The sequence below is a fragment of the Nicotiana tomentosiformis genome, chromosome 12, assembly GCF_000390325.3.
Source record: "Nicotiana tomentosiformis chromosome 12, ASM39032v3, whole genome shotgun sequence".
Lineage (NCBI taxonomy): Eukaryota > Viridiplantae > Streptophyta > Magnoliopsida > Solanales > Solanaceae > Nicotiana > Nicotiana tomentosiformis.
The window spans coordinates 113774402-113846490 of record NC_090823.1 but is presented as its reverse complement, the minus strand read 5'-3'; the positions used below and the strand labels follow the sequence as shown (position 1 = coordinate 113846490).

Genomic DNA, 72089 nt, shown 5'->3' with positions numbered 1-72089 from the left:
AACTTGAGCAAAATAGAGAAGTGTGGACCGCATCAGAATTGTGCAGCCACGGAAGTCCCTTGTGCGGCCACATAATCTGGAGCGCGGCCACACTTAGAATTATGCGGTCCGCAAAAGTTCAGCTCAACCCAGATCCAAAAGAGAAGAACGTGGACCGCATCAGAATTATGCGGCCGCGAAAGAAAGAGTGTGGCCGCACTCAGAATTACGCGGCCGCACAACCTCCGTATGGGCATTTTTGTCAGATATTTTTAGCTTAGTATAAATAGAACATTTTATCATTTTTAGGTTATGTTATGTTTTGTATGAGCACCTGAGACGGCTGACTTTTCTGTTTTCGGAAATTTTGTACTAGATTCACTTCTTAACATTATAGTGTCATTCCATAAATTAATATTATCGATGTTATCTTCATTTCATCTTTAATTTCTGTAATTTTCATGAGTAGCTAAACCCATAGCTCGGGTTGTGACCCAACCCTAGTGTTAGTATTTAATGGGCATTTGATTTTAGGGCTTGAATGTGAATGGGTTAGTGATATTTAGCCTAGTTCTTGCTAGAACTCAAGAATTGCAAATATTGATTCATGCCTTTATGACTTAGTCTCTACTTGAGAAAGAGGGACTAAGTCTAAGAAAACTAGGCTAATGAGGAATTGGGGTGAACTCAATAAATTGATAGCCCAAATTAAAGGGTTAAAACTAGAGATAGTAATACCCAACTTGAGCTAATATCACTTGATTTGCACGAATACCCATTTGGACTTGAGAAAGCCAAATTGGGTAAAATCACTCAAACTACTAAGAGGTATAGAGTGAGTACCCATGTGTGATAGCTATATTAAAATCCCATCTAATCAAGCTTACCCTAGATCGTGCTACCCGTTATATACCCACCTAGGTAGAAGTCACTACCTTAGTCTCTTTAAACATTTGAAAAACATCAACAAAAATATTGCCCTTAGTTTCAATTATTACAATCATTAGAATAAAGTTAGAAGTAGAAATCAAACCCAAACTTATGGAAGTGTAATTAGATTCAAAACCCGTATTTAGCTTAGATATAAACCGGATTCCAAACATTAACTCCCTGTGGATTCAATCCCGACTTTGTTGGGTTAAAACTGCATCGACCATCCTCGCTACTCAATAGTAGTGTAGGCTTGGACCCGATCAGCATGTCTCTTCCCAGTTTATATATTATCATTCTCTATTGTTTTTGATGCTTTATATATACTTGTACAGGTTTATCTACGTGGGTGTCTTGTCATAGCCACGTCACTACCTCATCGAGATTAGGCTCGACACTTACGGAATACATTGGGTCAGTTGTACTCATACTACACTTTTATACTTTTTGTGTAGATACTGGTATTGATCCCCATGGTACGTGAGGTGTGTCAACTTAGATCATTATATACGGAGACTCGAGGTAGATCTATTGGCGTCCGCAGGCCTTGAAGTCCCCTTCCTTTTCCCACCTTTCCTTTTCATTTCCTTCGAAACAGTTGTATTTATTTTAGACTTTATTTGTAGACTTCTAGTTGCTCGTGTACTCGTGACTCCGTATTTCTAAGAGTAGATATTATCACGTTACTTATATTAGTAGTGTGTTAGGTAGGATTTATATGTCTCACTGTATATCATCATCGTGTTTTTAACTTTTAACAAATTGGCTATTTTATTATCTAATGTCGACTTTCCTAGCAAGTGGATGTTAGGCGCCATCACGACCCCGAGGTTAGGATTCAGGATCGTGACAAGTTGATATCAGATCACTAGGTTTCCTAGGTCTTACGAGTCATGAGCAAACTTAGTAGAGTTTGGAGGATCAGTATGGAGATGTTTATACTTATCTTCCAAAGGCTATGGAGTTTTAGGAAAACTATCCACTGCTTTCTTTCTCTATCGTGCGATTTTATTCTATTATTGATGATTGAGCCATTCTATTCTTGTTCCCTCGCATATGGCGAGAACACGCACATCATCTATAGTCGGACAAGAGCCGGAGCCCTATATGGTAGCTACAACCAGGGGCAGAGGTCGAGGCAGAGCTCAGCCTAGAGCTCGAGCCGCAACACCTGCAGTAGTGCCTCAAATCGATCATGAGGAGGAGGTCCCAAATCAGACCGCACCCGTAGTACCAGCTCAGGTCCCGGATGGATTCATACCTACTACAGTACTTCAGGACGCTCTAGTCTGCTTAGTGGGCCTTATGGAGAGTGTGGCCCATGCCGGTGCATTTCTGGCGGCACTAACCATCTCTCGGGCTGGCGGAGGAGCACAAATGCCCGCTACTCAACAGCGGAGCAGGTGGCTCCCCTATATCAGATTCCAGCATCCCAGACAGTTAGGGTAGTTCAGCCGTTTATTGCAGCACAGGACGGGGATAGGCCCGCTATGTCTTCTGAGGCCTTGTTGAGGCTGGACAAGTCTACCAAGCTCTTTCATGTTCATTTTAGCGGTGCACCTTCTAAGGACCCACATGATTACTTGGACCGTTGCCACGAGGTGTTGCACAACATAGGTATTGTTGAGGCTAATGGGGTTGACTTTGCAGTGTTCTTGATGATCGGTTCTACTAAGAGATGGTGGAGAGATTATGTGTTGACTAGAACAGCTGGTTCATCTTCACTTACCTAGGATCAGTTTTCACAGCTATTTCTAGAGAAGATCATTCCTTTCACTCTGAGAGAGAAGTACCGTAGGCAGTTTGAGTGCTTTTAGCAGGGTAGCATGATTGTTACCCAGTATGAGACTCGATTTTTTGACCTATCTCACCATACGATTATTTTACTCCCTACTGAGAGGGAGAGAGTGAGGAGATTCATTGATGGACTCACCTTCAGTATCAGGCTGCAGATAGCCAAGGAAACCGGAGATGATATTTCTTTTTAGAGGGCTGTAAAGATTGCTAGACGAATCGATATAGTTCGTAGGCATGAAAGGGGATCGGTATCGGATAAGAGGCCTCATCATTTCGGTGGCTTCAATGGTGTCTTGTCTGGAGGAAGGTGTACTTTTGGTAGAGGCCATCCTCTCAGGACATTTCAGTTAGCACTTCAGGCATCCCATGGTGCTTCAGGTAGTCGTGGTCCTTATGTATCTCATCCTGAGAAGTTAGCCTACATTGCACTATCAGTTCCTATTAGTAAACCTCCGATCTAGAGTTATCAGAGTGGTTATCCAGGTCGACACGGTCAGTTCCAAGGTCAGCAATCACAGCAGCCGAGGGCTTGTTATACTTGTGGAGATCCGAGGCTCCTTTTTAGATTTTTCCCTAGATCACATTGCGGCATGCACCAGCTGGGTTCTTATGTTATGGTTCCAGCACCGGTTGCTTCACTATTCACTCAGCATGCTAGAGGCAGGGTTCAGGCTACTAGAGGTGGAGGTCAAGCCATTAGAGGTGGAGGCCAGCCAGCTAGAGGTCGTCCGAGAGACGAAGGTCAGGGTGGTCGGGCCTAACACCATTTTTATACATTCCCATCTAGATCTGAGGCCGAGTCATGTGACGTTGTTATCACAGGTATTGTTCCAGTTTGCCATAGAGATGCTTCAGTTCTATTTGGTCCAGGCTCTACTGATTCCTACGTGTCATCTTATTTTGCTTCATATCTAGTTATGCCTCATGATTCTTTGAGTGCTCCTGTGTATGTGTCCATCCATGTGGGAGATTCTATTGTTGTAGATCGTGTCTATCGCTTGTGTGTGATTATTATTGGGTGTCTTGAGACTAGTGTAGATCTCATACTTCTTGATATGGTGGACCTTGATGTTATTTTGGGCATAGATTGGTTGTCACAATATCATGCTATATTCGACTGTCACGTCAAGACGATGACCTTAGCCATGCCGGGGTTGCCTCGATTAGAGTGGAGAGGGACTCTTGCTCATTCTACTAATATGGTTATTTCTTATGTGAAGGCTCAGCGTCTAGATAATTTGGCCTATGTTCGCGATTCTAGAGTTGAGTATCCTTCAATGGATTCGGTACATATTATGTGTGAGTTTCCAGAGGTGTTTCCTGCAGATCTGTCGGGGATGCCACCCGACAAAGATATTGACTTCTGTATTGATTTGGCTCCGAGTAGTCAGCTCATTTCCATTTCACCATACCGTATGGAGCCACTTGAGTTGAAGAAACTGAAGGAGCAATTGTAAGATTTACTTGACAAAGTATTCATTAGACCTAGTGTCTCGCCTTGGGGTGCGCCCATGTTGTTCGTGACGAATAAATATGGTTTGATGAGGATGTTATAGACTATCGGCAGTTGAACAAGGTCACTATCAAGAACAAGTAACTGTTGCCAAGGATTGACAACTTATTTGATTAGCTTCAGGTTTCCAAAGTGTTTTCGAAGATTGACTTGAGGTCTGGCTACCATCAGTGGAAGATTAGGGCATCGAATGTCCCTAAGACAACCTTTTGGACTCGATATGGGCATTATGAGTTCCTAGTGATGTCAATTGGGCTGACAAATGCCCCAGCGGCATTTATGGATTTGATGAACCAGGTATTTAAGACCTATTTAGATTCTTTTCTCATTGTATTCATTTATGATATCTTGATCTACTCTCGCAGTCGAGAGGAGCATGAGCAGCATATTCGGATTGTACTTCGGGATTTGAGATATAGTCAGTTATATGCCAAATTTTTAAAAAGTGCATTTTGGTTGGATTCAGTTGTCTTTTGTGGGAATGTTTTATCGTCCAAGGGCATTAAAGTGGATCCTAAGAAGATTGAGGTGGTTCAAAACTGGCCTAGACCTACTTCAGCTACAGAGATTTGAAGTTTCCTAGGTTTGGTGGGGGTATTATCGATGGTTCATGGAGGGGTTTTAATCCATAGCAGCCCCATTGACTAGGTTGACCCAGAAGGGTGCTCCATTCAGGTAGTCCGATGAGTGTGAGTTGAGCTTTCAAAAGCTCAAGACTGTTTTGACTATGGCACCAGTATTGATGTTGCCCACAGGTTCTGGATCCTACATGGTGTATTGTGATGCAATCGTGTATTGGGTTTGGTGTAGTATTGATGCAGGACGGCAGGGTGATCGCATACGCATCGCGGCAGTTGAAGGTTCATGAGAAGAATTTCCCTGTTCATGGCCTAGAGTTGGCAGTCATTGTTCATGCACTGAAGATTTGGAGGCATTACCTACGCCGTGTCGTGTGAGGTGTTCACGGATCATCGAAGTGTACAGTATTTGTTCAAGCACAAGAATCTCAACTTGAGGCAACAAAGGTGGTTGGAGCTATTGAAAGACTATGATATCACCATTTTGTATCATCCTGGGAAGGCCAATGTGGTAGCCGATTCCGTGAGTATAAAGGCTATGAGTATAGGTATCCTTGCATATATTCCAGTTGATGAGAGACCGCTAACATCAGATGTTCAGGCCTTGGCCAATCAGTTCGTGAGGTTAGATGTTTTGGAGCCCAGTCGTATTCTAGCTTGCACGATCGCTCGGTCTTCTTTGAGTGAGTGCATCAGAGAGCGTCAGTATGACGACCCCTATTTACTTGTCCTTAAGGATGCGGTACGGCACGGTGGCGCCAAGCAGGTTACTATTGGAGCCGATAGGGTGTTGCAGATGTAGGGTCGAATTTGTGTGCCCAATGTGGATGGGCTTCGTGAGTTGATTCTTGAGAAGACCCATAGTTTGCGGTATTCCATTTATCCAGGTGCCACCAAGATGTATCAGGACTTGAGGCAGCATTATTAGTGGAGAAGAATGAAGAAGGATATAGTTGCATATGTGTCTCGGTGTCTGAATTGTCAGTAAGTAAAGTACGAGCATCAGAGACCTGGTGGTTTTCTTCAGAGGCTTGAGATTCCTGAGTGGAAGTGGGAGCGTATTACCATGGATTTCGTTATTGGGATCCCATGGACTTAGAAGAAATTTGACGCAGTATGGGTCATTGTGGACAGGTTGACCAAGTCGGCACATTTCATTCCAGTAGTAGTTATATATTCTTTAGAGCAGTTGGATGAGATCTATATCTGTGAGATCGTTTGTCTTCACGGTGTGCCGGTGTCCATCATTTATGATCAGGGTACGCAGTTCATATCGCACTTCTCAAGGGCCGTATAGCGTGAGTTAGGCATACGGGTTAAATTGAGTATAACTTTTCACCCCAGACGGACGGTCAGTACGAGCGCACCATTCAGATATTGGAGGATATGCTTTGTGCATGCGTTATGTATTTCAGGGGTTCTTGGGATCAGTTCCTTCTGCTTGCGGAGTTTACCAACAACAACAACTACCAATCAACTATTCAAATGGCTCCTTATGAGGCATCATATAGGAGGCGGCATGATTCGCCAGTTGGTTGGTTTGAGCCTGGAGAGGCTCGGTTGCTGGGTGCCGATTAGGTTCAGAATGCCTTGGAAAAGGTCAAGATGATTTAGGATCGACTTCGAACAACTCAGTCTAGGAAAGAGAGTTATGCCGATCGTAGAGTTCGTGATGTTGCATTCATGGTTGGAGAGAGGGTTTTGCTCTGGGTTTTACCCATGAAGGGTGTGATAAGGTTCGGAAAGAAGGGCAAGTTGAGCCCTAGGTATATCGGACCCTTTGAGATTCTTGAGAGAGTTGGTGAGGTGGCCTACAAGCTTGCATTGCGACCTAACTTATCAACAGTTCACCCGGTGTTCCATGTCTCCACGCTCCGAAAGTTGAGATCTAAGAGCTATCCCTCTGAAACATATAGTGGAGAGGTTAGCCGATCGAGGTAGCCACGTGGAAGTACGAGTCTAACATGCGGAGTAAATATCTACACCTTTTCACCAGTCTAGGTACCTTTCTATGTCCGTTCGATGAGGAACGTTTGTTTTAGAGGTAGAGAATGTGATGACCCGATAGGTTATTCTGATTTTTAGCCTTTATTTATGTATTTTGAGACCTCGAATAGCTCTGTTTAATGTTCCTCGATTTGTGTGCGTAGTCCGTGTCCTTTTTCGAAGAAGTTTTATGTGAAAAATAGAAGAAAATGTGAATTTTAGCCTTAAAAATGATTTGAGTTGACTGCGGTTAAATTTTTATATAAACGGACCCAGATAAGTATTTTGACAGTCCCTGTGGCTTTGTATCGTGATTTGGGACTTGGGCATATGCCCGAAATTGAATTCGGAAGTCCCTAACTCAATTTAACGTGATTTGTTGAAAACTAGTAATTTAAAGGTTTAAAGAATTCCTAAGTTTGACCGTAGGTTGACTTTGTTACTACCGGGTTCGGATTTTGGTTCTGGAGCTTGGTATAGGTTCATTTCACTATTTATGATCTGTCTATAAAATTTGGTGCAAAACGGAGTTGATTTGACATGATTCGGACGTCCGGTTGTAAATTTGAAAGTTCTCAAGTTTCTTTGAAAATTTCATACATTTTTTATGTCCAATTCATGGTTTTAGGTATTATTTTGGTGCTTTGATCACGTGAGAGAGTTTATATGATGTTGTTACACTTGTTTGCATGTTTGGTTTGGAGCCTGAGGGGCTCAGGTGAGTTTCGGACGTGTTTCGGATGAATTCGGTTAAGGTTGGAATAGTTGGTACACTTCTAGTGCTAGTGCTCTGCTGCAGATCTTGCATTTGCGAGGTCTGACTCGCAATTGCGATCCTCGCTTATGCAAACAAGTATTCGCATTTGCGAGAATAGGCTAGATTGGGTGGTTTCGCATTTGCGAGGATTTTGCTCGCATTTGCGAACTGTCAGTGAACTCAATTACGATCTCAGAATCGCATTTGTGACTCAGTAGTCCTTGAGTTCTTCGCATTTGCGAAGAAATGGTCCGCATTTGCGAAGGTTGGGAGTTCATATTTGCGAACCAAATGTCGTATTTGTTACTACTGTAGCCCTGAGACAGGTTTCGCATTTTCGACCCTTGTCTCGCATTTGCGGTGTTCGCAATTGCGAACAAGACATCGCAATTGCGATATCCACATCTGGGGTAAAAGAGGGGGGAAACGAGACTTAGCACATTTCTCACAATTTCTCAACCCTAAACACCATAGAGGCGATTTTTCAAGAGACTTTTCATCCCAAATTCATTGGTAAGTGACTTTAATCCATTTTTTTTCCATTACCCATTACATTTCATGAGATTTCAACATCAAATCTAGGATTTACATCGTAGAAATTAGGAATTTGGGTAGAATTGGGAAGTTTTGTTAAAATAAATCTAGACCTCAAATTGGGGTCAGATTTCAAAACAAATCACATAACCAGACTCGGAGATGAATGGGTAATTGAGTTTTGGTCCGAATCTTGGGTTTTAGCCAAGCAGGCCCGGGGTTGACGTTTGTTGACTTTTTTCAAAATCATTAAAGATTGAATCTTTTTCACTCGTAGGAAATTTCTAAAGCTTATTTTGAATTGTTTGAAATATATTTTGTTAGATTTGATTGGTTTGGAGGATAATTCTAGAGGAAAAGCCTCGGTTGAGCTTTGATTTGATTGCGGAGCGAGGTAAGTATCGTGGTTAATCTTAAGTTGAGGGATTAGGACTTGTTAGTCTATTTGCTACGTTTTTATGTGTGGGAACAACATATATGTGAGGTAACGAGTACTTATAAACGTTGTTATTGGGATAAAGTATACGGGTGGAACTTGTTTCTTTGTATTTTATTGATTTCTTAATTATGATATTCATGCTTAAGTTAGGTTATTGCTTCTTTGATTATTCCTTTCATAATTATTGCTTATTTCATAGTTTTGGAAGTTGAAGTTGGGTATCATGGAACCATATTTGACGTTAAATTTATTCCACGCATATTTATTACTCGAATTCATATTATCATGATTACATAGTGTGGAAGAGAGTAAAAGCACTAAGAGTGATCACGTGCCATTTCATTTACATTATCATTATTACATGGTGAGGAAGAGAGTAAAAACACGAAGGGTGATGCCGTACCATTTCATTTATATTATTATTACATGTTGAGGAAGAGAGAAAAAGCAAGAAGGGTGATGCTGTGCTATTATATTCATATTATTGCATGGTGAGAACGAGAGTAAAAGCATGAAGGGTGATGCCATGCCATTTTCATATCATTGGTTTATCTGATTTCATCGGTCAATGTTTTACTTGACTATTTCGTGATTTCATACTTGTCGTAGCTGTTATATTTGTCCATTTTGCGTGTCCCCTCTCAGTTTGTACGTTATCATTCTCTGTTATCGTTGTTGCTTTATATACACTTGTACAGGTTTATCTACGTGGGTGTCTTGTCATAGCCTCGTCACTACCTCTTCGAGGTTAGGCTCGATATTTACGGAATATATTGGGTCGGTTGTACTTATACTATACTTCTGTACTTTTTGTACCGATACTAGTATTGATCCCTGGATGTGTGAGGTGCGTCAGCTTGGATCATTGCACACGGAGACTCGAGGTAGATCTATTGGCATCCGCAGACCTTGAAGTCCCCTTCCTTTTCCCATTTTTGCTCTTCATTTCCTTCAAAATAGTTGTATTTATTTCAGACTTTGTTTGTAGACTTCTAGTTGCTCATACACTCATGAATCCGAATTTCTTGGAGTAGATATTATCACGTGACTTATATTAGTACTGTGTTAGATTGGGTTTCTATGTCTCATTGTATATCATCAACGTATTTTTAACTGTTAACAATTTGGTTATTTAATTATCTCACGTCGGCTTTCCTAGCAAGTGGATGTAGGCGTCATCACGACCCGAGGTTGGGATTCCGGGTCGTGACACTATGTTAAATAGATATTGAGACCAGGGGGAACCATTATCGATGGATATTGCGACTGATTATAGGACAAGTCCAGGGATGGCAAAGGTCATAGTAGAGATCGACCTTACAAAGCCTCTGATCAATTCAGTATAGGTGGGCCATGAGCAAGAAACTAATCGGCTAAAAGGCATCACTCATAAGCTGAAATATGAAGGAGTGCCAAAGTATTGTAAGCACTGTAGGATTCTTGGTCACTCTGTTATGCAATGCAGGATGTTGTAACGAGAAAGATAGAAGGAGAAAGAGATCAAAAATCAAGATGTAGAGGAATCCATTGCTAGGGGAGATAATAACAGGAATTATACAAGGGAGACACACAACAACTATAACACAACTAAGAATGGGAAGGTCAACACAGCACAAGAAACTCAAGGAAAACATTTGGTACAAACTGCACGCGACATGAGTCAAACAAGCGAAAAAGAGGATATAAATAGCTACAAGGAGGGAAAGGATAATAAGGAAGAAGAGACATGGCAAGTATCCAATACCAAGAGGAACATGCAAAAGAGAAAAAAAGGAAGTTATAGAAGCAAGGGCAAGTGAGCAGTCTATAGAAAATAAAAAGAGGATGCATGAGATGAATCGGGAAGGAGAACAAACAATCAAGGACAGAACCAATTCCAAAAAGAAAAAGCACAAGAAGTAAAAGATGCCCTAGAAAAAAAGTATTATTTTATTTAAACTAGCTAAGGCAATAAAGATATCAACAAGAGGGTCAAGCAGCAAACACACATAGATAAGATAGCAGAGGAAATATTGGGTAGTATGGCGGATTCACAACAGTAAGCCATGAAGGGGACAAATGTTCAAGCAGGCAAGTCCTTTGAAGAACACTCGGCAAACCAGTCATCAATCAAAGACCATACAACTGATCAATCACAAGAGGTTAGTGAAAGCAGCAGAACATATATAGATAATGAAAGAAAAACAATTACAGAGAAGAGAATCACGAGTTCAGATAATATAGATTATGAAAGTAAACAGGATGAAATGAATGACAGAAGAGATCAGGATGCAAATGACAGCTATAGGACAAGGGAAAAAAAATACAACAACCATCAATATCCTTCCAGTGACATAAACATAGAAATAAGAAATCAACCTCCTATAAAATTGGTATTAGATCTGTTTGGTGATGACAAATACAAAGAGGTAATACAAAGCGACCAGAACAACCAGAAGGATAGAGTTGAACTACAACAAGCTGACTCAAGTTCTTCAAATATCAATGAAGACAAGAAAAGAGGTAGCTCTAAAAAATCACAAGAGAAAGGGGGAACAAAGAAAATTTTATGGCCAGAAGATGGTAACGGAAAAAACAGACAAAAGAGAATACGAAAAAAATCCAAAGCAAAAGATACTCCTGCCCAAAGAGGGAAGGAACAAAACAGGGTACTCAAAATTAAGTTTTCAATGATTAGTGCCATAGTCTGGAATATAAGAGGTGTTAGGTCTAAAAATGCCATACATCGTTTGAAAAACTTAATCAACATAAACAATTACAATTTTGAGGTTGTCTTTGAGCCTTTCTTAAATAGCAACAAAATTGATGGTTACAAAAGACTCTTGGGTTTCCAACACTATTTGGCAAATACCAGCGAACAAATCTAGTGCTTTTGGAATTACCAAGTAATGCTAGTTAACAATGAGGATCAACAAATTACTTTTTGTTTCAAAGGAAATAGCATAAATAATGACACTTATATCACAACAGTGTATGCTAAGTGCAGTGCTACAGAAAGAAAAGCTTTATAGAAAGGCTTAGAGAACATCACAAGTGTTATCAATGGGCCTTGGTGTGTGGGTGGAGACTTTAATGTTATCATGGAGCCGGGGGAGAAGTTGGGAGGCAGTCCTTACAGAGCTTACAAAATCTTTGACTTTGTTACTACTATGAAAATATGAGGACTCATGGATATAGGTTATGTGGGACCTAAACATACTTGGTGCAATAATAGACGTCCAAGTAAGAGAGTTTGGAAGAGGTTGGACAGAATCTTGATGAACGACCAATGGGCTCAAAAGTTTTAACACAATTATGTTAGGTATCTTGTGAGAACAAGTTCAGATCATCGCCCTTTACTCATGAAATGTCGAAATGATTTGCAAGAGGTTATTAAGTATTTCAGGTTCCTCAACTTATATGTGGTGGTAGAATGGACCTTAATAAAAGAGTCCTACAATCTCTCCCTATTTACACTTTATCTGCTATGAGTCATCCAAAGGGCACCTTAAATTTGATTGAAAAATATTTGGCTAGGTTCTTCTAGGGAACTTCAGCGGATAAAAAGAAGTATCATTGGAGTATTTGGAGGAACTAGTGCCTTCCTAAAGAAGAAGGTGGCATTGGCATTAGGTCTATGGGGGATATTAGCAATACATTAGCCATGAAGAGGTGGTGGAGATTTAGAACTCAAAATACTCCATGGGAAACCTACCTTAGAGCTAAATATTGCATCAGATCTCATCATGTGGCTAAAGAGTGGGCACCAGGTAACTCACATGCTTGGAAACATATGACCCAAATTAGAGATAAAGTGGAAGAGAACTTGATTTGGAATATTAATAAGGGCAATAGCAGCTTCTGGTGGGATAACTAGTCAGGAAAATGGGCATTAGCGCTTTTCCCAAATGACAGATTGAGTAAAAACACTACAATAAGGAGTTCATTCAAGAGGGTAACTGGAACATGGACAAACTAATCAACACTCTCAATGAGCAGATTGCTATACCTATCAGTGCTATTAAAATTGGAGATCAGATAAAAGAAGGCTATGCCTTATGCGATGCCTCAGCAGATGGTCAAAATTTCAATAAAAGTGCTTGGCAAACTATAAGAACTAGAAAACCAAAGACGGAAGCTCTTCACAACATGTGGCTCAATTGCATCCCCTTCAAAATCTCTTTCTTGGCATGGAGATTATACCTCGCTAAGCTTCCTTTTGATGAAGTTATTTCTAAATTTGGTAACCACGTTGTTTTCGGATGCAGGTGTTGTAACTTTCCTAAGGAAGACTCAATACAACATGTCTTCATAAAAGAAGAAGCAGCTCAACGATTATGGAAAGTTTTTGGAGCCCCCCTGGGCATCAAACATGAAAACTGCAGCATTGGGAGGATTTTTAATAACTGGTGGGACGCAAAATCAAAGAACAACATTCACAAATTTATACCTCGTGCTATCCCTCTGGCCATATGCTGGGAAATATGGAGAAGTTGGAGTTCATGTAGGTATGGTGAGACAATATAAATTTCGAGCCAGGAGTATGAAAATGCACATCAATTGGACCATCCAAGCGGCTCTAAATATGGCTTTCCCTAGAATCAGTAAGATAGAGTCTTGGCCAAGGTTCTGTAAAAATAATGAAATATGGAGACCAACCTCCATAGTGCTACAGGTTAGCTGGCAGAAGCCTCCTTCTGGAAAGATCAAAGAGAATACCGATGGAAGCTATTTCAAGGAGATAGGTAAAGCAATAATAAGGGGAATAGTCAGAGACGAACAAAGAGAACTAATCATGGCTTTATCTTTAACCACCCAGTGTACGACCAACAATACCGCTGAGGCTACGGCTACAAAAATGGGAATCCAGTGGTGAAAGTTCTTATGCAAGTAGATGTTAGTATTGCTCATTGCTACAGGGAAGCAAATCAAGTAGCCGGCAAGCTTGCCAAAATGTTGCTATTTCTAGTGAAAGTTCTTTCTTTTACAATTTCCTACAACTCCAAGGGAATGTAAAAGGACTTTTTCAGTTAGCTAAGTGGCAATTACCTAGTTTTAGAACTAGATACAATAAAGCCAATTTCTTTGTAAGTTGATTCATTATGTAGTTGAACATGAGTGGGATGTAAATATTTGTAACCCCTCATGTTCTTCAAGATGAGAAGGCGGTCGGGTTCATGCCCCCCTCCTATGTACATTTTTTGTTTGAATTAACATGGTTGGGGTCTCGCCAAACCTCCCAACACCCCAAAAGGCGAAAACCTGGGTGATTGGCTTAATTAAAAAAGTGTGAGTTCATATATTCATGTTTATAATTGTCTATAGTGGTGGCAAAATTAATTAAAAAAATAGTTATTGATCCATATTATTTATTAAAAAATGGGTTCGATAATAAACTTTTTAAAAATGGGTTAATATAAAAAAGATTCATATTATCCACTTAAAAAATAGATAATTAATGGATTAACATTGAGTTTAATTTTTACATTTGTAAAAACTCAAAGTGGGGGCTCCTCAAGTTTAGGACACTAGGAATTCTTCCAAAAGTGATGATATTCAAGAAGCCATAGATAAGATGGATATCCATATTATCCCCTGGTTAACTTATTTTTTAATAAATATGGGTCGGGTCGGATAGTTTATTCGTTATTTGCATTACCTATTTTTGACCTACCCATATCCAATTTGATTCGCTCGTTTGCCACCCCTTGTTGTCTGTATCGGCATAGCAAGTTTCAAAAAAAAATGAAAGAGGACGGAGTGAGGAGAAAATGTTTTTGGGTTATCTTCAAAAGAGTTTCCGTGGAAAGAGAAGTAAAAGTTGCTCTTCAATCTATTTTTGTATATATTTGCACTTAAAAAACATTAAGGGCTAACATATGATACAACTACCAACAATACTTTACAAGAGCTTTAGATATATTTATTAGTGGCTAAAAGAATGAATGACAGAACACTGAATGCCTTTCATGGGAAGCAACAATCTGATGAAATTTGGAGAAAATTAATTGAAGGGAAAAAGTCTGGGAGTCTCATCAAGAAAATGATGTAAATTTGAAAGAAATGAAATCTAATGACGTAAATCATGCTACCTAGTGACGTTTCCCCGGGTCTTTAAATTAATTCTTGTCAAGAAAGCGAGGTCGTGAGTTAATTGATATTCGATACAAGAACATTAAATCATATTTGGATTATTTTGTAAAAATCAATGTTGAAATTAACAACACTTATATATAGTACGTACAAATGTAGCATATCTATAATGCTAATCTAGAAACATTCATTAGAAAGCTATATATACAAGTTTGTAATTCAAAATGCAAAATCCTTAATCAATTGCATATGTAGCTAAATAAAATATTCACTCCCAGGTGGCGATTTCTTATTTCTAGCTTGCAGAAAGATCTAAAAGCATTTAACATAGCATGATCCAAGCCAAAATAAACGTTACTAGTGCAAGAAAAAGCGAGATAAAGATAGGGAGGGAAGGGAATATTTACTGCACATAATATTTACACCAAATCAAATAATTTACCATAATAGTAACTAATTAAAGAAAATATATATCACTTAATCATGATTAAATGGTGAGGGGCTTGATATAATCTGCGGTTTAAGCTGTAAATCGAGATCTAAGCACATGTGTTGAAGCAGCAAAGCTGAAATCTAAGAGAGGATTTAGAGAGAGAAAGTAGAAGGAGAGCAAATCATATTGATTGTATATGTATTCTCTTATCTCGGAAAATACATCATGTGTGGGTATATAATCATCCTCTCCTCACGTGTCTAACTAATAGTGAATTAGAAAAGACTAAACTACCCTTACTCACTATCTCACAATACATCTAACATTCCAAGCTTGGAAAGTAAGTGATTATGCTAGGCAGAAGGTAAGCCTTTGGTTAACAAGTCCACAAGCTGCAGAGAAGAAGGAACATGATGAGCTGCAATAAGGCCTAACTTGATCTTCTCTCTGACAAAATGGCAATCTATCTCGATGTGCTTTATTCTTTCATGAAAGATAGAATTTCCGGCTATCCGGATAGGTGCCTTGTTGTCACAAATGGGTGCACCGGTATTGATACATTAGTCCCCAGTTCATCTAACAAGCCTGGAAGCCATGTGACCTCAACCACAACTACTGTCATGCTTATGTACTTTGCTTCTGTAGAACTTCTACTCATTGTTTGTTACTTCTTAGACTTTCAGAAAATCAATGAGCTTCCTAGCTTTATTACATAAGCCAGTAACTGACCTCCTTGTGTTTGGACAAGCAGCCCAATCAGAGTCACAATAGCCAATGAGACTGTCAATTGGACTTGCCTGAAGCAATACTCCTAAACCTGGAGATCCTTTTATATCTAACTACCCTTAAAGCTACCTCTATATGTGGCTATTTAGTCTTATGCATGAATTGACTCAAACTTTGAACTGCAAAGCTTATATCTGGTTGTGTAGTGATTAAGTAAAAGAGCTTGCCAATCAACTATTGGTATGTTGTGATGTCTGCTAACTTTGGATCACCCGATCTTCCCACATAAGAGTCATAACTACAGTGGTCAGTCTCTGATTAAGTTCTAGAGGTGTAGTAACAGGCTTAGATCCACTCATCCCAACTTGTGAGATCAATTCTAGGGCATATTTTCTCTGATTGAGTAAGATTCCCCTCTTTGATCTCATCACTTCTATTCCAAGAAAGTATCTCAACTCTCCCAGATCTCTAACTTTAAACTGACTATGCAAAGTCATTTTTGCATCTTGTACCAGTGAAGAATTAGTCTCAGTGATGAGTATAATTACCTTCTCAGTCCGTTGTTTCTTGGTAAAAAGAGAATGATCAAAGAAACTTTGTTCATATCTACTATTAAGCAAGGCTTCAGTTAGCTTGATATTCCATTGTCGTGAGACTTGTTTAAGCATCATAAAGGAATTTCAAAAGCTTACACACTTTCTTCTCCCCCTGTTTGTAAAATTCCTATGGTAAACTCATGTATACCTCTTCACAGAGGTCACCTTATAGACTATTAACATCCATCTGCAATAAATTTCATCCTCTTGATGCAGGTGTGCTAATGACTGTCCTAACCTGTGACCATTTTAGCCACAAGTGAGAATGTGTCGTGATAGTCGAGTCCTTTCTTTTTATGTGTATCCTTAGCAACTAACCTTTCTCTGAATCTTTCTACTTCTCCATTTGCTCTATATTAAATTTTATACACCCATTTGGATCCAATAGTTTGTTTCCCTGCTGGTAGATCCACTATCTCTGAAGTATGATTATATTTTAGAGCTTGTAATTTTTGTTGCATAGCCTCAATTTATTTGTTGTCTTGAGAAGATTCCTTAAAAGATCTAAGTTCAATACAAGTTGAAAAGGCCTTCAAATAAGACTGATATCCAACTATGAGATTAGCATAAGACAAACTATTAGACAATGGATATGAACACTTTCCAGTAAATTTCTTATTTGTCTCATAGTCTTTCAACCAAATTGGCGGCTTAGATGTTCTAACTGATTTATTTGTGACTTGGACCACATCAGAAGCTTGATCTCCTGTCGGTGGTGCATGAGAGAGGTCTAAGACTTTTGTATTTTCATTTGCAGGGATTTGTTCTGCATGTATGTCTTCTATTGGCTGAACTAAACTATTGATGATTTCATTAGCGTCTGGCACATTGACTTGTTCTATAGGTGTTGCTTATGTTGATTGAGCTGAATCACTTGTAGTGTAAATAGATTCTGGGACACCTGCTTCTACTTGAGGGAGAACTGCATCCACTTGTTCAGAGTGCTGAACATTGTTCTTAAGCAAGGCCTCGTTTGGTTTTTGTGAAATAGATGACTGCAGAGGAAATAATTCATTCAAGTCAGATACCAGTTCCTTAAAAAGGAATACATGTTCTCTAAATGTGACATCTCTGCTCATAATGAATGACTTAGTCTGTAAATCATATATTCTGTAACCTTTCTGAGTTGTTGAATATCTCATAAGTACTGTTTTTCTTGCTCTCTGACTAAATGTGTCTCCCTTTGACAGATTACTAGCATAACACAAGCAACCAAACACTCGGAGGTGATCAATTTTTGTTGGCATGTTGTACAAAATCTCATGAAGAGATTTGCCCCTCAACAACGAAGCAAGTTATTTTTTGATCAAATAAATAGTTGTTTTAACACATTCTCCCCAAAACTTGGTTGGTACTGGGCTTTCAAATTTCAATGCTCTAGCTACCTCAAGTGTGTGTTTATGCTTCCTTTCTACTATCCTATTTTTTTTTATGAGGGGTATAAGGATAGCTACTTTGATGTACAATTTCCAAAGAAGAGAACAAATTATTGCAACTAGAATTAAAATATTATGTGCCATTATCGGATCCCAACCCTTTAACATTCAAACCAAACTGATTATATATTATTAAGAAGAAATCCTTCAGTACAACTATTATTTCACATTTTGAATGCAACAAATACACCCAAGTGTACCTATACTATTGTCATCCACTAAGGTAACAAAGTACTACTTACTATCATAGGTAGGAATCATGTGAGGACCCCATACATCTACATTAATAAGCAGAAAAACATTGCTAGTTGCACTACTACCAAATAAAACTTCAATCTACTCTGCTTAGCTAATGGACATACTTCATAATTATATTGCACGCTAGCATCTACTTTACTCTCCAAGGAGGAAATATGTTGTATTGCATTTAGTGATGGGTGCCCAAGTCTCATATTCCATAAAGTTAAATCCTCTGTATCTTTAGTGACAGTCTATGTTGTAGGTGTTATACTCCTCCGTGTATATATAGACCACATGATTCCTTATCAATCCCCATCACCTTCCCATTGTAAAGATACTGTAGTACACAGAAGTCAGGGAAGAACATTGCACAGCATCTTAGTTCTTTGGTCAATTTTGAGACAGATAATAAATTGAATTTAAAGTCTGGAACATGCAAGATATCCTTCAAGATCTGATTGTTTAATATAGAAACATTCCTTGTATGGGTTACTGTACATTTATTGTATGTCGGCACTTGCACTCCACCATTACCATTTTGATGACTAGATTCCTTTATATCATGCAAAACTTCCTTATGAAAAGTAATATGGTGTGAAGCACCTGAATCTATTATCCAATTACATTTAAAAGTATTGGATAATAATGTCGTCATACCTGCCATAAGTGAATGACAATAACCTGAATTAGAATTGCTCAACAGACTCAACAATTATTTGTATTGATCTTCAGTAAAAAAATTCCCTTGTCTCTAGTTCCCTATGTTTGATTAGCAGAAGTATTTCCAACCTCAGCAGCAGAAACATTGCATAAGACTTCGTACCAATACATAGAACCTTCTTTTTTATCTTGAAATCAGGGAGGCAACCTATGATTTTATAGTAATTCTCTTTTTGGTGACCTTTATATCAACAATATTCACAAATTAACCCTGATTTTCTTGCTTTGAACCATTGATTAGAACTCTGGTTTTTTCCAACCAACAAAGTTAATAGTTCTCGATTGGATTCAGTCACTCCAAGTGTACACTGACTCTCTTCCTGCACAACTAAGGCATATGCCTCATTCACTGTCAATATTGATCTTTTAAGTGACACTTGACTTCTCATATGACCGTAACTCTCTTTCAATCCAACAAGAAATTGCAACAACCTTAGATTCTTAAATTGCTCAATAAAAGATCTAGTTTCCTCACACTCACAACCTAGTCATGCTACTAGTAGATCCATTTCATCCCACAAATCCTTCATTTTAGAGTAATAAGAAGTCACTAAATTTGTACCTTGTCTCAATGAGCCTATCGCCTTCCACAATCGATACGTCTGAGTGAGGTTCGACTTGTCGAATCATTCTTTGAATCCATTCCATACCCTTGTTGCATTGGAAGCATAAATGATACTAGGTTGCAATTCGGCTGCGATTGTCCGTCCTATCCAAGGGAGGACCATTGTGTTGCATATTTCCCATTGATTCACTGATTCTCCTTTATATAATCTCTTCAAACAAGTTCCTTCTATAAACCTTAATTTGTTCTTAACCAGCAAAGTCATACGCATGGCTCGACTTCGTAGCCCATAATTTTCTAGACCTGTGAGCTTAATATCAATCAAGGATGCACCAGAAATGTCTGATTCTCTCAAGTAAAGAGGGTGATTATAATCAATTTGAAGATTCTCTATTTTTCCCATGGTTGTCCAACTTCAAGCTGTAACAATGGTTGCCAAACGGAAATTGTGAGATCCTCAATCCAATTCCAAAATCGACTGCTCTAATACCATGATATAATCTGTGATTTAAGCTGTGAATCAAGATCTAAGCACATGTATTGAAGCAAAGATGAAATCTAAGAGAGGATTTAGAGAGAGAAAGTAGAAGAAGGAGAGCAAATCTTATTGATTGTATATCTGTTCTTACCTCCGAAAATACATCATGTGTGGGTATATTACCACCCCTCCTCACGTGTCTAACTAATAGTGAGTTAGAAAAGACTAAACTACCCTTACTCACTTTCTCCTAATAGGCATGTTTAGGTCAAAGGATTGGGGGTTATCTCGCAATAAAATTTGGGATTAAATTTGTGAGTGTTAGGTTGTGAGAATTAGCAAACCGGCCAGGATAAAATGTATACCAATATCATGAAATTATTTATTTTATATAGAATGTCGGATTGTCTATCTTGGTTGTAATCTCCTTATTTTGAACCAAACAATCCCTAAAATTATATATGCAAGATATGCCATGTATTCATTCGTTGGATGTAAACACCATTGTAAAAACAATGTGCAATAAGGAAGAGGGATTCTGCGAATGAATACAACTTGACAGCATGGTTGAGTTAGGGGAATATTTACCCGAAAAACGGATTGAGTTAAATTTATATGTAGTTCTAAGGGTATGTGGTATAACTTGACACAAATCGTAAGGATGAATAGAAATATCAAGTGTTGACTGTAGAGAATGAAAAATAAGCAAAGTTGGGAAGAAGATGATTTATAGATTAAGCAGAATGAATCAATTTATGAAGCTAAAAAAGGATAACTCTTCAATATAGGAGTGTATGATACCTCAGTTACCATGTATGCAAAAACTTGGTCCTTACAGAAATAATAACCATCTCCTTTATAGTGGGGGGATCCTACATTAGATATAATTAAAAATACATAGTGAGAGATCCATGATTAATCAACTTTTTCATAATTCCTGCCAGGATTCTCTCCTCTAGTGGGATTGCAACGACTCTTGTCTATGAGCTCGATATTGACTCGAGCTTGGTATCGACTCGATCTCTTGATCTTGATCTTGACTTGAGCTCTCGATCTTGACTCGAGCTTGATTCTGACTCGGATCCTTGTATTGATTAGGGGTTAGTATTGGTTGGTCAGTATTGGTTTGGATTCGAGCTCGATAATGATATCGAGCTCGACATTGATCGGTCCCTAGGGCTCGAATCTTGGTGACCTGACTTCGGACCTCAACCTGATATTATGAAGACGCTTATCCAATCTAATGCATTACCATTTCGACCAGTTCATACGAAAGACTAATCGGTTTTTACCGTATAAAGATAGGCCCCTCGCTTTTCGGAAAGGATGTAGCGAGAAACGACATGATTTCCCAACGGCTCGATCAGATATATGCTGACGTTTACATTAGGCTCGATCATGACGCACGTGATAGCTGTCCCGTCAGTTTAGTTTTTCAAGGCATTTAATGCATGTCAAACGGTGGTCGACCATTATCGAAACTAAACCGCCATTGTTATACCTATAAATAACCCCTTTTTCGCTTTTAATCACTTTTACATCTTCAAACTCTAAATTTTCTAACTTCTTTCTCATATTTTCTGAATTTATTCGCAAATATGTGATTCTTCTCTGCAAAATCTTTCTTTAAAAACACTAAATCTTTATTACCTCCTTCAATTCTCGATATTTTAATTCAAAAAAGGCGAAAACATCAAAAACCATTCCTCAGAAAGAAAAGGCTTCTTCTTCACAGCCTGCCGCCGACAAAACACCGACAGAGCCACGGCCTGAGGAATGCATTCCTGGGGCGTGTGTTCTTACGTCTGATTTTAAGGTCGACAAAGTCTCATCGGTTCCCGACCGATGTGAGCCATTATCGAGGTATATGTGTTCGATAACCGAGAGGCACCTCGAACAGCTAAAGAAAGATTGCAATTGGAAGAATAAAGAAATAATAATCCCGTCTTCTGAAGAAGATATCACCACTTATGTGAAAGGGTTTTTAAGTATGTATACTTACTCTTTTACGTTAGGTCCCCTCGACCCTGTTATTATTGATTTCTGCCGTCAATACCAAATAACCCTAGGCTAGATCCATCCTTCTTTTTAGCGGATCGTTATTTTGATCCGTTACATCGTGAAAAAAATCAAGGGGATGCCTTTCACCCTCGACCATCTCATCTGATTGTACTGCCCTCGCGTCTTTCGAGGCGGATTAATAAAACTTTAGTGTCGGGCTACCAAGGTCCTGTTCTCGAGTATAGATGAGGACAGGGATCGAGGCTGGATGGGCAGGTTTGTCCAAGTAAAGACTTCGGACCTGATTCCGACTGAAAAGATGCCTTTTCCCAAGGAGTGGAACATGAAGCGTAAATGTAATTCTATTGTTATCTTCTACTATTTTGCCCCTTCATTCCTTTTCTCATCGATATCCCCCTTTTGTGATGCAGTGGTTTCTTGGATGCCCGGTGCAGTCCCCGATCTCAAGAACTGGGTACGAGATCTAGCCTCGACCTCCATATACGCCGAGCGCTTGTGGCGTGATTTGTCAAAGGGCCGATGGGAGGCCAAAAATCATGGTGAGCCTCTTTATCGTATCTTTGGTAGTTCAAACGAGATGCTTTCCATATATTTAAATCAATTTTCCTGTATGTAGGTGTGGGCAAAGATGCAGTTTTGAGGCCCTCATCCGTCGAAGAAGAGGCTTCGGCCTCTGATACAAAGCTGGTGAAGGATAATAAGAGAAAAAGGGCCTCCGCCTCCGAAGATCCAAAACCGAAGATGAGGATGGCTTGCAAGCCGAGGAAGAATACCATTTACTTGACCGTAGAATCAGTTCTGCATCTAAGGGATGAAGACGAAGAAGAAGAAGAAAATGACGGGTCCGTGCTGGTGGCCCGAATGAATAAATCCATCGATGCCCCAAAGGCAGCTGAATCGATGGTGATTTATAAAGCTCCGCCTCAAACTGAGGAGATATTGGAGGAAGGTTCGGGTAGAGTCCCCAAATCATTAGAAATCAAGGATGCTTCCCACCAAAGTCAACAAACGGTGGGTATATCGGAAGTGGCCGGTCCTGAAGCTCTCCGAACTAAGGAGAACGCCCCAAGCGAGTCGCTTGGGGCAATAGTAATCGGAGATTCGCCCACTCTCCCTGCCTTTTTTGAAGGGGTGATTCGGGAAGCCCAAGCTTTGGGGGCACTCGAGATGGGCCGGTCTCATTAAGGTGAGGACCCCTTCAGTGATTTATTTACTAGGGTCGAGAACATTGCTGGCCCTAGTAATATGTCGGGCCTTTTCTGCAAAGTGCAGTAAGCTCTAAATTGGGTAAGCTTTAACTCTCTTCGTTGATATTACTTTTATGCTTGCTATTCTTTTCTAACTTCTCTTCTTCTTTCTTTGCGGGCCGTGGCGGTTCATTGAGAAGCATGTTCCCGATCTCAAGCTGAGCTGCATCGATTTGAGGATGACCTCCGACGAGTTACGGAGGAGAGGAACGCCCTCAGACTCCTTTTCGGTCAAAGAGAAGAAGAAATCAAAGGCCTTCGAGCTGAGTTGGCCAGGGCTCATCAAGACCTGACCGAGCAGGTAATGATAATATTAAGAACTCATGGGCTTGATTCAGGATTGGAGGCTAATATTTCGATCTCACAGCATAAACTCGAGACGATCGGGCAACTTCGTAAGGAAGTTGATATAATAAAGGCGGAGACCATGGGATGGAAAGATGGCATGGACTATCTTGCTGCAGAAAAGGAAACTGTTCGGGCCCAATTGTTATCGACTGCAAGCCAACTTCAAGGCATGAAGGAGAAGAGCTCGGTTCAAGCGAGAAGAATAGTGGAACTCAAGGATTGGTTGGCCTCTAAACTTTCCAAGGCAAAATCTAATGCCGAGAAAGCAAAGTCCTATGCGGATGCATTAGTGGCCGTCAATCGGGCAGATGCTGAAGCTGCTCATGTACAAGCGAGAGAAGCAGCCGAGATCGCCAACACTCGAGCACATTGGGTTGCTGAACTTGCTAAATGCCGATCTCAGAGGGAGACCCTCGAAGAGATCCATGCTCGAGGTTTCGATCTCACCGAAGAGATAAAAAGAGCTAAAGATCTTGAAGCTGATGTTGAAGACTTGGCTTCTGATGATGATGATGATGATGATTATGATAGCGATGATGGGAGCAAGAGTGGGTCCGAGAGCGGGGAGGAGCCCGATGGAGAAGAGACTGCCCCCATAGATAACCAAGAAACATAGCCCTTAGTTTATATTTTGGTTTTCTGTGTAGAGTCCTGTTCGGACATTGTAAATATTCTTGTATATATAAAGATCTTTTCTTTTTCTGACTCGCCTTAATTTTATTCTCTGCCTTGAGAAGTGTCACGCCCCGAGCCTGGGGGGCGAGACCGGCACCCGGTGCCTCATCTATCCTTACATACCAACTTACGACTAAAGGGCTCTGAACATATAATGTCATACTTTGGCCATGGGTCACATTGCAAGACAATTTGCGAAGCAAGATATAAAACTGAATGGAAACCAACGCGGACTAAACATCAAAATAAAGTTGGGCCGGCAAGGCCGTCATAACTACTACAACTGACAAGCCAACCAAATATACATACAAGGCCTACAAGCCCAACATACTGCACTAACTGATAGGATATGTCTACAAGCCTCTACTGATGGATATACTGTGATTGGAACAGGACCCCGACCTACACATAACACACACACACACACACACACACACACATATATATATATATATATATATATATATATAAAAGATGTACACAAAGCTCTAGACCCGACAACTCCGAAAGGCATGGAGCTTACCTATCAAGTTGAACTCGGGTAACACCTAATGAGGAGGTCTACCCGTCTGTCTGTCTGAACCTGCACACATGAAATGCAGCGCCCCCAGAAAAGGGATGTCAGTACGAAATAATGTACCGAGTATGTAAGGCAATATACTGTAAGCTGAAACTGAACTGATAATATAATAACTGAAAGCAATTAGGAGTCAAAGATAATCTGAAGATATGCTTACTTGCTGATATTGACTCAACTCTCTCAATATAGTAAGTAAAATAGATGTCTGGCCCTATAAGGCTCGGTATATATACAACTGCTCTGCCATAGTAGGCTCTCTCATAGGCGCTCGGCCACAGTAGGCTCGGTATATAACTTACCATCTGATCAGAGGTTGCCTAATAGGGGCTTGCCCATCGATTATAGCCTGATGGAAATGAAAATAATGTAATACTGTATATATAGGCTCTCTGTTGTCTTGACTCGAAGAAGACAATACTCAATTGAATATGAAGTCCCGATAAGGAGAATACTGTAATTTATGAGACTAGGATAATGTATATAAATTCGGGAGTATGAACTTCTCTTTATTCCTCGTTATCAAATATATGTAATTACGAGATCATGCCAAAATGAAGGAAGGGCTTAGCCTTAACATACCTGGAGTAGGAAAAATCTGTATGATATTCTTGCTCGAATTCTTGTTGAAGGAGAAATGTCATGTTACTAAGTTGCCTACCATTTTTTAGGAATTTGCGATGTATAAGAGGCTAAACCAGCATCTTCTGATTCTCTTTTCATGCGTTAAAGCAAGCAACGAAACCAATTGCAAAAAAATGAAATACGACTGAAACCTGGAGAAATGATGCACCATAGGCAATTTTCTTGAGTTTCAATTGACCGATCTTAGACTAAAATACTATAACCATTACACCCATCTAAACATTAAACAAATTAATATGCCAAATGCTCTTTGAATTGTATTGTGTCAAATGATCTGGAGAAAATAAGATAATCATGACTCATTAAGTCATTAGAAAATGTGCCAAATTGAGGTATGTGGTGGCTGCCACATGGGGGATTTATCCTTATCACAATTCTTATCCACTTAGTTACTTAATTAATTTATTAATCTCCCATTAACTAATAATTATCCAATTATCCATATTATTAGGAATTATCTCAAATTATTTAAAATACCACATACTTTTAATACATTTTATACACCTTATAATCACGGTCATGTGATACCTTTTATGGCACTAGTCCATAAATACCGGGTATTATAGCTTGGACCGTATTTTATCTCAAATTGCCAAACTTTGACGAAACTCATCTTTTTCGATTTGCTTACCCTTTCACCTTCACGAATTTACTTATCACTTGTTTGAAATAACGTAATACTTATAATCCCAAAATAATCTCATTCCCGAACTTATGTCACTTAACTTACGATGAAACTTTAACGTACGGATGTAACATCTCATTTCCGAGCTTAGATCAATTTACTTATGGCGTACTTCCACATACAAAAACATGGGGTATAACAAGAAGATTTTGTTTCATTCATACCTTATGAAAGTTTTCATAAGGCTTTAGGCAATTTGATCGAATTTGTGTCTTGTAGCCTTTATGACTGAGTGAGTGCTTTCTCAAACTCGAAATAAGGTAGCCTATAGGCTTAGTAGTTGAGTTTAGTGATTGCTTGAACCTTAAGTAATGTAGCCTGTAGGCTTGATGGTCGAGTGAGTGATTCAAACTCGAAGTAATGTAGTCCGCTGGCTTAATGGTCGAGTGAGTGTTTGCTCAAACTCGAGATGATATAGCCTGTAGGCTTATTAGTCGAGTGAGCGATACTAATTCAAAGTATTGTAGCCTGTAGGCTTTTTAGTCGAGTGAGCGATTCGAACTCGAAATATTGTAGCCCGTAGGCTTGAGTGTTTGCTCAAACTCGAGATGATGTAGCCCGTAGGCTTTTTTGTCGATTGAGTGATTCGAACTCGAAGTAATGTAGCCCGTAGGCTTAATGGTCGAGTGAGTGTTTGCTCAAACTCGAGATGATGTAGCCCGTAGGCTTATTAGTCGAGTGAGTGATTCGAACTCGAAGTATGTAGCCCGTAGGCTTAATGGTCGAGTGAGTGTTTGCTCAAACTCGAGATGATGTAGCCCGTAGGCTTATTAGTCGAGTGAGTGATTTGAACTCGAAGTAATGTAGCCCATAGGCTTAATGGTCGAGTGGGTGATTCGAACTCGAAGTAATGTAGCACGTAGGCTTAATGGTCGAGTGAGTGTTTTCTCAAACTCGAGATGATGTAGCTCGTAGGCGTTTTAGTCGAGTGAGTGATTTGAACTTGAAGTAATATAGCCCGTAGGCTTAATGGTCAAGTGAGTGATTCGAACTCGAAGTAATATAGCCCGTAGGCTTAATGGCCGAGTGAGTGTTTGCTCAAACTCGAGATGATGTAGCCCGTAGGCTTTTTAGTCGAGTGAGTGATTCGAACTCGAAGTAATGTAGCCTGTAGGCTTAATGGTCGAGCGAGTGTTTGCTCAAACTCGAGATGATATAGCCCGTAGGCTTATTAGTCAAGTGAGTGATTGCTCAAATTCGAGATGATGTAGCCCGTAGGCTTATTAGTCGTCGGCCCTTGAGCATGTTTGCGTAATAGATCATGAAATAGAGGACAGCATGAGATATGGGCAAAGAATTTTCTTTTCATAGTGTTATACATGTGTTTATATTTTACACCAGGGATCGAGCAATCTACATGAGCATGGTTCGTTTTGACCATTTGGCTCTTACAATTTTTCCTATCGGAACCCTGTTGTTATGAAGTAACTTTCTTACATCAAACTTGATATATTTGAGGGTAATGCCCCACCAGTATTTGAGGTTGATTGTAAAGAGGCCTCGGATATTGTTAAATCGTTCTAAGTTAGCACGATCAATGGTTGCCTCATTAAAAACCTTGCCGAAAAACTCATTTGGGATAAAACCGGTCTAAGGGAAAAAGAGTGCAACGCGTGCTTTCAGACCTAAGGCTTCGTGTTGAATGAACCATCCTTGTTCTTTGATTGAAATCTTGCAAGGGTTAGTTTCGAAATATAAACGAATATGGGAGGGTCGTACCTTAGCATGAGATATAGGCAAAGAATTTTCTTTTCATAGTGTTATACATGTGTTTATATTTTACACCAGGGATCGAGCAATCTACATGAGCATGGTTCGTTTTGACCATTTGGCTCTTACAAATTTTCCTATCGGAACCCTGTTGTTATGAAGTAAATTTCTTACATCAAACTTAATATATTTGAGGGTAATGCCCCACCAGTATTTGTGGTTGATTGTAAAGAGGCCTCAGATATTGTTAAATCATTCTAAGTTAGCACGATCAATGGTTGCCTCATTAAAAACCTTGCCGAAAAATCCATTTGGGATAAAACCGGTCTAAGGGAAAAAGAGTGCAACGCGTGCTTTCAGACCTAAGGCTTCGTGTTGAATGAACCATCCTTGTTCTTTGATTGAAATATTGCAAGGGTTAGTTTCAAAATATAAACGAATATGGGAGGGTCGTACCTTAGCAGTAGTATCGTTTTAGGTGTGACACGTTCCAATTGCTTGGTAGTTGTTCGCCGTTTATTATACTGAGTTTGTAGGATCCTTTACTGACGTTTTCGAGTACTGGATACGGTCCTTCCCAATTCGGACCCAGTTTTCCTTCGTTTGGATTTCGGGTGCTGAAGGTGACTTTCCTTAGCACTAAGTCCCCGATGTTAAAATGGCGAAAATTGGTTCTTTGATTATAGTATCTTTGGATCCGCTGCTTTTGGGCGGCCAATTGGATAAGGGCGGCTTCTCATTTTTCGTCCAATAATTCGAGGCTAGTATTCATAGCCTCATGATTTGATTCTTCTGTTGTATATCGATACCTGGCACTGGGTTCCCGGACTTCGATTGGGATCAAGGCTTCGGAGCCATATACTAAGGAGAACGGGGTTGCCCCTGTACTAGATTTTGATGTTGTTCGATATGCCGAAAGAACTTCGGGCAGGATCTCTCTCCATTTTCCCTTAGCGCCGTTCAACCTTTTCTTTAGGTTTTGAATGATAGTCTTGTTCGTCGATTCGGCCTGTCCGTTCCCACTAGGGTGATACGGTGCTGATAATATCCTTTTTATTTTGTGGTCTTCGAGGAACTTCGTCACTTTGTTGCCGATAAATTATTTTCCATTGTCACACACTATTTCGGCGAGTATCCCAAATCGACATACGATATGATCCCAGATGAAGTCTATAACCTCTTTCTCTCTCACTTTCTCGAACGCCTGTGCTTCAACCCATTTAGAAAAATAGTCAGTCATAAATAAAATGAACTTAGCTTTACCTGGGGCCGATGACAGAGGGCCAACGATGTCCATTCCCCATTTCATGAATGGCCATGGAGATAGAACTGAGTGAAGTTGTTTTCCGGGCTGATGGATCATCGGTGCAAACTTTTGACATTTGTCACATTTTCAAACAAACTCCTTTGCATCTTTTTCCATATCGATCCAATAATATCCTGCTCTGATTATTTTTCAGACTAATGAATCGGCACTGGAATGATTTCCACAAGTACCATCGTGAATCTTATGTAGGATGTAGTCGGTGTCTCCTGGACCTAAACATACTGCCAATGGTCCATCGAATGTCCTTCGGTATAATGTTCCATCTGCATTCAATGTGAATCGAGCAGCTTTGGTTCGCAGGGCCCTCAAATATTTAGGGTCCGATGGGAGTTTTCCGTTCTTCAAGTATTCAATATACTTATTCCTCCAATCCCAGGTTAAGCTTGTAGAATTTATCTCGGCATGGCCTTCTTCGATCATGGACCTCGAGAGTTGAACGACAGTCCCCGAGCTGATCTCATCTTCCTCGACCGATGATCCCAAATTTACAAGTGTATCAGCCTCATTGTTTTGTTCTCAAGGTATATGCTGTAAAGTCCATTCTTTGAAATGGTGCAAAGTTACCTGGAGTTTGTCTAAATACCTTTGCACTCTATCCTCTCCAACTTCGAAGGTTTTTTTACTTGATTTACCACCAGTAAAGAGTCATACTTGGCTTCAGTGACCACTGCTCCCAAGCTTTTAGCTAACTCGAGACCTACAATCATGGCCTCATACTCGGCCTCGTTGTTAGTCAACCTAGTAGTTTTGATAGATTGCATAATAGTGCTACTCGTAGGCGGCTTTAAAACGATGCCTAGCCCGGACCCTTTCAGGTTTGAAGCCCCGTCTGTGAAAAGGGTTCATACCCCCGATGACGTACTCGATTTCAACAAGAGTTCTTTTTCGACTTCGGGTACGAGGGTTGGCGTGAAATCGGCCACGAAGTCCGCTAAAATTTAAGACTTGATGGCCGTCCGGGGTTGATATTCTATATCGTACCCACTGAGTTTGAAGGCCCATTTGGCCAATCGACCTGATAGTTCGGGCTTGTGTAAAATATTACGAAATGGATAAGTGGTTAATACACATATGGGGTGGCATTGAAAGTATGGTCTTAACTTTCTAGAGGCGCTTATCAGCGCCAGTGCCAATTTCTCTAAGTGTGGATATCTAGTTTCTGCTTCTCCTAAGGTTCGACTTACATAATAAACGGAAAATTGCGTACCTTGCTCTTCTCGAACTAGGACACCGCTTACCGCGATTTCCGATACTGCCAAGTACAAGCAAATTTTCTTGTCAGCCTTTGGAGTGTGCAGTAGTGGTGGGCTCGATAGGTATCGTTTCAATTCCTCTAATGCATGTTGACATTCCGGGGTCCAGGTGAAATCGTTCTTCTTTCTGAGCAGAGAGAAAAATCTGTGACTTCGATCTGACGACCTTGAAATAAATCGGCCTAAGGTAGCAATCCGTCTCGTTAGCCTCTGCACGGCTTTTACACTATCCACGATGGTGATGTCTTCGATGGCCTTAATTTTATTGGGGTTGATCTCGATCCCTCGATTCAATACCATGAAGCCAAGAAACTTGCCCGATCCGATCCCGAAAGCACATTTCTCGGGGTTGAGCTTCATGTTGTATTTCTTTAAAATCTTGAATGTTTCCTGTAAATGAGACAAATGTTCCTCTGCGCGCAGGGACTTTACTAGCATGTCATCAATATAAACTTCCATTGATTTACCTATTTGTTCCTCGAACATTTTATTTACTAGGCGTTGGTAAGTAGCTCCTGTATTTTTTAGCCCGAAGGGCATTACATTATAACAATAGGTTCCATACTTGGTGATAAACGAAGTCTTTTCTCGGTCCTCCGGGTTCATTTGGATTTGATTGTACCCGGAATAGGCATCGAGAAAAGTAAGGATCTCGTGGCCGGCCGTGGCATCGATCCCCTATATAGTTGAGGGATCCTACTTTAGATATAATTAAAAATACATAGTGGGAGACCCATGATGAATCAGTTTTTCCATAATTTCTGCCATGATTTTCTCCTCTAGTAGGATTGCAACGGCTCTTGTCTATGAGCTCAATATTGACTCGAGCTTGGTATCGGCTCGAGCTCTCGATCTTGACTCGAGCTCGATTCTGACTCGGATCCTTATATTGATTCGGGGTCAGTGTTGGTTGGTCAGTATTGATTTGGATTCGAGCTCAATAATGATATCGAGCTCGACATTAATCGGTCCCTAAGGCTTGAAGCTTGGTGACCTGACTTCGGACCTCAACCTGATATTATGAAAATGCTTCTCCGATCCAATGCATTACCATTTCGACCAGTTCATATGAAAGACTAACCGATTTTTACCGTATACAGGGAAAAAGGAGTTTGTTATAGATAATACACGTCTACGTAGAGGATGAAAATAATTGATCAATATATATATATATATATATATATATATATATATATATATATATAGGAAGTTGATGGAACGTCATTTCAGGGTTAGATGGGGAAACAAGGGGCCATATCGACAATTCTAATTGTCGGCTTACAGCTTTGTAAAATCCTTTAATTTCATGGAGTATTTAAAGGTAGGGAGGCAAAAATAATTTGCTTTTACCATATCACAAGAGACAGCAAGAAAACAAATACTAGAAGTGAGAGGGAGCGCGGAATAAGGATTAATTTCACTGTATCCATCAAAAAATGGGGCAGCATACATGCTGCAACCAGCAAAAGGTTAAGAGAGGGCTTTGGTCTCCTGAAGAAGATGAAAAGCTGATCACATACATTACCACTCATAGCTATGGCTGTTGGAGTGAAGTCCCTGACAAAGCTGGTCTTCTTTTCTTCTTACTTCTTAACACACCACTTCCCCTTAGACACCTATCGTAATGATAAACGGCTCGTCTCGCCGTGACCTTCTCTTGAATTCTCAAAAAAACTTTTGTCGCTCCAAAATGATATTGTATAGGCGCTCTTAAAATAATAGCCGAAAAAATATTATATATATTTGTATATGTTATATACAGATTTTTGCATTTTTTAGCTACCAAACGGCAATAGTTTCGGCCACGGGCTAAAAGTGATCTTTGTCCCCTTTAAATGACATTTATGCAAATCCATATTGAGTGGAATATGAAATTACTCTTATTTTTGAGATATCATGAATTTCCATATAGTAGAAAAAACCATGCACATTGCTGGACTGAAAGTTCATAATTTGGTGGTTTTGGATATAGGGGTACAAAGGTGTGGGAAGAGCTGTCGGTTGAGGTGGATCAACTATTTGAGGCCTGATATAAGAAGGGGAAGATTTACTCCAGATGAAGAAAAGTTGATTATCGATCTTCATGCAGCTGTGGGAAACAGGTATAGTAGCTTAACTTTTTAACTTGTTTCTTTTTCTGGAGGCTCTAACGCTGAAACCTCTTCATGCAGCTGTGGGAAACAGGTATAGTAGCTTAACTTTTTAACTTGTTTCTTTTTCTGGAGGCTCTAACGCTGAAACCACTTCGTAAATCATCTTAGTAGGAACTTGTATGCACTAAGTACTTATACGGAGGTTCATGTATAAAAGTGTGAATTCGCTTTATCTGAATCTTAAGACAGGACCCTACCCTATTCTTGAATCCTCCGTCAAGCCATATTCGATATATATATATATATATATATATATATATATATATATATATATATATATATATGCATTTCCTTATGTTCCTAAGATGAAAAGGGATCCTTCTACCTGCTGACCCCGAATTAAAAGGACAGTCCGATGCACGAAATATTCCGCGTTTACGTAGAGTTGCACCCAAGGGGTGTGATGTGTGATGTAATGCAAGTATAACTGGTTGATTCCAAAAGAATGTAAGAATACAAAAGAGTGTAAAACTCTAAATATTTGTAGGATAGCTCGGTATCATGTGCTATGCTAGCCAATATTTTCATCTTCTTCTTCGTTGGACAGCCAAATGCATAATTATAATTTTAGTCGTCAATATTTTGAAAGAAACTTTTGGTATGCATATGCAAAAATGAATTCCAAGTATATTCATTTCCAAGCAACATGAAGCTAGCAATACCCTTCAACGTTTCTTTTTCCCATTTCTAATTTCGGTTTCACTTTCTAAGCAAGTCTCAATATATCTAAGATATCACGTAACTTATTATCGATAGCGTATAGCTCACACAAAACTAGTCCAGACAATTTCATTATCAAAGTAGTTTCTACAGGAGGCATTGTCAGCTTACTAATCTCTTTTCGAAGACGTTAAGGAAATTTGATCATATGCTTTCGTGTTGATTTTAATACTAAATTAAACAGCTACTGTTGCTCTTCATTTTTTATTTTTTTTGGAATTACACCGTCAGTCCTCTCTATATCCTTTATAACAGCATTTTAATTACTACTTCCTCCGTTTCAATTTATGTGAATCTATTTCCTTTTTAGTCCGTGCCAAAAAGAATGACCAATTTACTTATTTGGAAACGATTTACATTTATGCAATGATTTATAGTCACACAAAATATATTTGCCTCATTTTACACAACAAGTTCAAAAGTCTTCTCTCTTTTCTTAAACTCTGTGCCCAGTCAAATGGGTTCACATAAATTGAAACGAAGGGAGTATAACGGCCAAATTTTCTTTGGAACCAATTGTTCATGTTATGTTATAATATATGTTTTCTATAACAGCACTTTACTATAGCAATCAAAAAATATCTAAATAAACGCGGTTGTTATAGGAAAGTTGGATTATACTGAACTCATTGCAAGTCCGGTAATTAAATAGTATACTTAAAAGAATTACATTCTTTTTCCTTTTTACTTTCTATCCTTTCTCATATTTCAGTTTTTTAACGTGGACTAATTGCAGATGGGCTCATATAGCAAGTCACTTACCTGGAAGGACAGATAATGAGATAAAAAATTATTGGAATTCTTGGATAAAAAAGAAGTTAAAAAAGCCTTCTCCACATTCAACAAAGACAACTACTTCCTGTGATAAGAACCAGTCCCAATTTGCTTATAACATAACAAATCAGCAGCACCAAATCTTCAGTAGTCAAGATTTTGGAACAAAGCCCCAAGTCCTACAAGAATCCCTATGTTATTCACCAAATTCATTCGTTTTCGACACTACTAGTACCAGCTCGTTGTTCCAAGACACATTGTCTTTGTACTCCGAATTCGGGCAAACTCATGAACAACAAAACCATGAAGCTCAAACGAATTCAAATTATTTGCCTCCATTGATAGAGAGCATGGATCCACAAATGGGAATACCTTCAGCTTGTCGTACTAACAACATGTTAGACGTGTCAGGGCTGATGGGAAGAAATCAACTAAATGAATGGGGCGTGGAAACGCAACAATTTTATCCAAGCTATATAATTTGGGATCAAGAAACAAGCCCGCTTATTGGGGACGACCTTTTAGCTCCAACCACATCAAACATTGAAGAACTATTATCTTCTTTTCCTTCCTAATCTTGTGGAACTGTTAATTCTTTTTTTATTTTTAAATTCCTGGTTTAATTTTATTCGGGGAACGTTGTTATTCAATTGTGAGATGGTGAAGTGAGAGGTCTTTCAACTTGCCAAAGCTTGTTACTTAAAAGTGGTTGACGTATACTCAGAAATTCAAGAAAGGAAAGGGAATAAGAAACCAAGTTTCAGTTGATCCTTCAACGTATCTGTCTAATGAAAGAACGGGCCGTCGTAGTTCATATTATCTTCTTTTTTTAAGGTTCTAGCATACCCTTTAATAAAAGTATTTAATATTCTTAATTACTATATGACCATTTGTCTAAAGTATCCTTTATCTTTCCTTAACCATCACATTTGGTCAATACTTTACTGATTGAAACAATAAGGCAATTTTAAAATATGTGAAACCTAAACTTAGAGATGTGATTTATGATGATTAGTGAGCTTCCATTAAGAAAAACAATGTAATTTTGGAAAACAATACTAATAATGACTTCGATTTAAGGAAGTCATTCCCTTAGTGTATCACTCAAAGTGTCATTTAACGCTCATATTTACACTCAAAGGTCAAAGGCTTTTGTTACCTCGTGCAATTGAACTTATCACTTCAGCATTTTCTCTCACAAGGGTTGTTAACAATTCTCTACACAAACCAACTTCTCAAATCAATAGGTAACCAAGTTTCGGTTTGCAGTGGAGTTTATGTCATTAACAAAGAAGGATAACTAAGCTAACGGACTATGAATCAAATCAACATACAATAAAACAAAAGAGAGAAGCGTGAAAAAATTAGCACGAACTGAAAGTAAAGCACACAAGAAACTAGATTAATATTATTTAATAAGAACAATAATCAAGTTTATCTAGTTTAGATGTGAAACATTAGAAGAAAACAGTTGCACTAATTAAAGAAACTGGACACTTTTCTGGAAATTTCTTCTGTTACATTCACCAGGGAATGAAAAGTACAACTTCAGAATTGATGCAAAAAATAAGACTCCTAATCACAGTGGCAGGTTGTTAAAACTGGACAGTAATGAAAAGGCTATGTCGAACTTTTTTATTCCAACTGAAACTGCTACAATCTGCTCCAAAGCCTTCTTCAAAACAGCTCCAAAACTTCCAATGATACCAGAAGATCAAGTTCTTTCAAATCTGCAGGTGTTCTCCTGTTCCAGAATTCGAACAGTCCTCAAGCAGTGTGTACATACGAACTTAAACTGTAAGAGTCATCAAAGAATAACTTCGACAACTTCCTGTCACAACCAATTTCCAAATCAGTTTGGCGTAACCCCAACTGAACCAAACTGCAGAATTTTTGACAGTGCAGAAACTGGACTATGCAGAAATAACTGTGCGAAACTGGACTGTGCAGAATTCATAAATCAGTGCTGAGATCAGCTCTGCATGGAAGTCGATGGAAGTCTGAAATTTTCGGGATAGCTTCTTGAGTTGCTGTTTTGCTGCAGATTTTGCAGCTCAAATTTGACCCAAGTTGATTCAATTCACACCAGACTGTCCCAATTCCCCGAAAAATCAAGTTGCTTTTTTACAACTACAAATATCCTTCATTCCAAAAAGACTTTAGTAAAAAGGAATTGAAATTCAGATGATATTTCCCACCCACTTTGGTGAACTTTGGTTTCAATACACTGTAAACAGTTTCAAACCTTCAGAACTGATTCTCGTCCAAACAATACTAGTATATTACACAGCAGATACCGAATTCAATCACAAACCCTTTCAATAAAAAAATCGAAACTTCAAATTCAAGTTTCCAAAATACAAACTCAATCGGATACTCAGAATACCAGAATTTTGGAACAAATCCTCAAACCCTGAATTGAATCTTCTAACAGCTAATTCGATTCTAACAGCAGCTAACAAAGAAGAATTCAGTTTAAAACTCAGATTTCAAGTTATTCAACAGATTTCAGCTAAGAAACAGCAGCAGGTTCTCAAAAATTAAACTGGGCAAAATCTGGACCAAAAAATTGCAATCTGCAATTTCTGCAAAAACTAAAGAATGAAACTGTATTGAACTTCTGTTAAAGAAAACTGAAAAAAGAAATGGAAACTTAAGAATGAGTATCGCCTTTGCAGAATAGTCCCTTCTTCAGCACCTCGCCAACTTCAGCTGGTTTTTCTGATCTTAATCCAGCTTTAAACAGTCCCCAGCTGAACTTTTCAAATCAATTTCCACACTCTAGAAACAAAACTACTACAACCAATACCAATTAGTTCGACTAGAACCAGCTGAACACAATTAATTTTAAAAGCTTGGGAAATTTGATCTTTGTTCAAATCAGTGTTAGGTATTAGACGATAGCTGCAACTAAGTTTTAGCAAAGCTTTTTGGTTCAAATTTCTCAAACTTCAGCAACACAACTTTAAGTACAATCACCGAATGCAAAAATTTTCAGTAGTGCAGAATACCTGTGTAATAATTGAAGTCAATTTGAGTTCTACAATTTCCGGGTAACCTTATTCCGCTTTCACGAAATGCAGTCCGCCTCCGCGATTCATGCAAGTTTTCCGGCGTTTGCGTTTGCAGCATTCCTCAGGCAGACGAGGCCTTCTACAAATTTTCAGCTTCTACCTTCGTTGGAATCCTCCTCAAATCAACCCCAATGGTCTCCAAGGGATCATAATTCATACATATACAACGTGAAACAATCCTAGTGTTTTGATCGATTCAACTAATTACGATGGCTCTGATATAAATGCATATCTTAAGGAAATATGATCTTATTTCTTAGGAGAAGGGCAGTATCTTTTTCCTTTCTTTTTTTTCCCTTTTCATAAGTGTCCTGTTAGAAACTTTTTCTTTCATGATTCAAAAGATAAAGTATGAAATAAAAGAAATAAATGTTCCTCAGAGGACATAATAAAAAAAAGATGAAGTATATAAATAGTATTCTACGTGACGTACGAATTAAAAATGGGTACAAGATGCTAGTTTCCCATCATTACATGCTTTGTGCCTACTACAGAGATTGTAGCCATTAATTCCTTCAAGATTACATTAACTCATGGAAGTAAGCAGCTATTTACTTTTCTTTTTTTCTTCTTTAAGCGGCATAGGGAAACCTAAAATTTACCATTCAATGTGCTATTAGCGTATGAACCATACCTCATGCTTATTCTACACTAAAATGAGATGGGCTGAACATATGAAAAACCAGCCATGCTTCTTACTAAGTCTCACAGATCCAGAATCTAATTCTTGAACTTGAGTTTTTCTGAAGGATAAACTTTATCTACTCGACGTCCATTTTGTCCATCCCCATACGAGAAATCTCTGCCACGGAACTTCTTACTTTGAGTTGGTCTACTGCCGGCTTCACTGTTTTCCTGTTTGTTTCTCCTACGACTGTCAATGTAAAAGGCACAAGATTTATGGTGATTGACCAAATAGAGAAGATTGCAACTAATCGAGAGAGGAAAGAAAATAACAAATGAAATAGGACCACGAATCTTAAGAATTAGTGAAATACAAACCTGAAATGCAGCAACAGACACAATACACCAACAAGTGCAGTGCCTTTGGCAACTGTTTTCAGCAATGGCCTGTGACGATGTTTGTCATTTAATTGACCAGCATCTGTTTCTTGCCGCCTCGGTGAAGCATTTTCTTCCAACACATATGATACTTTATGTTTTGTATCACCCTATTTAACAAAAATAAAACAGAAATTACCAATGCGATTGAAAGGCAAAGTCTTGAAATCGTAAATTAAAAGAGTTAGTTCAAGAAAATTTGCGATGAAGAATACTTACATCATCTCCTGGAACTGTTGGTTCACATACTTCACTTGCATCTCCTGAATCGTAGACAGGGGAGCAGGAACAGGGGAACCCTTTTTCAATATGTTCACAATAATATGTAGAAATAACAGAATTCTGATCCATGTTAACACCATCCAGAGTCATGGATGGTTCACATGTACTACTGACTTCATCAGAAACAAATTTCAGATACTGTGAATCACCATCACATCCTTCACTAGGGTTAACTAAAGACACATTCTTAAGATTATTTCTACATGCAGTATCAACAAACTTATTTTTACTTCTAGCAGCCTCCATTTCTTCATCAAAATAATTTGAGTTATTTCCATGCGATGAGACAATTTTATCAGTAAGAGGCTCTCTAGCAGCAAATTGCAATCCATCTGGACAGGAATATGTCAGCTCAGTGAGACTACCAGAAATTTTAGGTTTTACTATAGAAGGTTCTTTAGTATCATGAAACATGAGCTCGTTGGTTGCAACATTCAATGCATTATGACTTGCAGATGCATACTTATACTGCCTATCAGCATCATTTTCCAGCATGGCACAAGGAGTTTCTGCTGTTAAACAATCATCTGCATCAAATTGGTCATCGAAATCCAAAGCACGCACCCGACATAATACAGAGCTCATGCTAGTGGTTGATGAGACCTCTGCATCTTCAGTATCAGAAAATTTATTCTGAAGTCCAATTTGGGAAGTCCTTTCGCTTAAATTTGGTTCATGAGAATCAATAGCCATAAAAAGGTTCAAAATATTATCTTCACCTTTCCGCAGTACAGGAGTACTTCCATCAGTTCCACCAATAACTGAATCTGTGAATGCTAAGTAGTTAGATATATAACTACTTTCCACGTCATTGTCATACATAGAATCTCCAACAACTGACTCATCATTTACCATGTTAAGGTCGCTATAATCAAAGTGTATCCTATCATTGGTAGTACTATATTTCCCTCCATTTCCTCGAGAAGTTCTATGATGTGATCTTGATTGAGAACTGGTGCAAATTGATGAACAACTATCTTCTGTACGGTCATTCCTAGCACACTGAGATGGAAGAGTTTTAGATAATTCTGATCCGTACTTGCAGAAATCACATTTATAAACATGGTGGTCATGAGAACATGAGAGTACACTAATTTTCTCTCTTCCATTCTTTCTAACAGCTGAATGTTCGTCAATAGAATTGTCTGCATCTGAATCTGTGGCGTTATTATCTTCAAGCTGATTCAGAGATGAGCAACAAGACTCTTCTCCCACAAACTTGCTCTCAGCCTCGTTAGATTCTTCAGATAAAGAATCATAGTTTCCTTCAGATTCTCTGGTTTTATTTCTCTATAGCATACATATGGATATATTAGCATCTCTAATATAAGGGTTAAAGCATTTTTGTTATAAGGAGAACAAAAGAAGAAACAAAATAGTGTACAATAGTTTCTACTAATGGTGCATTTAACCTACCTCCATATGTTTTGATCTTGTTTCTTTATACGAGTAATAACCAGAAGAACTTGAAAGGCTGCTTGATGTCTCCAAGCTTCTTCGAATGCCACCTACCATATCTTTTGGCATGACCACCGTATAGGTCACCAAGTCAAAGTCAGGAACCTAAGGGTACAAACAGGTTTATAGCAGAAGTAAGGAAGTATAACTAGCAACCCCGAGAACATAAGAACTAGACAAAGAAGCAGAACTTCTTCAGAAGGAAGTGAATAGCCTCTGGGAAAAGATCCTTACCTTCAATTGTTTGGAACAGGCCTTATTTGAAAGTGCCCTTATGCAAATACAAACTTTACGAATGTTCTTTTTCTCAACAACATCTGATGGGGAGAAGAGATCGATACCATTTAATCCCAGTATTTTGCAGATCTGCCAAAACAAGGGATTACAAGGCTATCCCCTTTTGTCGGGTGTCATTAAGGGTTTTTTCCCCCTCTTAAAGAGCATTATCGGCTGTTGAAATAGAGCCAAATCAGACTAGAATGCAGCTATGACTTACCTTCAAGAAGGAGTCAACATTAGAGTAAGGCATATATCTCCCACTGCATCTCCGTGAACCAAGTGGTTCATACTTCAAATGTCTTAGCTCGCCACACTTAGCCAATAGCATATTCCATAATACTTTGGAGACTTCAAACCTACACAGGTTATCACTTCCAAATGTTAATACTGTTATATTCGTGAAACAAAGAGAAGGAAAGGAAAAGAGAAACGACACAGTTGGAAAGGTTAGCAGCTAAACAAAATTAACAGATAATTCAAAAATTAGTTAATCTGACATGGATGGCTAGGATTCATTGCAACCAACGGCTCAGATCAACTCTCAGAAAGGATATAAATAACTCTAATCGATGTGGGGTCGGGCATAATGAATTCTGGTAAAATTACTCTCTTTCCTCGTGCATTTCTCTCTTAGCCCTCCCTCTCTCTCTCTTCTCTCTGAATCCATCCCCTTCTTGATTCTTCTTCTCTCCATTAATTTCTCACTCAAGTTCTTATTGCAGGGTTATTGAATAGCGAATGCAGTTGACGTTGGTGACTGAAGTTATGAGGAATTGGAGTTGTTAAGCTGAAGCTGCGATTCGCAGTAGATTAGTTGATATTTCAGTTGTAATTGTTATCTAGTTTCCTTAACTGTAGTAGCCGTTAAACAGTTTCCTGGTTATTTTCATAATTCCATTGCAATTTCGACTTTTTGGTCTAGTTAAATTGAAGTGGAATTACCAGCTTGGTTGAATTGAAATATTGAGGTCATAACATATACAAGGTCATATCCCCTTGACCATCTAGTAAGCTACAATATTCTTCGGAGCCAAAGAGGATACAAGTAAACATCAAATTTAAGCCAACACGTGGGAAATGAAATGATACAGTGTAAAGGTGCAAGAACTAGAAGTAGTAGTCAAACTTACAGAAGATCTCCATCGGCAAGCAAATCAGAAATATGTAGGTGCTCGTCAAACCTCATCTTCAGAACTTCCCCAAGCCATATTCTAGTTTGAGTCTGAAATATACATCATCCTTATCAACACAACACACACACACTGACAAGTGAGAACTGAATTTCACAAAGAAAATAAAAAAAGAAAAAGACCTGCAAAAAGACATCATCAAGTTCCCGGAAGCTAGATTCAGCCGAGGATTTGGAAGAATCGCCGCTGACTGCGGCAGCAACAGCTCGGTAGCCGCCCATTGTTTTTTTCAATAATTTCACTTCTGAAATATGAGTAAATACCTACACTGACATATAGCTATTTTTATGTTCATTTTCAAATTTCAAATTGTAGAGAATGGAACATTAATGGGAAAAATTAAATGTGAGGATGGAGGAGCAGCCGCGTAGACGCAGCTACTGCGTGCAGTGACAGGGAAATTTAATTATTTTAGGGCAGGAAATAGTGAAAAAAATCCATGTGGACGGACTGTGTTTTACTTTTATGTCACATGAAAACAAAAAGAGAGAATCCGCTCCGCCAAATTTCGGACACACTTTTTGTTTTTTTTCTCCCTTTTTTCTTCTTCGCCCCCTCCTTTTCGGGCTTTCCGCTGCTGTTCCTCCCATAATAATACAACACTACATTCTTTTTTATTTGGTTTCGATTTTTAAGATAAACCGATGTTTTTTTATTGATTTATCTAGTTTTGTCTTTTTTTGAGTTTTTTTCCTTTGTATATAAAGTACAAATATTTGAAAAGTATTTTTCTCGTGAATTTATTTTACTCCCAGAAAAATGAATTCTTTATTAAAAATAAAAAATTATTTTTTAAAATTCTTTCTCAATCTTCCCCGCACTATTCTTCGTTCCTACTCTCACCCCACCACTCAACCCTTACCCTCCTCCACCACCAAACATCGCCACCGCCACTCCGGCCCTTAAACCCTGCCCTACAACCCTCCCTCACCCTTACTTATTTCGTCTCATATAGCGTTTGCCTAAATAATATATTTTTCAAAAATATTTTCTGATACCTAATCAAATATCAAAAATTAAGTAAAAAAATCACTTCTTTTCAAAAAATAAAAAATAAAAATTCCTCATAGCAAACACACCCTTATTCAGAGTAATTTTGTTAGTCAATTGTGAGATGGTGAAGCAAGAGATCGTTCTAACTTGCCAAAGCTTGTTACTTAAAAGTGTGACGTATGCTCAGAAATTCAAGAAAAGAAAGGGAAATAAGAAACCAAGCTTGCTTATATGTTTCTTTTGATCCTTCCGCGTATCTACCTAACAAGAGAACTGGCCATCGTAATGTATCCGTGCTATTTTTTTAAAGGTTTTTGCATACTCTTTAAAAAATATATTTAATATCCTTAATTACGTGACTATTTATCTAAAGTAAACATCTCCTTTAGTCAATACTTCGCCAATTAAAAAAAAGATAATTGTGAATAAAAAAACTACAGTAATAAGTAACTTTTTTTAAATCGTTAAATATTTTAAAATAAACTTAATTTAGTAAATGAGTAATATCCAACCATAGTCTCCACCATTGCGCATTGAAGCTAGCGCCAGGGAGTAGGGGGATAGAAAGGATGTTGTCGAACGATAGAGAAAATATGGCAGTTTCTTTTTCTTTTCTATTGTTAATCAAAGTTGAAAAAGAGCAAACTGAATTAAGAAAGAGAAAATAAAAATGCAATTTGTTAGCTTATGTACGATTTTGTGAACATGGCAAAACAAAAGTGTAAACCTGCAGACTCCCTTCGCCCTCTCAACATGTTACATTTAAGAAAACATAGAGGCACAAAATTTGTACTAATTCAGTACTTTTTTTATCTTTTAGTGGAAGTGACATGTCCAGGGTTTTTGCAATGTAGATATTATATTTCTCGATAAAGTAGTTTATGATATATATAAATGGTTTATAATTTATATATGTCGATATAAATACCAAGTCTGAAATAATTGTTTTCAGTCATATGGCCCAAGCAAAATTAGTAGATGCGGAATTTACTTTGCCTATTGCTATCTTCTTCTCAATAATCTTTTGCAAAGGTGTAGAAAAAAGAGAGTTGCTTTTTTCAGTTATTTACAGAAGGAAAGTCGCAGTTAAAAGGAAGAGTGGTCATATTTAAATAAGACAACTCTTGTTTATATGACACCTATTACCAATTGTTGTCTTTTTTATCTTCATTTTTAACTTTATTTTATTTTATTTTACGGGTTAACCCACATAGTTGACCCAATTTATTTCCTTCCCCAACAATATATTAGAGTAATATGATATGAGCACACAATTCAAACAACCTGTAAATCTTCTCAAGATGAGACGGTGTCCTATCCCTTATAGGAATATTCCTATTTCAGACTTTCAGTCCACATTGATTGGATTTTTATTTTTTCTTCCTCGAGGATATGCAGGACATTATTTAAGGCAAAGTAGATAGAACTTCAACTATGCGACGGAGAGCACTTCTATGGTCTTCAACCAGCAAATTCAAAATCATGAATACATATTGTATACGGTAAAATATGATAGACACGTGGCTGACTAAAAGAAGGATACGTGGAATCCGAGATGGAATGGTTGAAGGTCAAACACAGTCATTACGCTTGTTACCGGAACGGATAACGTTCATAAAACTGTATTAAATGTTCTGCGCTCGGTAGCGTTTACTAAGAAATATTCTACAGCATTAAGAGCGACGGTCTGTTACAAAAAATTTGACATTTACACTCAACGTTATATTTTCATCAATGACCCTCATAATTAGCATTAAAGGACGGCTTGATCCTAGGACCCTTTTCCCTAGTGATAATTATAAATAGTGAGCTCAGTTACCATTGTAAGCGACACGAATTTTCTGGCAAGAACATATACTATATTCTATACAAAGCTTTATAAAATTTCACTCTCTTGCATTCTAATCTCATCATTGTTGTGTTCGAAAACCATATTCACGGAATCACTATCTTTACTATTTCATCTACATTTCAAGGCTAAGTACTGTGTATTTTTTTGATTATTATATTATTTCAGGATCAAATTAGTTCACTTGTCTAGAAACCACGCATAAATTCAACTGTACCGTTTTACGGGTAAACAGTTTGGTGCCCACCGTGGGGCCTAGATAGCCGTGCAATTAAATTAATCCTTGTCTTTTTTTACTAACGTGTCTTGATTATTTTGTCTTTAAAAAAATCACAAAAAATGGTAGATAACATTGTTAACGTTGCACGCAACCCTGAAATTCAAGGGGATCAACCTTATTTCGAGGATTCGATCAGTGACACCCACAATGAGGGGAATAACGCCACACCAGTGCATGACAGGCGATACCCTCGACGGGTTCGGGAGACAACTCCCGATGATGCTGACGAGGAATAAGTAGCGGATGCTGTGAGGATCCTGCAAGAGCAACATGCAATCATCCTAGGCCATCTCATGCGGCAAGATTAGGTTATGACGGAACTGAAGCAGGCGCTATCAAGTGCTTCAAATAATGCAAACAGGCGCGACCAAATTCCTCCCGTTGTTTCCGCATACCAAACAACGCAGAGAGTCGACAACAACACTCCCATGGGTGAAGTTGGCTCCGATGGGGCTGGGGGAGCAGATCAGATCTTAACAACGAGAACGATTCATTCAAGGATGAGCTTTTACGGTTCACGAGGGAAGTAAACGCCCGCATAGATCAAATCTCGGGCACACCACCAGTATTGAAAGGCCCGAACTCAAAGAAGTATGTTCAATTACCGTACAAGACAAATACGGCACCAAAACTAATCCCGAAGCGTTTCAAAATGGCTGAAGTTCCAAAGTATGATGTAACTTCAGACCCGCAGGAACATATTACCATCTACACAACGACGGTGAAAGGAAATGATCTAGATCCTCACGAAATTGAATCTGTGTTGCTAAAGAAATTCGGTGAAACTCTCATGAGGGGAGCCTTAACGTGGTATTCATTACTGCCCGAGCATTCCATAGATTCTTTTGAAATTCTCGCGGATTCTTTTATTAAAGCTCATGCCGGGTCCAGAAAGGTGCAAGCCCGGAAGGCCGACATATTCAGAATTACGCAAGGAGAATCAGAATTAATACGAGAGTTTGTTACCCGATTCCAGAAAGAAAGAATGTTGCTCCCGGCCGTCCCGGATGAATGGGCAGCTGAAGCATTCACCAAAGGATTGAATCCGAGAAGTTCAGACGCTTCCCGGAAGCTGAAGAAAAGCCTGTTTGAGTTTCAAGCAACAACCTGGGTAGATGTTCACAACCAGTACGAGTCGAAGATAAGGATCGAAGATGACCAAGACGGCTCTACATCATCAGCCAAAGGACGGGAGAAGAATAGAGAAAAATCAAAAGATGACTACGATGCGGATAGGCGGACTACGAGGGGTCAGTTTTTGCCCTACAAACATATCGAAGGTCGTGGCAAAACTTTTTGAGCAGCAAACAAGGTCACCATTGATGGAGGTATTGATCGTGGTCGAAACAATAGATCACTTCAAGATAAACAAACGTCGGGGTCTCGAGATCTTTCTTACCCCCAGGTTATCAGAATATAAATTCAACGTCAGTGTAGTGGAACTGGTGTCAGCCATGAGGAACATTAAAGAAGCACGATTCCTAAGACCTATGAGGTCTGATTCCAGCCAGAGGGATCCGAATTTATAGTGCGAATACCACAGGACGAATGGTCACCGAATAGGGGACTGCCGACATCTTCGGGAGGAGGTGGCAACGATATTGAAGAATGGTCATCTCTGAGAATTCTTGAGTGATCGATTGATGAGTACAAAACACACACTTAAATTATGCTCGCTAGTCAAATATAGTATAGTATAATTATCGTCTCCACAGAGATTGAATTTAAATAGTATTCTTGTAGCTCGCACCTCGATTGCTATCTAGGAGGATCAACAATAGAGATTTATACAATTAAGAATTGAAACTAAATAAGAATCTAAACTATTGACTAATGTCAATCTCAACAAAGGTAAGCAAGGAAGTTATCAATGGGAGAAAATATGGGTTGATAGGATAGGTGCAAGATAATTATTCGGGATCTAACTTTAGATAATTCACTTCTAATATTCAAGTGAGTCTCTCGAATTCTTTTAATTATCAGTATAAATGTTTAGTAAAAACTCCTCTCTCGATTAAGTTTCAACTCACAATATGAACCAATTTAAGCTCGGTGAAGATATGCAAGAATTCGTAATAGATTGGTCTTTAAGAGAACCTCTTTCGATTATCCTCCTAACTAGGTTTAATCAAGGATTCAACTAGCCTCTTTCGATTACTTAGAAGAATCTATGAACTCAACCAATAACATAGTGCAAATATATCACAAGTTATGCCTATTTCGATTATAAGAACAAGTGAATATATGCAATAATTAAATCTTTCAAAAATGATTCAAATACATAAACATAGAGTTATAATCCACAAACAACCATCAATACACCAAATCCATCAAAACCCAAATGGTTCTACTCCATAGACATGGAGGAGTTTTTCACAAATGAAACAAAAATAGAGAAAAATATAAATACAATCCAAACTCGGATTTGAGTGAGGAAGGAAGGATGAAATTCTTGTGCTCTTACTTCTTCTTCTTCTCCTAAGCTTCCTTAGGTCTAAGGTATGTCAAAAGTCTGTCAAAAATGATGTTTTGGGGTATTTAATCCGCCCCCAAAACAAATTCCGAACAAAACTACCCTTTTCTTAGCAAAATAGGACTTTTTCCGGACATTACATGCGCGGTCGTGCACTTGGTCACGCATTTTGCACATTGTTCTGCCCCAAGTACGTGCCCAGGTGTGCGATCGCGCACTTGCTCACGCACCTAGGTGGTAAGTTGGGAATTTTGGAAAATATAAAACATGAAAGTTGTAGACCTTTTATATATCTTTCCAACGATATATTGTGGAGCGTAAACGGATTTATGAGCGAAAAGTTATGTGCAGTTTACTAGACAATGTGCAGTATGCCTACTCGATTCTTCGTTTCGTTCTTAAAGTGCATTATCATCCGTTGATCCCCGAATATGATCCCAACTTAACCCTTGGGCTTTTACTCAGACTTTAAAACTCCAAAATAGCATGAATTCCTATTACAACATCTACATAGCTCGGAATCACTCCTACTGGGCATAAAACACACAATAAGTGCAAAACACGCCTAATTAAAGTTCAACATAAGTAAAGTACAGTGAATTAGAGTGCAATAAGAGACTAAAACACGAGATTATAGCCTACCATCAATACCCCACACTTAAACCATTGCTCGTCCTTGAGCAATCAAACTACACTTCACATAGATATGACCTTTTTAAACAACTCACCTAACTCATCACACCAAGAATATTAGAAAAGATTAAGCACAAGACCGTAATATCCTCGCCTCAAGAGTTGACTCAACAACACCATACATTTTTCACAACCTGCTCACTTACCCAAACACAGAGGTCAATGACATTACCATTCCTTCATGAATCAAGTGCCCTCACACAAGAATAGAGAGTAGTTCCACAAACAATAAAGTAGGACAATTGGGAACTCAAGATAGGAAAAATTAGCTCACTCTCAGAACAATATTCATGTGCAACAAAAAATATACCATAAGCTTGCCCGTAGTGTACTACTCTACTAATTGAGCTTATTCAGTCAAGGATCAAGTAGGACTTTATTTGATTGTAATGTAAGCTGCGGGATGGGTATGATATATTTGATATAAGTGTGACTACACCTCCCAAAGAACTTTAATAAATACAATTTAACCATATAAAACTCCATACTTATGTCAAACTATAACTCCACCTTTATATCAATATACGTCAACTCCCGACTTTTTTAAGCAAAAATACATCAAGAGTTACCACTATCAATGAATATAAACTATTTTTTTCTTTATTTTCTTTTTCGATTCAAGTGGCTCATACTTTTTCACAACAATGCACCTTTCTTCTTATTTTAATAATTTCACTCAAAAGCCAAATCAACCACCCCACACTTCAACTTTTACAAAGTTCATACCCAATTCAAGTGCTCACGAGACGTAAATGGTTCAAATAGATGGTCAATTCAAACAAAAGGGTAAGGTTTGTAATGTGGTTGCGAAAGAAACAAGATTATAGGCTCAATGGGGGATAACTAAGATACATAACAATTTGGTGGGGTAAAAGCATATAGCTGGCTCGACAAAGAAATATCTATATCACTTCCAAGACTGAACTAAACTACTCTTTTGCTTTGCAAACACACGTGGAAAGTTCTAGACATCAAATATAATGGACAGAATAACACAAAACCTCACACACATATGGCACATAACTCACTCAAGATTGGACTATCAAGACACTCTAGTCAAAGCAGTTAAGCAAAGTTAAGATCATACAATTTAAGGTACTTATACAAGAATCAAAAACTGAGCCTAAGCGTCACAACTAAAGTACTTATTATTCTCAAGGCATAATGAAGTCAAGAGATATTGCTTTCATTTAAAATCACAGCACAAGGTTTCCTACTCCTAAACAAAACTAACTATACCCAGTTCAAATAAAACCGTTGGAAAAGAACCGCAGCACAAAAAAAAAATCAAGGGAAAATTATTATACTACCTAAAGAAAATAATATATATATATATATATATATATATATATATATATATATATATATATTCAACTTTAAAAATTTCAATCAAAAGAAATGAAAACACACACAAGAAACAAAAACAAACATTTATATATATATATATATACATATTCTTTTTTTTCGACTTTAAAAATTTCAATCAAAAGAAACGAAAACACACACAAGAAACAAAAATAAATATTTGTTTACATATTTACATCCCCACCCCACACTTTAAATTGTGGCATGTTCCCATGACACACAAATAAAAAGCAAGAGGTAAAGAAAATTTCCCTGGACTTTTTCCGTTTCCGAGAACTTATGAACTCCACCCCTAATTCTGAATGCATTTTTCGATTTCGCTCCTCGGGATTCTTTATGGAGCTCATCAGGCTAAAGTCCTTTAGGGATATTTGAAAGACTCGGTCTTTTCTTTCTTTCTTGGCCTCATTTTGAGCGGAGGATTGTTCTTGTAGGATTATCCTTAACTTGTTTCTGCATTCATTTATAAGATCAATCCATGCATATTCCTGTAAATCCCCAAAAACAAAATCCACATGATCAAGGTTAGAGTAAGAAAATGAAGAGGAAAGGTCATGTGAGTACTCCTCTGGTAAGTCCTAGACCATTTGTTCCTCATTTTCTTCTACTAAAAATTGCAATTGTGGATAGGTGGATGGGGGGTTTAAACTCTTCTTGTATTGCTTCATAATCAACCAAAGCCTCGTTTTCAATCATTTAAGTTGAAACAGAGTCCTCTTGCAAAGTGGACAACTCTCTCTGTAGATGTTAATCATCTTAGGTAGGCTCATTTTCACACGGTATCTCTTCCATATATTTACTATCACAATGCAACGAGCTAAATCTATTTACTAATTGATTCACTTGCATTGTTAGGTTGTTAGTGGCTTCATCATCTTGTATACATTTCTCTTCCACCTTATTTATGAACTTATACATAAGCTCTTCTAAACTACCATTCTCCTCTTGAAGTGATTATGTCACTTCGCTTTCATTCCAGTCATTATAAGGGTATTCATCCCAACTAAAGTTAGAATTGTACCCATATGAATCCTCATACCTGTACGGACTAGAGAAAAAGTAAGAGTGTTCAAAAGATGAACCATAGGAAGAATACCTACTGTCACGACCCCAAAATCCCTCTTTAGGAGGTCATGATAGCACCTAATCTCTAAGACTGGGTAAGCCTATCAATGCGGAATAATCATAAATATCTGAAATAAATAAACTACAATTCAAATAATTACAACTCCCAAAACCCGATAGAAATAAGTCACAAGCTTCTAAGAATTATTTTTCTCAATGTTTCTATGTATCAAGGTCTAAAGAAAAATAAGGAAGCAAGATAAAAATGATAGAAGGGGACTCCGGAGTCTGCGGACGCTGGCAGATATACCTCGAAGTCTCTGTGCGCATGTAACTCACTGACGTCTAGACTAGTAAGATGTACCTGGATCTGCACAAAAAGATGTACAGAAGTGTAGTATGAGTACACCACAGCGGTACCCAGTAAGTGCCAAGCCTAACCTCGGTAGAATAGTGACGAGGTCAGGTCAGGCCCTACTGGAGAATAGATAATGACATGGAAAAATGTTCAAATAATTTAATAAGATAAAATGACTATGGAAATAAATCAAATATCATGTCACATTTAATGACACCAAATAATTGCAAATAATATCTCGTGGAATCAAAACAGAATTCCTTACAACTTTATAAAAATCGCAACAATTAATCGAAGGAAACTATGGCCATAAATCAATATCAACAAGGGCACTACCAAGGTACCGCCTCGTAGTCCCAAATCATAAATAAATTCACAATATCTTATTTCCTTATCTCACCGCGGGAGCCTTCACAATTTATTTGAAAGAAAATATTTTTTTCGAAATAGCATCCCGCGTTTTAGCCATCCTTATCACACCGCATGACTTCTAGTAGTTCCCTCTACTAGCCACGCGTATCAAGCCACCCTTATCTCACCGCATGCGTTTCAATATTCAGACTTTATACCACCGCATGCGTATCAATATCACAATATATCATAATTTGCACCTCAAGTGCCCAAATATTTTAATTTGCCAAAATAAATCAGCGATATTTTTCCACAATAAAGAGCTCACGGCTCATGCCAACATAAATCATCAATAATATTTTTTCACAAAAAAAGAGCCCACGCCTCCATCACAATGAGTACAAAAAATCTTATAAAAATATTCAGGAATAAATAATTTAGCAAAATAATATTTCAAAATCTTTAGTACGTTGCTTCAATACCAAATTTAAAATGTCAAATATTTCATATTAATAATATTTAATTTAAAGAAAATCAATTTCAAATAATACACAGAATAAAAGAAACCAAGTTTCAACCAAACAGGTAAAACAATTATCACGAAAAGGTCAAGCAAATTTAAAGTATACAAATCAAATCAATGATGGAGAATATAATAAGATTTAAAATTTTTATTAAAATGCAACAGTGATCTTCATAATTTAAACACATAATCCTTCATATTTAGTCTGTGTACACACTCGTCACCTCGTGTACACAACTTTCATCACATTATAATTAATACAAATCCTAGGAAAAATTTCTCCCACACAAGGTTAGACAAGTCACTTACCTCGACTTGCTCCAATTTAACCAAGTAGTATGCTTTTTCCTCGATTTTCCGATTCCAATCGACTCGTATCTAGCCATAATTAATTCAATACAGTCAACAAAAATTATAGAATTAATTCTATAAGAAAATACTATATTTTTCAATAAAAATTCGAAATTAACTCAAAAATGGTCCGTGGGACCCATGTCTCGGAATCCAGCGAAAGTTACGAAATATGAACGCCCATTCAACTACGAGTCCAACCATACCATTTTTACAAAAATCCGACATCAACTTGACCTTCAAATCTCAAATTCTTATTTTGAAATCCCTAGGCCCAAATCCTCTAATTTCACCTCAAAAACATGTAATCTATTCGAAATATTCAATGATAATCCAATATAATTGACTAACAATGATCACATGTGACTTACCTCAAGTTTTCCCGTGAATTCTCTCTAAAAAATCGCCCAAACCCGTGTTGAAAATGTTCAAATGACAAAAATATCGGAACCCCTCTGTTTTTGTAATCTGCGATGAAATACCGCATCTGCGGAAATTGCTCAACCCAGCTGCCTTCGCTTCTGTGAGCTTTGGACTGCATCTTCGCCTTCGCAGGTGCGGAAAATTCCATCGCACCTGCGGACCTGCCCGCACCTGCGCCCTTCCTCTCGCTTCTACGCAAGCGCTTCTGCGCAACATGAGCCGCATTTGCTGCTCCAACTGGGCAGCCCTTCGTCCGCTTCTGCGAGCCACAGCTCGCTTGTGCAAGTCCGCACCTGCGGTCAGTCCCTCCGCAGGTGCGATGACACCAGAAGCTGCAAATTTCAGAATTTGCCTAAGTCCAAAAAATGATCCGTTTTCGATCCGGATCGCACTCGGGGTACTCGGGACCCCTTCCGAAAATACCACCAAGTCCTAAATCATCATATGAACTTAGTCGAGTCTTCATATCACATCCAACAGCACTAAAAACACGAATCACACATAGATTCAAGCCTAATAAATCTTAAGAATTTCCAACTTCTAAATTCGATGTCGAAACCTATCAAATCAAGTCCGATTGATCTCAAATTTTGTACACAAGTCATAAATGACATAATTGAGCTGTTAAAAGTACTAGAACTGGATTCCGACCCCGATATAAAAAAGTTAACTCTCGGGTCAAACTTCCAAACTTAAATTCATATTTTAGCCATTTCAAGCCTAATTTCACTACGGACTTCCAAATAAAATTTCGATCACGCTCCTAAGTCCAAAATTACCATACGGGGCTGTTGAAATCATCAAAATTCTATTCCGTGGTCATTTGCACATAATTCGACATCCGGTCACTATTTGAATTTAAACTTTTAATTTTTCTTCAAAATTCTATATTTCGGGTTAGGGACCTCGAAATTTGATTCCGGGCATATGCCCAAGTCCCAATTCACGATACGGACCTACCGAAACTGTCAAAATACTGGTCTGAGTCTGTTTGCTCAAAATGTTGACCAAAGTCAACTCAGTTGAGTTTTAAAGCTCTAATTCATATTTTAATCTATTTTTCACATAAAACTTTCCAGAAAAGTTTACGGACTGCGCACGCAAGCCGAGAAATAATAAATAGTGCTTTTCGAGGTATTAGAACACAGCATTAATTATTAAATTTAAAGATGACATTTTGGGTCATCACATTCTCCACCTCTAAAACAAACGTTCGTCCTCGAACGGAGTTAGAAAAAGTACCTAAGCTGGTGAATAAGTGTGGATAACGGCTGCGCATATCATGCTCGGTCTCCCAAGTCACCTCCTCGACTGGATGACCCCTCCACTGAACCTTCACGGAAGCAATGTTCTTTGACCTCAGCTTTCGAACCTGCCTATCTAAAATAGCCACTAGTTCCTCAACATAAGATAGATCCTTGTCCAACTGAACCGAACTGAAGTCTAACACATGAGACGGATCGCCGTGATATTTCTGAAGCATAGAAACATGAAATATCCGATGAACTGCAGAGAGACTAGGTGGTAGCGCAAGTCTGTAAGCTACCTATCCAACTCTTTCAAGAATCTCAAAAGGCCCAATATACCTAGGGCTCAACTTGCCCTTCTTCCCGAACCTCATCACACCCTTCATAGGCGAAACCCGGAGCAATACCCGCTCACCAACCATGAATACAACATCACAAACCTTTCGATCCGCATAACTCTTCTATCTGGATTGGGTTGTACGAAAGTCGATCCTGAATCAACTTAACCTTTTCCAAGGCTTCCTGAACTAAGTCTGTACCCAATAGCCTAGACTCACCCGGTTCGAACCAACCCACTGGAGACCGGCACCGCCTACCATACAAGGCCTCATACGGAGCCATCTGAATGCTCGACTGGTAACTGTTGTTGTAAGCAAACTCAGCAAGTTGTAAGAACTAGTCCCAAGCACCACGAAGCATATCCTCCAGTATCTGAATAATGCATTCGGACTGCCCGTCCATCTGAGGGTGAAATGTTTGTACTCAACTCTACCTGAGTACCCAACTCACGCTATACTGCCATCCAAAACCGTGAGGTAAACTGTGTACCCCGGTCAGAGATGATGGATATCGGTACACAGTGAAGTCTGACAATCTCGCGAATATATACCTGAGCCAGTTGCTCTGAAGAGTAAGTAGTAATCACAGGAATGAAATGAGCTGATTTGGTCAGCCTATCCACAATCGCCCAAACTACATCAAACTTCAGTGAGTCCGTGGGAGCCTAACAACTAAATCTATAGTGATCCGCTCCCATTTCCATTCTGGAATCTCTAACTTCTGAAGTAATCCACTCGGTCGCTGATGCTCAAATTTCACTTGTTGACAATTTAGACACTGAGATACATACTCCACAATGTCTTTCTTCATCTGCCTCTACCAATAGTGCTATCTCAAGTCCTCATGCATCTTTGCAGCACCCGGATGAATGGAGTACCGCGAACTGTGAGCCTCCTGGAGAATCAACTCACGCAAGCCATCTACATTGGGTATACATAGCCTGACATGCATCCGTAGTACACCGTCATCTCCAATAGTGACTTCCTTGGCATCACCGTGCTGAACTCTATCCTTAAGGACAAGCAAATTAGGGTCATCATACTGACGCTCCCTGATACGATCGTAAAGAGAAGACTGATAAACCACACAAGCCAAAACTTGGCTCGGCTCGGAAACATCCAACCTGGCAAACTGGTTGGCTAAGGCCTGAACATACAAGGCTAAAGGCATCTCTGCTACCGGTAAATATGCTAAGCTGCCCAAACTCTCCGCCTTATGACTCAAGGCATCGGCCACTACATTGGCCTTCCCAGGATGATAGAGAATGGTTATATCATAATCCTTAAGCAACTCTAACCATCTCCGCTATCGTAAATTAAGATCCTTCTGTTTAAACAGATGTTGTAGACTTCGGTGATCGGTGTAGATCTCACAATGGACACCGTATAAGTAATGCCGCCAAATCTTTAAGGCATGAACAATAGCTACTAATTCAAGGTCATATACAAGATAATTCTTCTCATGCACCTTTAACTGTCTGGACGCGTAGGCAATTACCCTACCGTCTTGCATCAACACTGCGCCGAGACCAATACGTGATGCGTCACAATACACAGTATAAGATTCTATACCTGTAGGTAATACCAATACTGGGGCTGTAGTCAAAGCTGTCTTGAGCTTTATGAAGCTCTCCTTACATTCCTCGGTCCACCTGAACGGAGCACTGTGATGACCCAAAATGTCATCTTTAAATTTAATGATTAATTATGTGATCTAAGCACTATTTACCATTACTCGACTTGAGTGTGCAGTCCATAAAAAAATTTCGAAAAAGTTTTCAGGTGAAAAATGGATTAAAATATGAATTAGAGCTTTAAAACTCAACTAAGTTGACTTTGGTCAACATTTTGAGCAAACAGACTCGGATCAATATTTTGACAATTTTGGTAGGTCTGTATCATGATTTGGGACTTAGGTGTATGCCCGAAATCAAATTCCGAGGTCCCTAGCCAGAGATATGGAATTTTGATAAAAAATTAAAAGTTTAAGTTCAAATAGTGACCGGATGTCAAATTATGTGCAAACGACCCCGGAATAGAATTTTGATGATTCCAACAGCTCCGTATGGTGACTTTGGACTTAGGAGCATGATCGGAATTTTATTTGGAAGTCCGTAGTAGAATTAGGCTTGAAATGCCGAAAGTTAAATTTTTGGGAAGTTTGACCGAGGGGTTGACTTTTTGATATCGGGGTCGAAATCCGATTCTGAAATTTTTTATAAATCCATTATGTCATTTGTGACTTGTGTGCAAAATTTGAGGTCAATCGGAATTGATTTGATATGTTTCGGCGCAAAATATAGAAGTCGGAAGATTTGAAAACTCATAATTCGATTTGATGCGCGATTCGTAATTTCGGCATTGTTTGGCATGGTTTGAAGCCTCAACTAAGTTCATATTGTATTTTGGGACATGTTGGTATATTTGGTTAAGGTACCAAGGGCCTCGGGTGGATTTCGGAAGGTTAACGGAATGAATTTCGGACAAAAAGAAGCTGTTGGAATTTTTCTGCTGCAGAAGCTGTTTTTGGACAGCAACCGGTGCAATCGCAGAGCTAATTTTGGAAGCTTATATCTCGAAATCTATAAGGAATCTGAACATTTTCAAAACATGAAAGTTGTAGCTCTTTGATTCTAGTTTCCAGAATGATAAATCATTTATCATTCAGATATTTATACAAAATGTTATGATCGATTGATTGAAGCTGCTACTGCAGATTTTTGCTACAGCAGTGTGCATCGCCAGAAATTTCTACTGCACAGGGCTGACTTTGGGAGCTTATATCTTGCAATCTATAAGGAGTTGGGCGATGAGCAAAACATGAAAGTTGTAGTACTTTATATCTAGTTTGCAGAATAAACCGTTTAACAGTTGGAGTTGAGTACAAGAAGTTATGATTGATACACTACAGACTGTCGAGGAAGAGTTTGATGTTTTCAACATAAGCATGTAATGATCCAAAAGTCCATTTTTAGTTCTAGAGATCAAAATTCAATTTCGAGACTTTCGACATTTTGATAATGAATTATAGGAGTGATCTGAAAAGTTTGGTCTAATTTCATCAAGTCGCGATTGAGTTTTAAGCGCGAAATATGAGTTAATTGTTTAACGAGCAAAATTGGTATCACATTGAGCAAATGAGCTCCGAATTGAGTTTTGATTGAACGAATGGGTTCGTAGTTTTATTTGTGACTCATAGGAACAAGAATCGTCGAATTCCGAGTTTGTATGATGGAGTTAGAGCTTTTTTAATGAAATAAAACTATTGGTATAAATAGTCCTGGTGTGCACCTTTAGCGACCAGATGTGACACTTTTAGCGATGGGATTGGACTTTTAACGACCGGAATAGTGTTTTTGAGGCAGAAACTTAAGGACCAAAAATATTCATTTCCTTCATTTCGTTTTGGAGTTTTGGAGCACGGTTCTTGGGCGATTTTGAAGATTTCTTCAAGACTTCAACTTGGGTAAGTGTCCTATATCCAAATGTGATTATATTTCATAAATCCATGGTCATATTCATCATTTATTTCGGATTTAAATGGAAGAAATCAAGATTTTTGCAAAATCTTCCAAAAACGAAAATTTAAGATTTGGAGGTCGAGTTGTTATCGGATTTTGGTAAAATTGGTATGGGTGAACTCGTAATTGAATGGGTTGTCGGATTTTGTAAGTTTTGTCGGATTCCGAGATGTGGGCCCCACGGACAAATTTTGAGCTAATTTCGGATTTTAATGAAAATATAATATTTTCTTATGATAGTGATTACTATAATTTTTGTTGACTGTATCGAATTAATTATGACTAGATACGAGTCGATTGGAGTCGAAAATTCGAGGAAAAAGCTTAATACTTGTTAAATTGAAGCAAGTCGAGGTAAGTGACTTGTCTAACCTTGTATGGGGAAAATTTTCCCTAGGATTGGTATTGATGTAATTATTGAAATGTGTTGAAAGTCGTGTGCACGAGGTGACGAGTGTGTACACGGGCTAAATTGCGAAAGATTATATTTTTAAATTGTGTAGATCACTGTTAGGCATTTATTAAATTATTTTATCTTGTTATATTCTTCATCATTGATCTGAGATATATACTTCAAATTTGTTTGATCTTTTCTTACTAATTGTTTTACCTGTTTAGTTAAAACTTGGTTTCTTTTATTCTGTGCATTATTTGAAGGTTGATTTTCTTTAAATTAAATATTATTAATATGAAGTATTTGACAATTTTAAACTTGATATTGAAGCAACGTAGTAAAGATTTTGAAATATTATTTTCCTAAATTATTTACTCCTGAATATTTTTATACTCATTGTGAGGGAGCCGTGAGCTCTTTATTGTGGCAAACTATTATTGATGATTTATTTTGGCATGAGCCGTGAGCTCTTTATTATGGCAAACTATTATTGATAATTTATTTTGGCATGAGCCGTGAGCTCTTTATTGTGGAAAAATATTGTTGTTGAATTATTTTGGCAAGTTAAATTATTTGAGCACTTGAGGTGCAAATTGTGATATATTGTGATATTGATACGCATACGGTGGTATAAGGTCTGGGTGTTGAAACGCATGTGGTGAGATAAGGGTGGCTTGATACGCGTGGCTAGTAGGGGAACTACTAGAAGTCATACGGTGTGATAAGGGTGGCTAAAACGCGGGATGCTATTTCGGGAAAAATATTTTCTTTAAATAAATTGTGAAGGCTTCCGCGGTGATATAAAAAAATGAGATATTGTAAATTTATTTATGATTTGGGACTATGAGGCGGTACATCGGGAGTGCCCTTGTTGATATTGATTTATGGCCGTAGTTGCCTTTGATTATTATTGTGATTTTCATAAAGTTGAAGGAAATTCTGTTTTGATTTCCACGAGATATTATTTGTAATTATTTGGTGTCATTAAATGTGACATACTATTTGATTCATTTTCAATGTCATTTTATTTTACTACATTGATAAACATTTTACCATGCCATTATTATATTCCAGTAGGGCCTCACCTGACCTCGTCACTACTCTACTGAGGTTAGGCTTGGCACTTACTGGGTACCGCTGTGGTGTACTCATACTACGCTTCTGCACATCTTTTTGTGCATATCCAGGTACATTTTACCAGCCTAGACATCATTGAGTTACCTGCGCACGGAGACTTCGAGGTATATCTGCCAGCGTCCGCAGACTCCAGAGTCCCCTTCTATCATTTTATGTTCCTTCCTTATATTTTATCTAGACCTTGACATATAGAGACATTGAGAATAAATTCTTAGAAGCTTGTGACTTATTTCTACCGGGTTTTGGGAGTTGAAATTATTTGAATTGTAGTTTATTTATTTCAGATATTTATTATTATTCCGCATTGATAGGCTTACCTAGTCTTAGAGACTAGGTGCCATCACGATATCCTACGGAGGGAATTTGGGGTCGTGACAAGTTGGTATCAGAGCACTAGGTTCATAGGTGTTATGAGTCACAAGCAGGTTTAGTAGAGTCTTGCGGATCGGTACGGAGACGTCTGTACTTATCTTCGGGAGGCTATGGAACTATTAGGAAAATATTCACTTTCTTGATTCCTTATCGTGCGGCATTGATTTAGCGTGAAACATATATCTCATATTCCTTTGTATCCACTCGTGTATGACATTGCGCACTCAATATCAGTTGTGTGTCGATGGTTCGTGATGCCGCAGATGGACTACGAGGGAGCCAGAGATGCTCAAACATTTCCTTAACGTGTGGTTCCGACTGAAGATGTGGGCGTATTGAGATATCAACTAGTGAATCATGTGCGGGGTGCAACGGACATTGGCGTCTGGTTGATTTATACAAGCTGTGAAGATTATTATTGTGGATTATCGGACATTGTGACCTATGACTTCGCGCTGAGTAGGGGAGTCCACTACCAATGGGTGGATTGCGGGGTCATGTATTATATCAGTTTTGGCCTGAAATGTATATATGTGGTACTGAAAGGTTCCCTAAAATTTACACATGTTTAAGACCTGAGATTTTGTAGAGGATAAGGTTGGGACTTGCGGTATGTCCGCCTCCTTAATAATCCTATACTTCAATAGCAAAGGAGTTATAGAAACAACTCTAAATTTGTAGAAGGTCTACTCAGCGTGGACGTCACTGTTGCGGATTTTGGAGTGCTTCGGAGTAAGTATAGTTGTTGACGAGATTCTGGACTATGTGGTTCGTGCCAAGATTTGTCTGTATGGAGCTCTACTTTTGTGATCGTTGTGTATAAATAGGGGTAAGGGTTACCCCAAAGAAGAATCAAAGAGTATGTTAAGAAATGGGTCAGCTCAACAGTGTTGAGTCAGCATAACAAAAGAAGAAATTTGCCTTGGGAGAGATAATTCTCCACCAGTGTTCGTGGTAAGCCTATGAAGAGGGTAGACCAGCCAATGCAACACCGCCCACTTGGCTCAGGCAGTCGTCCAGCCCAGTTTGCACATCGAATTACTCGGGGTGCTCCAGTAAGTTCTTTTAATGCACCACCGACATGAGTTCCTACAATGGTTATTCCAGTTATCTGGCACAGACTCAATATGAGCAGCCTAACCCGCAAAAGAGTTGTTATGAATACGGTGATACTAGGCACATCATGAGAAAAATTGTCAAAAACTTGGGAGAGACTTATTTTATCAAAGCACTCAGGCTACGTGCCCCATTGCAGTTACTACACCACCCACACGACCAGTTAGGGGTGAAGGTCATATGAGTAAAAGGCGCCCTAGAGGTGGAGACCCAGCCATTGATATATTTGTTTTACGGTATGGCGGAGGTCGCTACATCAGATGGTGTCGTTACAGGTACGACCTCGATTTAATATAAAGGAATAATTTTCTTAAGTTGATTCGGTTCTCAATATCGAAACGAGTCTTCCTATTGTGCTCCACTTATGAGTGAGCTTCATAATTCTATAATCTACTTATGTGTTTACCCCTATTGGGAGATTTTATGGAGATAACTACGCCTATCATTTCGTGTTGGTCACTAATAAGAGCTGCGAGGCTAAATGTGGCTTTCTGTTACTCATTTCGGTAAATTTTTATGTAAATTCCGAATAATTAATTGCAAATTATGAATTATATGCCCTATCGGTGTGGGGTTCATTATGTGTTGTGATTTGGTGTAACCGAAATTATTTAAAAGGAGAAAATGGAAATTTTCAATTGGCACGATGTGCATATTACTTGTGATTCAGAACAGAGGACGAGATCCTCACATTTTTATGTAAATTGATATGTTTAAACCGGGCTACGAGCTACGGTGGAAGTTATATAAGGACGAGATCCTTGTGAGGAAAATTCTTGTGTTTAAGTTCTCCCTTGTGAAATTAAATTTGTACTATAGTACTAATAGGGAGTCAGGCATGTTAGGCTTATTTGAAAATTCTTATATGAAATTCTTTGGGCATAGTTGTCAAATTCGTGTTGTAATTATTAATTTTTAACCTACGAGATAGGTGCCCGCCTAGGTGGCGTTAAATGTGACTCGTTAATTCGAGTAAATAATTATGAAGTCTTCATGCCTCGCATCTTGTTATCAGTATTGTGAAGGTTTGCAACGAGATTTTTGTTAACATGAGGTTAAATGACGATTCTATAATTGATTATGAACAACTATTAAGACCAAATTGATCCAAGAGGGTGCCTCATTTACAGGGTCAGATGAGTATGAGTTAAGCTTTCAGAAGCTCAAGATCACTTTGACTCCGACACAAGCGTTGGTATTAGTTACATATTCAAGGTCTTATACTGTGTTTTGTGACGCATCGCGTATTGGTCTCGGCACGATGTTGATGCAAGATGGTAGGGTGATTGCCTACACGTACAGACAGTTAAAAGTGCATGAGAAGAATTATCATGTACATGACGTGGAGTTAGCAACTATTGTTCATGCCTTAAAACTTTGGCGGCATTATTTGTACGGTGTCCATTGTGAGGTCTACACTGATCACCGAAGTCTATAACATTTATTTAAACATAATGATCTTAATTTGCAGTAGCAGAGGTGGTTGAAGTTGCTTAAGGATTATGATATCACCATTCTCTATCATCCTGGGAAGGCCAATGTGGTGGCCGATGCCTTGGGTCATAAGGTGGAGAGTTTAGGCAGCTTAGCATATTTACCGGTAGCAGAAAGGCCTTTAGCCTTGGATGTTCAGGCCTTGGCCAACCAGTTTGTCAGTTTGGATATTTTCGAGCCGAGTCAAGTTTTGGCTTATGTGGTTTCTCAGTCTTCTCTTTATGATCGTATCAGGGAATGTCAGTATGATGACCCCCATCTACTTGTCCTTAAGGACACAGTTCAGCACGGCAATACCAAGGAAGTCACTATTGGAGATGAAGATGTATTACGGATGTAGGGCAGGTTATGTGTGCCAAATATAAATGGTTTTCGTGAATTGATTCTCCGGGAGGCTCACAGGTTGCGGTACTCCATACATTCGGGTGCTGCGAAGATGTAGCAAGACTTGAGACAACACTATTGGTGGAGGCGGATGAAGAAAGACATAATGAAATATGTAGCTCGGTGCCTATATTGTCAGCAGGTGAAATATGAGCATCAACGACCGGGTGGATTGCTTCAGAAGTTGGAAATTCCAGAATGGAAATGGGAGCAGATCACTACGGATTTCGTTGTTGGGCTCCTACGGACTCGGAGGAAGTTCAATGCAATTTGGGTGATTGTGGATAGATTGACTAAGTCAGCTCATTTTGTTCCTGTGATTACTACTTACTCTTCAGAGCAGCTGGCTTAGGTATATATTCGCGAGATTGTCAGACTTCACGGTGTACCGATATCCATCATCTCTGACCGGGGTACACAGTTTACCTCACGGTTTTGGAGGGCTTTACATAGAGGGTTTGGTACTCGTGTGGAGTTGAGTATAATATTTCACCCTCAGACGGACGGGCAGTCCGAACGCACTATTCAAATACTAGAAGATATGCTTCGTGCGTGTGTGATAGATTTTGGGGGTGCTTGGGATCAGTTCTTACCACTTGCGGAGTTTGCTTACAACAACAGTTACCATTCAAGCATCCAGATGGCTCCGTATGAGGCCTTGTATGGTAGGCGGTGCCGGTCTCCAGTGGGTTGGTTCGAACCAGGCGAGGCTAGACTTTTGGGTACAGACTTGGCTCAGGATGCCTTGGAAAAGGTTAAGTTGATTCAGGATCGACTTCGTACAGCCCAATCTAGACAGAAGAGTTATGCAGATCGGAAGGTTCGTGATGTTGCATTCATGGTTGGTGAGCGAGTATTGCTACGGGTTTCGCCTATGAAGGGTGTGATGAGGTTCGGGAAGAAGGGCAAGTTGAGCCCTAGGTATATTGGGCCTTTTGAGATTCTTGAGAGAGTTGGAGAGGTGGCTTACAGACTTGCACTACCACCTAGTCTTTCTGCGGTTCATCTGGTATTCCATGTTTCTATGCTTCGGAAATATCACGGCGATCCGTCTCATGTGTTAGACTTCAGTTCGGTTCAGTTGGACAAGGATCTATCTTATGTTGAGGAACCAGTGGCTATTTTAGATAGGCAGGTTCGAAAGCTGAGGTCAAAGAACATTGCTTCTATAAAGGTTCAGTGGAGGGGTCATCCGGTCGAGGAGGCGACTTGGGAGGTCGAGAATGATTTACGCAGCTGTTATCCACACTTATTCACCAGCTCAGGTACTTTTTCTAACTCCGTTCGAGGACGAACATTTGTTTTAGAGGTGGAGAATGTGATGACCCAAAATGTCATCTTTAAATTTAATGATTAATTATGTGATCTAAGCACTATTTACCATTACTCGACTTGAGTGTGCAGTCCGTAAAAAAATTTCGAAAAAGTTTTCAGGTGAAAAATGGATTAAAATGTGAATTAGAGCTTTAAAACTCAACTGAGTTGACTTTGGTCAACATTTTGAGCAAACAGACTCGGATCAGTATTTTGACAATTTTGGTAGGTCTGTATCGTGATTTGGGACTTAGGTGTATGCCCGGAATCAAATTCCGAGGTCCCTAGCCAGAGATATGGAATTTTGATGAAAAATTAAAAGTTTAAGTTCAAATAGTGACCGGATGTCAAATTATGTACAAACGACCCCAGAATAGAATTTTGATGATTCCAACAGCTCCGTATGGTGACTTTGGACTTAGGAGCATGATCGGAATTTTATTTGGAAGTCCGTAGAAGAATTAGGCTTGAAATGCCAAAAGTTGAATTTTTGGGAAGTTTGACCGAGGGGTTGACTTTTTGATATCGGGGTCGAAATCCGATTCTGAAATTTTTTATAAATCCATTATGTCATTTGTGACTTGTGTGCAAAATTTGAGGTCAATCGGAATTGATTTGATATGTTTCGGCGCAAAATATAGAAGTCGGAAGATTTGAAAACTCATAATTCGATTCGATGCGCGATTCGTAATTTCGGCATTGTTTGGCATGGTTTGAAGCCTCAACTAAGTTCATATTGTATTTTGGGACATGTTGGTATATTTGGTTAAGGTACCAAGGGCCTCGGGTGGATTTCGGAAGGTTAACGGAATGAATTTCGGACAAAAAGGAGCTGTTGGAATTTTTCTGCTGCAGAAGCTGTTTTTGGACAGCAACCGGTGCAATCGCAGAGCTAATTTTGGAAGCTTATATCTTGAAATCTGTAAGGAATCTGAATATTTTCAAAACATGAAAGTTGTAGCCCTTTGATTCTAGTTTCCAGAATGATAAACCATTTATCATTTAGACATTTATACAAAATGTTATGATCGATTGACTGAAGCTGCTACTACAGATTTTTGCTACAGCAGTGTGTATCGCCAGAAATTTCTACTGCACAGGGCTGACTTTGGGAGCTTATATCTCGCAATTTATAAGGAGTTGGGCGATGAGCAAAACATGAAAGTTGTAGTACTGTTTGGCAGTTGGAGTTGAGTACAAGAAGTTATGATTGATATACTACAGGTTGTCGAGGAAGAGTTTGATGTTTTCAACATAAGCATGTAATGATCCAAAAGTCCATTTTTAGTTCTAGAGATCGAAATTCAATTTCGAGACTTTCGACATTTTGCTAATGAATTATAGGAGTGATCTGGAAAGTTTGGTCTAATTTCATCAAGTCGCGATTGAGTTTTAAGCGCGAAATATGAGTTAATTATTTAACGAGCGAAATTGGTATCACATTGAGCAAATGAGCTCCGAATTGAGTTTTGATTGAACGAATGGGTTCGTAGTTTTATTTGTGACTCATACGAACAAGAATCGTCGAATTCCGAGTTTGTATGATGGAGTTAGAGCTTTTTTAGTGAAATAAAACTGTTGGTGTAAATAGTCCTGGTGTGCACCTTTAGCGATCAGATGTGACACTTTTAGCGATGGGATTGGACTTTTAGCGACCAGAATAGTGTTTTTGGGGTAGAAACTTAAGGACCAAAAATTGTCATTTCCTTCATTTCGTTTTGGAGTTTTGGAGCACGGTTCTTGGGCGATTTTGAGGATTTCTTCAAGATTTCAACTTGGGTAAGTGTCCTATATCCAAATGTGATTATATTTTATAAATCCATGGTCATATTCATCATTTATTTCGGATTTAAATGGAAGAAATCAAGATTTTTGCAAAATCTTCCAAAAACGAAAATTTAAGATTTGGAGGTCGAGTTGTTATCGGATTTTGGTAAAATTGGTATGGGTGAACTCGTAATTGAATGGGTTGTCGGATTTTGTAAGTTTTTGCCGGATTTCGAGATGTGGGCCCCACGGACAAATTTTGAGCTAATTTCAGATTTTAATAAAAATGTAATATTTTCTTATGAAAGTGATTACTATAATTTTTGTTGACTGTATCGAATTAATTATGACTAGATACGAGTCGATCGGAGTCAGATATTCGAGGAAAAAACATAATACTTGTTAAATTGAAGCAAGTCGAGGTAAGTGACTTGTCTAACCTTGTGTGTGGGAAATTTTCCCTAGGATTGGTATTGATGTAATTATTGAAATGTATTGAAAGTCGTGTGCACGAGGTGACAAGTGTGTACATGGGCTAAATTGCGAAAGATTATATTTTTAAATTGTGTAGATCACTGTTGCGCATTTATTAAATTATTTTATCTTGTTATATTCTTCATCATTGATCTGAGATATATACTTCAAATTTGTTTGATCTTTTCTTACTAATTATTTTACCTGTTTAGTTAAAACTTGGTTTCTTTTATTCTGTGCATTATTTGAAGGTTGATTTTCTTTAAATTAAATATTATTAATATGAAGTATTTGACATTTTTAAACTTGATATTGAAGCAACGTAGTAAAGATTTTGAAATATTATTTTCCTAAATTATTTACTCCTGAATATTTTTATACTCATTGTGAGGGAGCCGTGAGCTCTTTATTGTGGCAAACTATTATTGATGATTTATTTTGGCATGAGCCGTGAGCTCTTTATTGTGAAAAAATATTGTTGTTGAATTATTTTGGCAAGTTAAATTATTTGAGCACTTGAGGTGCAAATTGTGATATATTGTGATATTGATACGCATGCGGTGGTATAAGGTCTGGGTGTTGAAACGCATGTGGTGAGATAAGGGTGGCTTGATACGCGTGGCTAGTAGGGGAACTACTAGAAGTCATGCGGTGTGATAAGGGTGGCTAAAACGCGGGATGCTATTTCGAAAAAAATATTTTCTTTAAATAAATTATGAAGGCTTCCGCGGTGATATAAGGAAATGAGATATTGTGAATTTATTTATGATTTGGGACTACGAGGCGGTACCTCGGGAGTGCCCTTGTTGATATTGATTTATGGCCGTAGTTGCCTTTGATTATTATTGTGATTTTCATAAAATATGATATTATTTACGAGCCGTTGATACGTGATATTATTTGCAATTATTTGGTGTCATTAAATGTGACATACTATTTGATTCATTTTCAATGTCATTTTATTTTACTACATTGATAAACATTTTATCATGCCATTATTATATTCCAGTAGGGTCTCATCTGACCTCGTCACTACTCTATTGAGGTTAGGCTTGGCACTTACTGGGTACCGCTGTGGTGTACTCATACTACGCTTCTGCACATCTTTTTGTGCAGATCCAGGTACATTTTACCAGCCTAGACGTCATTGAGTTACCTGCACACGGAGACTTCGAGGTGTATCTGCCAGTGTCCGCAGACTCCAGAGTCCCCTTCTATCATTTTATGTTGCTTCCTTATATTTTATCTAGACCTTGACATATAGAGACATTGAGAATAAATTCTTAGAAGCTTGTGACTTATTTCTACCGGGTTTTGGGAGTTGAAATTGTTTGAATTGTAGTTTATTTATTTCAGATATTTATTATTATTCCGCATTGATAGGCTTACCTAGTCTTAGAGACTAGGTGCCATCACGATATCATACGGAGGGAATTTGGGGTCGTGACAAGTTGGTATCAGAACACTAGGTTCATAGGTGTTATAAGTCACAAGCAGGTTTAGTAGAGTCTTGCGGATCGGTACGGAGACGTCTGTACTTATCTTCGGGAGGCTATGGAACTGTTAGGAAAATATTCATTTCCTTGATTCCTTATCGTGCGGCATTGATTTAGCGTGAAACATATATCTCATATTCCTTTGTATCCACTCGTGTATGACATTGTGCACATTTTGCATATAACTTCCTTTCTCTCAAAATCTGAAGCACAATCCTCAGGTGCTGTTCATGACCTTCCCGACTTCGAGAATACACCAGAATGTCGTCAATAAACACAATGATGAAGGAATCAAGATAGGGCTGAAATACACTATTAATTAAGTGCATAAATGCTGCTGGAGCATTGGCCATCCCAAAAGACATCACAAGGAACTCGTAATGACCATACCGAGTCCTGAAAGCAGTCTTCGGAATATCTGGTTCCCGAATCTTCACAAGGAAGCTGATCTTAGAGAATACTTTGGCACCCTGAAGTTGATCAAATAGGTTATCAATACGTGGCAATGGATACCTGTTCTTCACGGTAACCTTGTTCAGCTGGCGGTAATCAATACACATCCGCATAGAACCATCCTTCATCTTCACAAATAAGATAGGAGCACCCCAAGGTGATACACTAGGCCGAATAAAACCCTTATCAAGCAATTCTTGTAACTGTTCTTTTAATTCTTTCAACTCTGCTGGGGCCATACGGTATGGTGGAATAGAAATGGTCTGAGTGCCCGGTAACAAATCAATGCCAAAATCAATATCCTTGTTAGGTGGCATACCCGGAAGATCCGCTGGAAATACATCAGGAAAATCCCTTACTAAAGGAACTGACTCTACAGTAGGAGTATCGATACTAACATCTCTCACATAGGCCAGATATGCAGCATACCCCTTCTTAGCCATTTGTTGAGCTTTAAGAAAAGAAACAACCCTGCTAGGAACATGATCCGAGGTACCTCTCCACTCTAGCCGCGGTAGACCTGGCATAACCAACGTCACCGTCTTGGCGTAACAATCAAGAATAGCGTAATAGGGCGACAACCAGTCCATGCCCAAAATAATATCAAAATCCACTATACTGAGCAATAATAAATCAGCTCTGCTCTCAAAATCACTGATAACAATTAAACACGACCGATACACACGGTCCACAATAATAGATTCACCCATGGGTGTAGATACATAAATAGAAGAACTCAAAGAATCACGTGATATGCCTAAATACGGGGTAAAATAAGACGACACATAAGAGTAAATGGAGCCTGGATCAAATAAGACTGATGCATCTCTATGACATACCGAAATAATACCTGTGATAACAGAATTGGATGCAATGGCATCTGTCTTAGCAGGAAGGGCATAATATCTGGCTTGGCCTCCCCCTCTAGGGCGACCTCTACCTGCCCGACCTCCACCTCTAGCTGGCTGTGTAGGTGGAGTGGCAACTGGTGCAGTAATCATGGCCTGAGAAGCCTGAGGACCCTGTGGAATAGGTGGGGCCTGAGAAATCCGTGGAGGTGCACCCCTCCTAAGTATGGGGCAATCCCTTATGATATGACGAGTGTCACCACACTCAAAACAAGCCCTCAGAGGATGTGGCTGCTGGGACTGGCTCGGGCCTGATCGACTAGACTGTCCGCTGAAAGCACCCCGTACAGGAGGTACAGAAGACACTGGTGGTGCATAATATGGAACCTGAGGTCTGGGAGTAGTCGAAATACTACTGGAAGCTGGAAGTGCTGAATAAATAGGACAGCTCACATAACCTCTACCATGACGGGCTACAACTGGGGCACGAGAATTATTATATGTGCCAGAATCTCGGGGTCTCTTAGCTTCCCTCTCTTCCCTCTCCCGAGTCTGCATACCTTCCAATCTCCTAGCAATTGACACCATATGTTGGCATGTGATGTCCATCTCTAGCTCTCGGGCCTTACTGTATCTGATACTAGGGTGAAGACCCTCAATAAATCTGTGAACCCGCTCTCAAACAGTAGCAACTAAGGCTGGTGCATGCCTAGCCAAATCACTGAGTCAGACCGCATACTCTGACACGACCATAGAACCCTGGCGCAACTGCTCAAACTCTGCACGCCATGCATCCCTAAGACTCTGAGGAACATACTCCCTTAAGAATATATCTGAAAATTGAGTCCAAGTGAGTGAAGATGCCTCAGCGGGACTATCCAACTCATATGCCTGCCACCACTGGTAGGCTGCTCCTCTAAACTGGAAGGCCATGAAAGAAACCCCACTGGAATCCACAATACCTATAGTACGAAGGATACTGTGACATTCCTCCAGAAAACATTGAGCATCCTCTGAAGCTAAACCGCTGAAAGTGGGAGGGTGGTACTTCTTATACCTCTCGAGCCTGAGCTGCTCCCCCTCTAAAACTGTTGTCCTAATCTCAGGCCGAAATGGGTTAACTGGCTGCACTGGTATAACCTCTGGGGCATGGTCAACTTGGGCCCGTGGTTCTGGAGTACGAGCGGCGGGGAGTCTATGCTCCTCCCCCTGCCTGAGATGTGGCATGAGCAAGTGGAATGAACCCTGCGTGAGCTAGAGCGCCAAACATGCTCAAAAGCTGGGCAAGAGTTTCCTGAAGTGCAGGAGTAGTAACATGCGTCTTAGGTGCATGTTCTCCAACTGGAGATACTGGTGGCTCTGGTGCAGCAGATCGTGCAGGTACTCTGGCTGCACCACATGGTCTTCCTCGGCCTCTGCCCTGACACCGGCCTCTTGCGGCTCTAACAGGGGGCGCGGGTGTCTGATCATCAGATCCAGTTGTGCGTGTCCTCACCATCTGTGAGAGAATAGAAAGATAATTATTTAGAACTTTGAAATCAACAAAGGCGCAAGGTAAGGAATCAAAGAAGTGAATATTTCCTAACAGTTCCATAGCCTCTCGAAGATAAGTACAGACGTCTCCGTACCGATCCGCAAGACTCTACTAAACATGCTTGTGACTCATAACACCTATGAACCTAGTGCTCTGATACCAACTTGTCACGACCCCAAATTCCCTCCTCAGGAGGTCGTGATGGCACCTAATCTCTAAGACTAGGTAAGCCCATCAATGCGTAATAATCATTAATATCTAAAATAAATAAACTACAATTCAAATAATTACAACTCCCAAAACCTGGTAGAAATAAGTCACAAACTTTTAAGAATTTTTTTCTCTCAATGTTTTTATGTATCAAGGTCTAAAGAAAAATAAGGAAGAAACATAAAAATGATAGAAGGGGACTCCGGAGTCTGCGGACGTTGGCAGATATACCTCGAAGTCTCCATGCGTAGGTAATTCACTGACGTCTAGACTGGTAAGATATACCTGGATCTGCACAAAAAGATGTGCAGAAGCGTAGTATGAGTATACCATAGCGGTACCCAGTAAGTGCCAAGCCTAACCTCGGTAGAATAGTGACGAGGTCAGGTCATGCCCTACTGGAGAATAGATAATGACATGGAAAAATGTTCAAACAATTTAATAAGATAAAATGAATATGAAAATGAATCAAATAGTATGTCACATTTAATGACACCAAATAATTGCAAATAATATCTCGTGGAATCAAAACAGAATTCCTTTCAACTTTATGAAAATAACAACAATTAATCGAAGGCAACTATGGCCATAAATCAATATCAACAAGGGTACTACCGAGGTACCGTCTCGTAGTCCCAAATCATAAATAAATTCACAATATCTCTTTTCTTTATCTCACAGCGGGAGTCTTCACAATTTATTTGAAAGAAAATATTTTTCCCGAAATAGCATCCCGCATTTTAGCCATCCTTATCACACCGCATGACTTCTAGTAGTTCTCCCTACTAGCCACACGTATCAAGCCACCCTTATCTCACCGCATGCGTTTTAATACTCAGACCTTATACCACCGCATGCGTATCAATATCATAATATATTACAATTTACACCTCAAGTGCCCAAATATTTCAATTTGCCAAAATAAATCAACGATATTTTTTCACAATAAAGAGCTCACGGCTCATGACAACATAAATCATCAATAATATTTTTTCACAAAAAAGAGCCCACGGCTCCATCACAATGAGTACAAAAAATCTTACAAAAATATTCAGGAATAAATAATTTAGCAAAATAATATTTCAAAATCTTTAGTACATTGCTTCAATACCAAATTTAAAATGTCAAATATTTCATATTAATAATATTTAATTTAAAGAAAATTAATTTCAAATAATACACAGAATAAAAGAAACTAAGTTTCAACCAAACAGGTAAAACAATTATCAGAAAAAGGTCAAGCAAATTTAAAGTATACAAATCAAATCAATGATAGAGAATATAACAAGATTTAATAATTTCATTAAAATACAACAGTGATCTTCATAACTAAACACATAATCCTTCATATTTAGTCCGTGTACACACTCGTCACCTCGTGTACACGACTTTCATCATATTACAATTAATACCAATCCTAGAAAAAATTTCTCCCACACAAGGTTAGACAAGTCACTTACCTCGACTTGCTCCAATTTAACCAAGTAGTATGCTTTTTCCTCGATTTTCTGATTCAGGTCGACTCGTATCTAGTCATAATTAATTCGATACAGTCAACAAAAATTATAGAATTAATTCTATAAGAAAATACTACATTTTTCAATAAAAATCCAAAATTAACTCAAAAATGGCTTGTGGGGACCACGTCTCGGAATCCGGCGAAAGTTACGAAATATGAATGCCCATTCAACTACGAGTCCAACCATACCATTTTTACAAAAATCTGACATCAACTTGACCTTCAAATCTCAAATTCTCATTTTGAAATTCCTAGGCCCAAATCCTCTAATTTCACCTCAAAATCATGTAATCTATTCGAAATATTCAATGATAATCTAATATAATTGACTAACAATGATCACATGTGACTTACCTCAAGTTTCCCCGTGAATTCTCTCTAAAAAATTGCCCAAACCCGTGTTGAAAATGTCCAAATGACAAAAATATTGGAACCCCTCTGTTTTTGTAATCTGGTCAGTGCTTTCGCACCTGCGGTCCCGCATCTG

The 72089-nt window shown here is 38.7% G+C and overlaps 4 protein-coding genes across 5 annotated transcripts; 3 read left to right on the top strand and 1 right to left on the bottom strand.

The window, feature by feature from the left end:
* The first annotated feature begins 23352 nt into the window (after positions 1 to 23352).
* Positions 23353 to 24012, top strand: LOC138903243 (uncharacterized). Its single transcript, XM_070191174.1, has one exon. It carries the CDS (start codon positions 23353 to 23355, stop codon positions 24010 to 24012), a length of 660 nt encoding a protein of 219 aa, XP_070047275.1.
* Positions 24013 to 31621: 7609 nt separating this feature from the next.
* On the top strand, positions 31622 to 34815 carry LOC104101453 (transcription repressor MYB6-like). The gene is made up of 3 exons (XM_009608896.4): positions 31622 to 31837; positions 32241 to 32370; positions 33878 to 34815. Exons 1-3 carry the CDS (start codon positions 31705 to 31707, stop codon positions 34488 to 34490), a joined length of 876 nt encoding a protein of 291 aa, XP_009607191.1. The 5' UTR covers positions 31622 to 31704; the 3' UTR covers positions 34491 to 34815.
* A 2708-nt stretch (positions 34816 to 37523) lies between these two features.
* On the bottom strand, positions 37524 to 41635 carry LOC104101454 (uncharacterized). 2 transcript variants are annotated; one of them, XM_009608897.4, is made up of 8 exons: positions 41383 to 41635; positions 41201 to 41292; positions 40288 to 40426; positions 40026 to 40157; positions 39750 to 39896; positions 38271 to 39623; positions 37992 to 38161; positions 37524 to 37863 (listed from the first exon to the last, which is right to left on the bottom strand). In XM_009608897.4, the coding sequence occupies exons 1-8, from the start codon at positions 41479 to 41481 to the stop codon at positions 37710 to 37712; spliced, it is 2286 nt and encodes a 761-aa protein (XP_009607192.1). In that variant the 5' UTR covers positions 41482 to 41635; the 3' UTR covers positions 37524 to 37709. The 2 variants fall into 2 exon arrangements, with proteins under 2 accessions (XP_009607192.1, XP_070047590.1); XM_070191489.1 differs by lacking the exon at positions 40026 to 40157 and having other exon boundaries at positions 41383 to 41620.
* A 3399-nt stretch (positions 41636 to 45034) lies between these two features.
* Positions 45035 to 45682, top strand: LOC138903242 (uncharacterized). Its single transcript, XM_070191173.1, has one exon. The coding sequence runs from the start codon at positions 45035 to 45037 to the stop codon at positions 45680 to 45682; it is 648 nt and encodes a 215-aa protein (XP_070047274.1).
* The last annotated feature ends 26407 nt before the right edge of the window (positions 45683 to 72089 follow it).

Excerpts from the sequence above, each read along its gene's own strand:
- LOC138903243 (XM_070191174.1), top strand. The coding sequence starts at position 23,353 with ATGATAATATTAAGAACTCATGGGCTTGATTCAGGATTGGAGGCTAAT.
- LOC104101453 (XM_009608896.4), top strand. The coding sequence starts at position 31,705 with ATGGGGCAGCATACATGCTGCAACCAGCAAAAGGTTAAGAGAGGGCTT. Across the intron at positions 31,838-32,240 it reads TGAAGTCCCTGACAAAGCTG|GGGTACAAAGGTGTGGGAAG; the intron begins GTCTTCTTTTCT and ends TTTTGGATATAG. Across the intron at positions 32,371-33,877 it reads CATGCAGCTGTGGGAAACAG|ATGGGCTCATATAGCAAGTC; the intron begins GTATAGTAGCTT and ends GACTAATTGCAG.
- LOC104101454 (XM_009608897.4), bottom strand. The coding sequence starts at position 41,481 with ATGGGCGGCTACCGAGCTGTTGCTGCCGCAGTCAGCGGCGATTCTTCC. Across the intron at positions 40,427-41,200 it reads CTTGCCGATGGAGATCTTCT|GTTTGAAGTCTCCAAAGTAT; the intron begins GTAAGTTTGACT and ends TAACCTGTGTAG. Across the intron at positions 39,897-40,025 it reads CCTGTTCCAAACAATTGAAG|GTTCCTGACTTTGACTTGGT; the intron begins GTAAGGATCTTT and ends TTGTACCCTTAG.
- LOC138903242 (XM_070191173.1), top strand. The coding sequence starts at position 45,035 with ATGGCTGAAGTTCCAAAGTATGATGTAACTTCAGACCCGCAGGAACAT.